Source organism: Phlebotomus papatasi, chromosome 1 (genome assembly GCF_024763615.1).
Source record: "Phlebotomus papatasi isolate M1 chromosome 1, Ppap_2.1, whole genome shotgun sequence".
Lineage (NCBI taxonomy): Eukaryota > Metazoa > Arthropoda > Insecta > Diptera > Psychodidae > Phlebotomus > Phlebotomus papatasi.
This window is the reverse complement of record NC_077222.1, coordinates 79797715-79868904: the sequence shown is the minus strand read 5'-3', so window position 1 is coordinate 79868904 and position 71190 is coordinate 79797715. Positions and strand designations below refer to the sequence as shown.

Below are 71190 nucleotides of genomic sequence, written 5' to 3'. Positions count from 1 at the left end.
TTTGACAAAAATTGCTCCCAATGTGTAGAGGCCATTAGGGCTATAATTGGGGCCAATGATTGTAATATCAAAAATTTTAAATAAATTCTGTTTTCAAATAAAAATAATGCAGATTTTTAAAAATTTATAGCTCAATTACCTCAAGAGTGATTTTTCTCTTTGAGTTTGTGCTAGAAAATTCGTCTTCGTACATCGATTGATTGAAATGTTTAGTTAGCTGAGATTCTTTACAATTTACAGATGCATATCAATTTTGAATTAGAATATAGTATTCAAAATAAATTTAATATTAAAAAGGTTTTAACAAATTACATATAGGGGGACGTGGGGTTGGTTTAAGCTCTGGGGCTACATTGATATACGATTTTTTGGCATAGGGTAAGTGTGCCAAATTTCGGCATAGTTGAATGCAGGCCGCAAAGTCTTAAGTTTGAAATGTAATATTTCTAATACAAATTTAATTTATTTGTAACTTCTTTATAGAGTGTTGCTTGGAACTTTTTAGACAGTTTATCGTCTCTATTTTATCTAAAAGCATTATTAATGCATATTAAAATAAATAAAAATATAGAGATAACTTCGGTGGCCTATTTCAGCCACTTTCATTCTCATAGTTCATTGTAGTTTCGGAATTCTTCCAAAGTCATTTTTACATCATCTCCTTCGTCTAATCGACACTTTTTGTTATTTTTTTACATTGTATAATCTCTGGAGTAAGCAAAAACTAAAAATTCACTGAAATTTCATTTGCAAGCAAATTCACGGAAATTTGCAAGCTGGCCGAAATTTGGTACTCTTACCCTATTTCTAAATAAAGCTAGTCCTTAGAATTATTTTATTTAAATCCATAACTCTTTTGTCTAGCTAAATTACATAATGGAAAAACTCAGTTTCCTTTAGAAAAATGCGAAAAAATCATATAATAATGTAGCCCCACAGCTCAAAGTATAGCACCACTTCCCCCAATGTTTTTTTTTTAATAATTTAATTTTAATTTTAACAATTTATGAAACACGTTTCGTTCGTTTATTTTTTTCATTATTTAAATAAAATTTAAAAATTATAAGATAATTTTTTGAGTTTTGTAAATAATGCTTGAAGTCAAAACATAAAAAAGTGTCTCAACATGCCGGATTTCCCCTACGTTAAGAAATTGAAATGAAATATTGTACAACCTTAATTTAAATGGTATGCAAAGTAAAAATGTCTAGAATAATTGTCTATGTCTGTCAGAGACTTTATTTTATGATTTGTAATAGTGTAATTAACATGAAAAAAATTAAACGAAATTTACAAAAAGAAATAAATATAAATAAAGGATTATGAGGTTAAAGGAATACTTAGCTAAAAAAAAGCTCATCGTGATAACAGAGTCTTAACAGTAGAGTATTCTAAATTCGAACATTTCGGGAGTATGGAAATGACATTTCTCACGTCCCAAAATCGAACGATATTTTTAAAAATAAAAGAATTTATGTAACATTAGAATCAAATGCCTGTAGTTCCTCAGAAATCTTCTTGGTGGTGATGTATTACTTTCTAATACAGTCATAACATACGTAAATATTGAGAAAACAGTACAGAGATATGATTTTTAATCAAACACATCAGGAATTTTTAACATAACCCCACATTTGACATTTTGAATACAACAGTCGTTCGAATTTGGGAGATTCAGATTTGAGACACTCTACCACTGTTAATTTGTAAAACAGTAATAATTAAAAATGTAATACACCATTAAATATTTTCGTATGTGTTTTTTCCTTAGACTGTACAACATTGCAAAAAAAAAACTTGTAATACGTATTTTAATTATATCGGATTTAGTTTGCTTTTCGATACACAAAAAAATCCCAGTCTTTTTTTTCAATAAATTAGTATTTTAGTCATTAAATTATTCAAAACTCACTTTTCAGGAATCTTGAACGCCTTTAACATTAACTGAATTCTAAAACCTTAAATTTTAAATATTTAGTTTTTTTTTTAATTCTTCTTTGAAGAAAGTACTTTGTAAAATGTATCAGCTTAAAATTGAACAAGTTGTAAATTTCTGTAATTTTCTATGTAGGGGAATGTAGGTATCGTTCACACGAATTTTCTCTCTATTTTTCTTTGTTTTGTAATTAGGAAGTTCATCTCATGAGATTTATGATAACGAACCTTATGGCTATAACGAAACAGTTCTTTGCCAACAAATAGAAAATTCGTATCGTTTCAAGGCTCACTCGTACAAAAAAAGCATTATTTTCTTTGGTAAGGGAAGGCTTTCAGGCTTTATATATACTCTGGTCTGGAACATTTCATATGATCTTGAAGAATAGCCGTAGATTTGTCAGATTCATTAAAAGAATATATGAAAAATAAGAAATGACCGAAACCAAGGTGTGTATAAAAGCTGAAAGCCTTCCCCTACTTAATTTTATAGAATCACTTTTAAAATGATACTTTTAACTATTATTGTGGTAATTTTAATCTGCAGTTTTCCCAAACTAGGAAAATCTAGGAAATTGGCAAACAAATTGAAAAATGATTTATTTATTCAGCAAATTTGTTGTGGTTGAAGGGTTGGTGAATAACGCATTACAAACTCTTCCGCTCCAAAATCATTTCATCAAGTATTCCATATTTTGGGCATATTTTATTGATCACACATCAAACCCTCCCACTTGCATATTGTATATGCGCTTTTAATCCACTCACCGATTTTGTATTTGCCACAGATTCACCCATTGTTTGGCCGGTAAAATTGATATCCTTCTATAAATACGTATCCAAAAAAACCGCTGAAGTTGCTTTCGAGAAGAGCAGAGTAGCAAAAGCTCCCTTTATTTTATTATTTTTTTTATGAAAAGGGTGTGCTCTTTGTAGCTGAGGTAAGAGGGTGTGATCCCAAAATGTCGTCGAATGCAGCTTATTAAGAACTCTGTTCTCTTTCAAAGACCCGCAAATATATGTATTATAGAAACACTTACAAGCTATGCAATAGATATATTACGTAATTATTATTTGGTGAAAAAGTTCTAAACAGCACTTTATTGCTAAACTATGTAAATTTCGTTTTTTTTCTAGTCGCCTTTAAAAGTTCTATCCTATTCACATTTGTATTAAAACTGTATTATTTAGTGGAGCATTGATTTTTTTAACACAAAAATGTTAGTTTTTTTTATTATCACAAGTGTTTCCCTCAATCGTACTTTGCGTTTTCTTTTTTTTGCACTTCCTCTAATTATACTATATTCACTCCGGAAAGTTGAGAGTTGCACGAATATGTTATACTTTTTACACCCCGTGGCCTTTTGTGAAAATTTTCTCGATGGTAAATAGAATAAATATTGGAAAATAGCAGTGAATTTTATATAAGGGGTTGAAAATTTAAGTGCATGTAGAGAAATTGTGAACACGCCCTAAAACACTTGCATAGGCACCGATTTTATTGATTTTGGATGTTCGTTGCAAAACAGCTTTTTTTGTGCTGTCGCAGAAAAAGTCCAAAAAAGCAAATTTTTTTTTCACTATTGATTGTTTTTCAATTATGCAGCCCTTTTTTGTTTCTAGTACTGTCAATTATATATTTTCCATCCAAAACTTGAAAAAAGAAAATGTCACTAAAATTGGTCGAACAAAAGATTACTTTTATAATTTTATCGTTTTATATATTTTTTTCAGTCACTTTGAGGCAGTAAAAAATTGTTGTGCAAAAAGAAACTCTCAACATTGCGTTTTAAGTAAAAAGTTGTACAATTTTTTGAAGTTTTGTCAATTTTTCCTCTGGTACTTCTTTTTTTTTGAACACTATTGACTGCAAAATTTTCTGCAGAAAGTAATGAGAGTGCCACAGAGGGACTTGTGTTCATCACTAGCTTACAAGTGAAACTGAACGAAGAGTCCCCAAACTGGGGTTTCCTCTCCACTAAGGATATGATTGGTGCAATGCGACGCCGGTTTTCAGCAAAGCCAAATGCACCCGCCGCGCGTCACACGAAAAGGAGAAGGAGAGATGCATTTTCATGGAATCTATAGACATTAGCAGAGATGAGATGATGGTAAGATTTCCAATTTTATTCCCTTGGAGAATTTAAATGGAAAACAGAAAACTCAAAGATATTGCGGTTTTCAATAAATTTCAATAAAGGTTGCTGTAAGAATGCTCAATATTAAATTCTATTGGATGGATAAAAGTAAAGCATAATATGAGCTTTTTCTGAGCTTTAAGAATTCCATGGAAGGTTGTGAGAGACATGCGCCGCTTTAAAGCACTACTCTATTTTATATATAAAAACTCATAGGGAAGAATTTTAAAAGTTCAATGAAAATGATTAAAGTCTTATGGTAATAGGGATTCTGAAACAAACCATCAGCGTATTTCAATAGAACAGTATATATAATTACTCAATTTTTTCACCCCAGAAAATTTTCAGCTTTCATCAGCAATGATGTTAAGCCCAAAATAGACACAAGGATCGGCTTAGGGATCAGCCCGCAAAATGAGGATTGGTGTCGATACACACAGGGATCAGCTCAAAATTTGGAGGATCAGGCTGATCTTCTAAATTCGTGAGGTCTAGTGAAATTACGAGGATTAGGCGACGTCAGCGCCAGTTTTGAAAATAATAAGCTTCACTTTGGGTGTTTTTGGGTGCTTTTCGAAATGTCAATTGGGTGAAAAAACATGGAAAGTAAGGGTACACAAATGTTGCAAAATCTTAAAATGCATTAAAATTGGAGTAATGGGAAGGTCATAGTGCTCCTTCCTGTATGAAAAAATCCATTGATAATGCACATAAAAAGTTCTTCAGCAATCAAAGTGTGGAGATTTAATGGAAATTTACGCTGAAAACGCTAATCATTGATCCTAAATCCCCAGTGTATGATAGTTTGGGCTGATCCTTTAACGCCAAAGTTTTCGAGCTGAGTATTCTCTAGGATCAGCCTGTGTCTATTTTCGGCATTACGCTGTTTGTCCGTCTATCCGTCCAGTCGTTACCATTCCTAGAGCTCAAACGGTTAGAAATAGAGACTTGGGACTTTCAGGGGACCCTTCATAAATCGACCCTAGAACAATTAACATGTCCCCCATTCCTCCCCTCCAAAACCATTTTTTTTTGGGATTTCATCCCTACACGAAAATACCGTTCAATCATTAATAATAACGGTTTTTGAAAGTCAAAGGTTTAAAAAGCTCTCGAGAGTGTATTTCTCAACGAAATCGTATCATGTTAGGGCTTGTTGGAAAGGTCTTGGAAAATCTTGACAAGATTGAAACGATTCTAATCGGTTATGAAACAGGTTCATAATCGATACCTAATTTTTATTCAAAATTCAATTATATTACTCCCAAGGTGTATTTTGGGCAATATTTTGAGTGATTTATAAATCGGTTGCGAACCGATATTTCTTTGCACTTTCTTTTTGTAAGAATCAATAGTTCTTAAACTATCAATTATTTTATAATTTTGATTTAGCCAACATATTATTGAATAGTTCAAAATTAGTTTGCCATAGGTCAAAGTTCAAATTTACCTTTGTAAATGTGTTAAATCTAGCCTTAAACATGTACAATTTTGCGCTTATGATTTCGAAAACATTATAACTTTTTTTCATTAATATTAGCTAAATTGTAAAGATCATTAGGATTTTATGGATGAATCCTTGGTATTAAAAGTCCTAGAAATATTCTGATACAAATTTCATTCCAGGATTCATTCTAGAAGTCCTTGAGATGTCAAGTTAAATATTGATAAATTTGGAGGATTTTAAGAGCAAACTGCACAAAGTAATTTTGATATATTAAGGAAACTATGGGCCTTTAAAAGACGCGACTCCATTGTCCTATTAGTTAAGGATATAAACAATATAGTAAGACTAGTCCCATTCCTTTGGTCTTTATGGTAAGGGAAATAACATGCCCCATCCTTGGGCATTGCAATCACTCAGCAATACTCAATATTCTATTCTAATAGTTCAGTCTTTCAACGGATCCTATCAACATTCTGAGAAAAAAGATGAAGGTTTTCTGCCTTTTCAGTCTAAAGGACTTGTTTAATGATAGTTTCCTCACAGGATGTATCGGGATTCGCTGTAAATTTTTATGACAAAGTCCCTACACCATTAACATGTGCTTGGAGTGGGCTTTAATGAACATTGAACAATTTCTTAAAAATATTTGAATGCTGTGTATCCATGTACATCTTTGAACACTGTAAAACTCAATAAATCGTTAAAAAATGAGTTTGGCGAATTTATTTCAAAAGATTTTGCACATGGTTGCTTTTTGGTATGTAGAAGTCCATTAAGTCCAGATAGGTTTATATACTAACTGAGATTCTTTACAGGCCACTTCGGAGTGTTTTTAAACTTGACTTTAAACATAATGGGAGCAATTTCTAATGACAAAATCTAGGGCAGTATCGTAGTCTAGGGCATAACAGTGGTAGCCTAAATCGTAAAATCCAAAATCCAGAATACCAACATCCTGACAATCCCATAATTCCGAAAACCAAAATCCTGAATAGTCAAAGTCCTGAAACGCTCGAAATCACGCGAAGGATAACGCGTGGAATAATTTTCCAAAATACAGACAATTTTCCTTTACAACAAGCGTAGTTGCAATTGTACAGGTAGCTATAACATTTTAACCAAAAAGATAACTTGTTGGATAATGAGCTGGCGTGATGGATATTCTGTGGGGACACCTCCGGTAATCGCCAGTGGAAATTTATTTCAGAGTTTTCGGTCCACATCCAGACCGAAAGCTCTGGGCAAGACAGAAAATTTGTTTTTCTTCTTGAGGTGAAATAAATTTCCACTGGCGATTACCGGAAGTGTCCCCACAGAACAAAAAGATAACTTAAGATCACTTTCAGGATCTTAACTTTCGGAATTTTGCCCTTTTTGGCATTTTGACTAAGACCCCTTCCTAAGTGGTTCATAGTAGGTTTGAATTTTCGGCAATAAAATGGCTATTTTAATGAACATTATTTTTTAAAATTTCGAATTATTTTCCTTAATTCTGTACAGCGAATGGCTTGATACTTGACCTTCTACAAGTAATCAGTGAATTAAATACATACTACTTAAATACACGAATTGCCACATGTGTTTGCAAACTACCTGAAGAAAATAAATACATACCTGAATACAATAAATTAATGCAAAAAATAAAAATAAAAATTTCAATATACTTAAAAAATAGATGATTCCATTATCTTTTCCATTAATTGCAATATCTGTGTGCTTTTGTCACACTATCGCGTGTATGAGAAACAAATTAAAAATTCCACCCCACTGATCAATTATTTTCCCCAGCACAACCCCAATATTTACCTCTACAAATAGAAACTCACAGAGTTCTCGTTGTCATCACCCTTTAAATATTAAATAAGTTAAATTGTTTCTCATATCTCAACCTTTCGCTCAATTGAGCGATAATAATCATTGTCGAAAACACTTTACTTTCGAGGAGTTCGCTTTCTATCTCGATTACGTAGGTCTAATGTGTACGAAAGTTAAATTCCTGTGTAATTAAAATCCAATAAGGTTAAAGCTTTAGATTCAATTCCTTGTGACATTTCCGGACAGAATTTTAGTTTAATTCTATATTTTTTTGATTTTATCCTTCAGTGCAATCAGAAATTTCCCTTTAATATTTATTCGTCCCTAATCATACCCTCTCTTACTATATGTTACTATATTAACCTGAATAAAAATAATCTATCCATTTATTGCGTGTGTGGCTTATGCGGAAATATTCTGTTAAGTCTCAAATACATGTAGAGTGAAAATTATTTTGCCATAAATGGAGGAGTTATTAAAATCCTAGAACCAGACACTATGTCGACATCATGATATTTGCACTGTAAGGAGGAAATATTCATTTGGGGGATGAGATATTGGCTGATTGCCCTGCGTGTGGGGGAGAGTCATATCTCTTGGTAAATATTTCACCACCCATCGTTTCCATCCAGGACACAGAGGGAGGGGGGGTTTCCAACTATACTTTGCATTTGATAGTGAGCAATGCTGATATGAGTCATCTCGACGAAGAAAGATTCAAAAGCGAACGAGACACGAAAGATGAAGATTTTTCGCCTTAAACCTAGAGTGATTCCCAATGCGCCGGGCTGGTTTTTTGGAGAATACATTTTCCACCCTTTCTCTCCTTTGGCCCAATTCGCTTCATCACATATCTTCAAGCTTTGGGGCATAGTGGATTTGGCACATTTGAATCTTTGCCACTACCCTACATCTCTCTTCCAGATAGTGACATACCCGTGAGTCATAGCCATAATTCTATCAAACGCAATGGAATAATACAAATGCGAAATGCTGCAGTCCTAAAATTTTCTGAGGTTTAACCATAACCTTTTTTAGAATTACAGCTACAAAAACAATAAAATTGAATTTAAAAATAAACTGTTAAGTAATAAAATTGCAACATTTAATGTAGTGAAATTTTCAAACATATTTTAGCAAAAGGAAAATGTAGAAATTTTCATTTTAGTGCAACTCTCTTAGATGTTAATTATATTGCATCCGGTATATCTTTTAGTTTAGGATATATTCATGAAATCAAAATGTACACCCTTTTTTCTTATTCACACTTAAAATCGGATTGAACTACCTTAAATTTATTGCGATGTTTAAAAGAAAAAGAAGAGTGCAGAAAAATGGGATAGATACATGCAAAAGATTGAAAAAAAGGAAGAGATTTGAATTTTGATTTCATGAAAATCTCGTAGACTGAGAGGCCAGAGTCATAATGGCTCAGACACACCTTTAATGTGGGAAAATTTAATAAAGTCAAAATTCATTTCTCTTTCATTTTCACACATTTTGCATATGTCTATCTCATTCCTTCACACTACAAATTCGATTGACCTAAAATGAATTTGTTGTGATGTTCAAAAGAAGAAGAGTGCGAAAGAACGAGATAGACATATGCAAAAGTGTAAGAAAGAAAGCGATTCAAATTTCGACTTCATGAAATTATCCTGATCTGAAAAGTGTGCCCGAGCCATAATGGCTCCGGCACACCTTTTAGATCAGGAAAATTTCATGAAGTCGAAATTCAAAAGCCTTTCTTTCACACATGTTTTGCATATGATTATCTCATTCTTTTTCATACCAAATTCGATTGAGCTAAATTGAATTTGAAGTGATGTTTAAGAGAAGAAGTAGAGTGCCAGATAATGAGATAGACATATGCAAAACATGTGAGAAAGAAAGGGATACGAGTTTCGACTTCATGAAATTTTCCTGATCTAAAAGGTGTGCCGGAGCCATAAAGACCGATTTTTGTAAAGATTTAAGTTTTCTCTACTGACATGTTTTTAGATCAGTAAAATTTCACGAACAAAATAAACATCCCTTTTTTTCTCCTTCAAAATTCTATTAAACTAAATTGAATTTGTTGTAACGTTTAAACAAGAAGAGAGCGTGAGTGTAGGATAGTTATAGTTCTATTTAAAAGGTTTCAGAAAGAAAACAATTTGAATTTTGTTTCCTTGAAATTTTCGTAATCTAAAAGGTGCAGCGGAGCCATTAGGCCTCTGGTACACATTTTAGCTCGGTATAATTTCATGAAATCAAAAATCGCGTTCATATTTTCTCAAAAGATTTGCATAAGTCTGTTCCATTCTTTCGGTCTAAAAATTGGACTGAACTAAATTTAATTTGGTGTGATGTTTAAAAAAAGAAGAAGAGTACGAAAAAGTGGGATAGAAATATGCAAAGCTTTTAAGAAAGAAAAGGATGTGAATTTCGACTTTATCAAATTTTCCTGATCTAAAAATCTAAATATATCCTGGTCCGCAAAAGGTGTGCCGAAGCCATTACTAATTCACCGATTAATTTAAATTTTTGCTGACCAAATTTAGTACTTCACAGACCAAATTTAACTTTTTTACTGCTCATTTGTTATTTGCCTTTTTAAAATAACAAAAACGGTCTTCAAATATTAATATTCTAAGAGGGAAAAGATTTTTGGGAAAATTTCGACATATGAATGTTAATTATTTTATCTTGATCTTACACAACTTTTCATTTAAAAAACCCGTTTTTAGTATACCTCTTACATATTATTTTAGAAACCAAGAAATATATCAATTTGATTAGATTTTTTAGTATCTTTATCTACTTAAGTCTTATAGAGAGTATTTAAAATGTCTGAAGATCGGTCAATTTCTTTTCGAAGAACACTGATTTTTTTTAAATCTTGTTTCAAACGGTTTTGAAGTAGTGCATTTTAGATATTTGCGATGCAAAGACATTTCGATTGTAATACACATTTAAAATCTGTCTTTCTTGTCTTTTTAAAGCATGTTTAAAATTTTTCCACAACATCGCCAATTTGTCTATATCTACTTAAAAATCCATCTATCAATTTTCGAGAATTTGACTTCAACTAATGACTAAAACAAAGCTTAATATTATATAGTTTTCAGGTGACTGGATTAATCTATTCTCCACAAAAGACTTTCTCACCATTTCATACAAGCGCCATTGTAAAGAAATTGGGGACAATTGGAGCGAGATATGGTGCGAAAACTGGGAGTTCAGTGCAAATCCAATTTTGTCACCGTCACACAACGATAACAACAACGCATTGAATCCGGGGCGGGAAAAATGTTAAGCCTCCACATAATTGTCAAAGGTCAAATTCCTCATTTATCCAACAAACTGCAGAACACAGAACTCATTCATTTTCTCTCCCAATAACTCTAATTATTAACTAATTGGAAGAAACTAGTAAATGAAAGTTTATTGCTTTGATATTCCCATTGCCATTGAACTATCATTGAGTGCATTTGCAGTACAATTTACAACAAAAAAAAAATTAAAAGGAGCCACCAAAACCACCAAAGCCGACCACAAAAATTCTTTTAGTAAAGATGACCACATTTTATATATAAATACACTTTATAATACATTATGAGAAAAAAACGTTTTCACACTTTTATCTCACTGACTCACAGACTATCCATTAACATTTTTTTTACACTTATTTGGACATTATATGAATTATTAATGTGTGCATTGCATTTTAGAACGCGTGTCATTCTCAATTGAATCGCTTTTCATTTCAATTTATCTTCAATGTCGCTTGTACGCTAGTTCCCCTCAGTTTATCAATCATGCCTCCTCTTTGCCAACATCCGAACGCTGGACTTAATTGATCAACCCTTCAGGGCAGACATTACACAAATGGCCTATAATCACAAAATTGAGGTGAAAAGAGAGCCCAAAGCATGCAATACAAAATCACTTTAGTACCCAATTTAGTCATGGGTTATCAATTAATTGGGCTTTGGTAAGAACACACTTTTCTCACTTTGTTGATATCTTTGACTTATTCTTCTCACCTTTCCTATAATAATAACAAAGAGCAATTTCATGAAAACTGTATTAAAAGATACTTTGAGATAAAGTGTTTAATAAGCGAATATACCGATCTACATACGGTAGTAGGAAAATAAAGCTATGATAAACACGAAAAGACTTCGTAGAATGCTCAAAATTGTTGAGTTTCATGCTTTGTAACGTTTTTTATAACAGATAAGACTTTTTAAAGCTACTATTAAATTCTTTAAGATATACAGCACGACACAAAATTGATTAAGTTTTGAATCTCGTTTAGCCGGTTTGACTTTTTATAAATTAAGAGTTAAAACAATCTAAACTGTTAGAAACTTAACGTTTCCGGTTTATTTTTTCACAAATTCTGCTTTAACTGCTCGAACTCCACAGAGCAGACCGTCCGTCTATCCTTTCCATCTGTCTGTCCGGCCGTTATCACGCCTAGGGGCCAAACGGTTACAGATAGAGAATTCAAACCTTCAGGGGACACCTCATAAACCGACCCCGAGATTATTAACTAACTCCGCATTTTCCTCGAAAACACATTGTGCGATTTTTTCGGTATTCTACGGTTATTCAAGATCAATAACGGTTTTACAAGGTCAAACGTTAAAAATACGTAAAGAGCGTATTTCTCAACCGAATGTTAGGGCTCTTTGAAAAGGTCTTGGAATTTCTGACAAAACTAAACCGGTTCCATTTGATTCTGAATCGGTTACAAACCGATAAGTAATTCTTAATCGAAAATTAATTTTATCACTCTTAAAACTATTTTGTCGAAACTTTTGAGTTATTTAAAAATCGTTTTAAATCGATTGAGAACTAGAAAACGGTAGGTTATTATTAATCGTATCGGAATATTTGTTACAATGTAATCATGTTTATGTTACTGTTGCCTTATCTCGTGTTAGAAGAATGTGCTAATCCATTTGTAGACTCGCTCAGGAGAGCCTTCTCCGGATTGTGGATGAAGAACAGCGGTCTTGTCTATTGCGCCACTGAGATTCCGGTACGATAAGTGATGGAAAAGTACTTTTGAGTTAGGGTAAGTGTGCCAAATTCGGCATAGTAGCATGCAGGCGTCAAAGTCTCAAGTTTGAAATGTAATATTTTAAATACAAATTGATTTTTTTATTCTTTCTTCTAAAAGAGTGTTGCTGGGAGCCTTGCAAAGAGTTTACCGTCTTTATTTACTCTAAAATCACTCTTAATACATTTTAAAATGAATAAAAATATAGACATAGGTTTGGTGTCCTATTTCGGCCAGCTTCATTCTCATTGTTCCTTACCCTTCAAGAATTCTTCCAATATCTTTTTCACGTCATCTCGTTTGTCAAAGCTACATTTCTTGTTATTCCTTTGCATTGTATAATCTCTAAAGTACGTAAAATCTGAAAGTTCATGGAAATTCGAGGAACAAAAAAGGTGGCCGAAATTGCAAGCTGGCCGGAATTTGGCACACTTACCCTATAGTATCTAAGTCACGAATTCGAGCATTCCTCAAAACATGGAATGCTTAGCAATTACTGATTTTAAAGTAATTATTAGATATCTTATAATATAAGATAGGTAGCTTGTTTTTCACAAATGCTGCAAATGAAAAAGATGGCGCAGTAAAATAAATTTATTAAAATACTTTTAATAAGGTACTTTGAAAAAAAAAAAGTTTCGTTAAACGGACAAAAAATAGATCTTGTTAAAATTCTGTCAAAAGCATATTGTTTATCAATTCGAACAATATAATTTCTTTATCAAGAGATAGAAAAAAAGTTACAAAAATCCAGTTGGTCACCGATTTATCAAGATTTTTCCATATTCACGAAAGAACAACCTTTTAACAAACTTTTCTTGTTAGTTTGGCAGAAGTTTTTTTTCATATTGTACATTGTTTTACTTTTACTGTTGTTTTCTGTTAAACAAAGATAAGAAAACGACAATTTATTATTAAAAAAAAACGCAGGAAATTTTCTACGAACATTTTCTAGTAAAATCAATAAATATTACTATTTATCTGCAAAGAAGTTGCAGACAGAGAGACAAAATTAGAAACATTCTTTGTAATTTTGAATTTAAATTTATTCAATTTTTAATGTTTTTACCTACATATCAACTCATGTTTTACTAATTTTGACGGTCAATATGCTTAACCCTTAACCAAAAATATAATTTTGTGAGATCTATGAATTTTTCAAAAGAAATTCATTTTGATTTGTTAAAATCTGCAACTTTGCATAAGTTTTGGCGATAGTTAACTTCCCAATGATTTCTGGAAATTGCTATCTTTCTAATAAAAAATTGGATCTTTTTCTTTTATTTCAATCATAAAATGAAAGTTTACTAACAGCGTGTTACGACTTTTACAAGTGGTATTAAAAGTCAGATAAACTGAAAGCTTTTTTTCAGTTTTAATAAATGGAGAATATCAATTTCAAGTTACTAAGGTATACCTGAAACATCCATCGGATTTCCGAGCTAGTCGTAATGAGGTAATTTAAAAAATAATCTGTTATATATATCAGATGATTTCACTATACTTAGCACATCGGTCATCATCATCCACTGGAAAAAAATGGAACAATTTACATAATATTCCATATGAATGGGATGAGAGTAAATTTGCAGAAAACCACTCAATTAAGTGAATGGTCCAAAAAAGAACCCACACAATTCATGGCAGAGGGACAGAAGAAAATTAATAACATTATCACATTTGAGTGTTTGTCTTGCTAAAAATAACAGAAAAAAAAAGACACTGCTTTGGTGGTGTCTTCAATTGAAATACTAGCACAATTGATAATAAAATGTTGAATAACTTTTTTATGCAAATTTTCGTGTTCTCTGTCGTCTAAATTCACAACATGACGTAATGATTCTCTCTTTCATTCCACTTGACTATACGGTCAATGGGAAAGATAGTTTTGAAGGAGGATATCCACTGACAAAATTGGTGATCACCTCCGTTGATGAGGTGGGAAATTCTATACAGACGATCTTTTTTTTTGTCTTTGTTTGTTGTATTTCTTATGCACGCAATTCGAAGGGACCCATATAGGTAAAAAAAAAAGTCATTCATTCATAGAACAGCTGCTATAGCATTTTGTTAAGACCATTCACATTCAACAAGGCACACAGAGACCATGATCTTGTAGCGTTATTGAGTATTTATAAAGCAATAGGAGAAAAAAAACATTCCAGCATTGGTTGCACATTAGATTTTACACACAGCACAAAAATTATGATAGAGAAAGTCACTCCAAATCCAAAGACACAGCCGGATAATCCAGAAAGCAAAAAATAATCACAGAACCATCACAACCATCGTTATTTGCACTGGAAGCCCCCTTCTGGAAAAATCGCAATATGTGTTGGAAGATATTGATGGGAACCGCAAAGTAAAATCTCAAACTGTGCACCCACACACATAAGTGTACCATCCAAGAAAGGCATGATTATTGGAAATTAAAAAAATCACTGGATAAAATCACTTACGAGATTGTTGCACGAGTTCTGCATGTGCTATCCGGAGATTGTGACAACCTAAACTGACAACGCCTAAAACCATATACGAAATCTCTCTCCAATCGTTCCAATCTATTCTAAGCTCCAAGCACTTCTTTTGGATCTTTCTTATTTCACTTTTTTTTAGCTTTTCTCTTCTGTTTTTTTTTTTTAATCCGTAGATTGCACCAATACAGATTCACAGAGTACTTGAGAAACAACACATGGGAATAAATATCTCAATGGAAGCAACGTTGAAGTATATATATGAAAAAAAAAAGTTAATATTAAAAAGTAAAAATTATATTCCCGTTCCGCTTCAGTTTCTTTCACACTCTCGTGGCTTCTGTATGTCCTCTCCTTGTTTCACCAATCGTATACCCACCAAACAATCAAATAATAACAATAATAGGCACTGTTGGTAATGAAAAAAAAAGCAAGGGGGAACTACTTTTAAGGGAACTCTCCGTGATGAGATAACACAACTAACCAAAGGCACATGGAATTTACGTTTTTCTCGTCTTCTCTTGAAGCCCTTTTGTAACTTAACAATTTTGCCCTTCTTTAAACTTTTTCCACGATGCGCGCTACTCTTTGAGAACAATTGAGAACGCGACGATCTAAATGTGAATTGGAACTGAAGAGTTACGAGAGAAATTCTTGGAGGAAAAAGACTACAAAAATTTTATTTTCCTGGGGCTTCTAAAGAGACAAGAGTACCACGAGACCCGGATTGAGGATTGTGTGAGTAGCGACTCACTGAGAATGTCAATGTTAACTGAAACAGCCGGAGAGATTTCGTGGCGCGGGAAGCAGAAATTAAAATCGACATCGGGCCCGGCACATTTTGGAATGGAACACAGAGAGGAGACACAGAGTCGCATAACAAGACAAAAAACTTGCTCATTAATGATATTCCCACAGTGTCGCAATGGATACCGTAGAAATGGGTTATCAAAGGTACTTGAGAGATATTTACTAGATAGTCCTAAGATCTACAAAGGAGTAAACTCAAAATTCTATCTTCTTTGCCTGGAAAAGGCTACTGATCTTGGCATAAGGACACGTGAAGAAGCATACGGTTGAAGATACTGGAAATCCGTCACTGGTAACCGGTATAGTGTGTGGATTATATATAAATGTATGGGGGGAGCATTATATTGATGTGTTGGGCATTTAGTATACCGGGGCAGAATGGAGAGATCTGGAAAGTGACTTACAGAAAAATGATGATGACGATGCGAGTGTGTCTCATGGTGTCCATGCTGTTGCTGCTGCTGCGGCTGCTGCTTGGAATGTTGCTTCATTGGAGGATGATGGTGATTGTTGGACGGCGGCGATTGAATGCCATGGCCATGATGTTGCTGTGGACCATGGAGTCCATGATGATGGGGCGAGTGCCCCTGTGAAGTCTCCATCAGCGTCGGCTGAATATGTGTCACAAATTGTGCCATTTTCACACTTTTTCACAATTTTTTCAAAATTTTTCACAATCACTTTTAGCTCTTCTCCTTAAATTTTCATCTACAAGAGAGGAAGGAAAACGAAAGAAGAAAAAAAGATAATCACAGAGATCAAAATTAATTTACCACTCCCTCGTTTTTCTTCACTCTTTCACACCAATCATATTCAAATATTTGATTTACTACAGAGAATCACTTATGAATTAATTTCTATTTTCTTCTCTCATATACAATTACAAACCACCAAGAGAAGTGCAGGGAAAATAGAAGATAATTTCTTTAATACTGGAGCAAATTTAATTTAAAAAAACACTTTGAAAGAAAAAATTAAAATAAAGAAAAAAAACCGAAAAAACAATTTAATGTAGTTCTCTATTGCCCTTTTGCACTGAATTTTCTTCTCGATAGCACAAGAATTATGTAATTAAATTTTTCACCACAAAATTGCACTTAATCGATGGAGAAAATGTTATGTTGCACAATTTGAATTTCTGGTCAGGAGCCATTGCTACTCTAAGAAGAACTCAAAATTAGGTAAAAACCCGGGGAAAATACTGTTTTTTTTTCTCCAGATCAAAAGCCCATCCCTTTTTCACATCTTCACTTGCAAAGAAATTTTGCAAAACTGATGACCTCTTAATTCAACAGAAAACTATCATATCAAAAAAGCTGCAAGAGCTTAATGGGAGATATATCAAGTAAATTACTAAACACACCACAAATAGCCACTGAAGAGATGGAAGGAAATCCTAATTTTAAGAAAAATAGACACACCACAGAGAAGAATCCTCCTTTTCTTGTGAAAATTCCCCAGTTACTGGGTATAAAGGATTCTCCTGTGAAGAGACACACACCAGCCAGAATCACCAGAAAGGGCTTGAGACTAGATTGGAAAACGATGTACCACCCACACTCATCGACAACTCTTGGACACTGAATGAGCTCACACTTGCCTCACTCTGGGTATTATACTGGTATTATTGTGTATAAGCATCAAAACTTTGGGGGAGACACGGAAGACTCTTTTCTCTCCAGTATATTCTCTCTTTCACACTGCCTTCAGTCACTTGGAATTCCATCGCGATGGTGTGTGTTTTGCCACTAAATGAATTGTTCCAGCTGAATTCTCTCACAGAGAATCCCTTCATCCTCCCCAACATAAACTGCCCGCTCTGACAAATTGTCCGGGGGAGAGTGTCACAGAGAGAAAAAAGTATATGAGAAAATTTGGCGCCAGAATCTCATTGGGGTGACTAAGGGATTTCAGTAAACCCACTCCCTCCTTTATGGAACAACTAGACTAATAATCTTGACCAAGGAGAGACACTGGATGTGGTTTCATTCCTTAACCCAAATCCTTGTTGATTTAAGGTTGAAATGGGCACAACTCACCACAAGCTCAGAAGCTCTTTTCAACACTTCACTGCGCCAAATGATATTACCACACCAAATTTGCACCCTCATCAGGGTTTTCCACAGTCTGTGCCATTCAGAATGCAAATCCCAAATTACTGAAACGCAGTAGATTGCAATGTTCCAAATCAATTGAATACTTTCTGTTTTGATCGTTGTAAAAATAAATCAGTTATTGAAATAAGGGTTGCGGTATTACTTAGGGAAAATGGAGCATCCTTTAATTGGGTACCTTTAAAATTTTGCATTTTTCTCCTACGTTGAAAAGGAATTCAAGCTTAGCACAATGAAATTCAGCTTCACAATTGGTTTAATAAATGATAATAATAATGGTGGCTCAACGTTTCCACAAGGGGAGTTCAGGACATCCATTATTATTTTTCCTTATAAAGGGATGGGGTTGTCACCCCGTGGAATCAAGTGCAGTGAAGCTCACTGGATGCAATTCGAACACCTTGAACGCCAGAAAAAATCCTGGTGACCTAAAGGGGATTCGAACCCGGGACACTTGCATCATAGAGCGAGTGCTCTACCACTTGACGCATTAAGTGCCCTCACAATTGGTTTGTCGAGCTGAATTATATCATGGATAAATCCAGTTCCATTAAAAAATAAGAAAAGGGCTCTATTCTAAATGTATCCAATTCCAAAGTTGCCCCACTAATCCTGTAACCTGTCCACACTTATGACCTCCTATCAGAAATCTTTAATTTTTTTACAAAATGATTTTATAGAACCACTAAATTAAGAATATCGTTCTAGGCTCTTATTTTACTCGAAGTTTATCGTTTCTTTGTTTAACGTTTGTCCATAGGATGTTCTTCCTTATAAAATGTCAAATTAAACGAAAAATATCCTTTTAACAAACTCATACCAATATTTACTTTGCCGTATTACGAAACTTTTTCTTTCAGTCAATGTAAAGCGGTGTTTAGACTAGAGATTTAGCCCATTTGCTTTTAATAAAGAATTCCAGATCAAAACTTTCGCAATAATCTCGATTATTGAAAAATTACAGCACCTATGCCACATAGATTAATATTTAGTTTGAAGGCCGTATAATAGCCTCTTTAAACTGGAAGTAAAAACCTGAAAAGTCAAAAGCAGTGAAGTTGACAAAAAGTCAAAAGTAGTTTTAAAAAAAGAATTGCATCCTCAAACTTCATACTACTTCCAATATCGGTACGTTACAATTTCTATTATGGGAGGGCCTCAAATGGCTAAGAGAATAAACCACGCCTCCTTAAAGCTAATCCTTTATAATGCTTGTTTCTGTTGTTCCATCCCCGTTCAAGTATTTTCCTATACAGTGGTTCCTGAGATTCTACATATATTTGTGACCGAAAAAAACTGCGCGAAAGGCCTTTATGCATACAGAATAACTACGTACTTCCAGGAGATATTCAATTCAATTCAATTTATTGATAAATAAATAGAAAAGCTGTCCCCTGTACAAAAAAGTTCTCTAAACAATTGTTTGTCCGGGATTTAAGGAGTGCGTGGTAGTCACAAATCTGAGGATAAGCCCCCTCTTCCGCTCACGAGGTAAGCTATTCCATAGAATAATTCCCTCAACAAAAAAAGGAGTTGCGGAGAATGCGACACCCCGAACCCGGCACACGGAGAAACGAAGCCCTAGTGGACGATCCATCCATCACAAACTTCGCGAGATACCGTGGCCGACCACTGTACAATAATCAGGAGATAAAGTCAATAGCACGAGTCTCCAGATAAGGGACAATATGAAGACCAATGATAGGTATAACTCAAGGAGAAATATGATCGTATTTGCGCAACCCAAAAACGTAACGCACACATGAGTTAAATGCCCTGCTCAGGCGATCTTTCGTCTGAACACTGGCACTGAAAAATAATTCAGCCCCATATGGGTGATGAAAGCAATAATAAGAGTCCTAATAAGTAGGAACCTAGTACCTGGTAGATATCTTTTAAGGTTTGCGGAATCTTCGTTTTTCCATTTTGTGTTTTACACTTTTGTTTTTCCCAGTTTTTCTCTGGAATCCTTGTCTTCGGTAATCTTTATTTTTTTTGGAGACTTTGTTTTCATATATTTTACACAAGTTATATTTTATTAAATAAAATAATGAACTTACAGAGGTGTTTTTTGAAGTTTTTAGTTTCGTCCTTTTGGGGCAAAGGGAAATTTTCTGTGTTTTGGGAAGTTTTTTTTAGTTTCGTTTTTTGACGCGAAGGAAAATTTTTGGAAATTTATAAAATATACTTGTGCATAAGACAAAGTTTCCAAAAACAAAAAATTACCGAAGACAAAGATTCCAAAGACAAACTGGGAAAAACATAAAAATTGTATAAAAAAATAGAAAAAAAACCAACATTCCCGATCCCATCTTGTGAATAAGTTACAGAAACGCAGTGTTATATGCAAATGCAAAATATAGTTGACATCAATTTTACAAGTTATTTCCAACGTCATCTTTTCAAAGAAATGCATTTCGAATTTACCACCTGAAAAGTGTTGCATACAAATAGGGGCCTTTCAAATAATGATTTGATAAATTAGCTCCCAACAATTGAAAGCAAATACACATCAGTGTATTTGCATAATCACATTATGTTCGCAATTAATTGTGCATAATCCTGGGATCCCCTGTACAAACTATAAAAATTTTAAATCCAAAACTTAGATACAGTAGACTCTCGCTCAATCGGTTCTTTTTCAATCGGGCGAAAAATTTTGTTGACAATTTTCACGTTTAATTATGAAGCTAATTCGCTCAAATTCGCTATAGTTCTTCCTATTTTATTGTGATCCTTTATAATTGAGCGCTTTTTGTGGAATTTACAAAGACTTTGACGCCCAAATCTATCGATAAACTGGATGACATTTCACCCCAAATGCCCATTTGAGAGAGAGTCTACTGTAACGATCAAATTATGACATATGTATACAGCATATACAGTAGACTCTCTCTCAAATGGGCATTTGGGGTAAAATGTCATCCGGTTTATCGATAGATTTGGACGACAAAGCCTTTGAAAATTCCACAAAAAGCGCTGAATTATAAAGAATCATGATAAAATAGGAAGAACTACAGCGAATTTGAGCAAATTAGCTTCTTAATTAAACGTGAAAATTTGTCAACAAAATTTTTCGCCTGATTGAAAAAGAGCCGATTGAGCGAGAGTCTACTGTACGATTTATCTACGATTCAGGTTTTCTGTAGTTTTCTTGGTGAGATCGACCGTGATAAGTCGAAAAAAGCCGCAACAAAGCAGTAATTAAAAAAAAATAGTTGAATTAAAAACAAATTCAAATAAAATTAATTTTCATTTCTTGAAATACAGGAGCTGTGGAAAAAAGCAGTACGGCCATTTCTAAAAAGGGCGTTGCTTATCTTTTGGAAGGCAAATTTTGTAATACCCCGCTCCTAGTGAAATTTTATTTGGATTTTTCATAAAGCATTCCTTTATGCACCATTGAAAAATTAAGCTTGGGATAATTGGCCATAAATCATTGAAGGGCGTGGCCTATTTTTTCAAACAAATTTATTCAGTAGTGTCTACACAAAAATTGTTTTTTTTTTAAATTCTGACGTTTCTGCCTACAAGGATAGGGGAAATTTTCTTTCAAAAGGATTTTTTAAAAGAAATTGCTCCTAGAGGCCTTAAAGGCTAACACTCCGTCCTGTAAAAAATGTTTTTTTTTCTTTTTTTTAAATTATTATTTAATTTGTATATTTTTTTAATAGAAATGAGAAATCTGGATGAAACACTCTATTTTATAGAGGTTGATGTAGGTGCTGTATAAAATGTGCTATTTTGATTGTTCTTTCTGTTCTGGCGGAAATATAACTAGGACACACTGTAGTAGCAACATTACAAAGGATGCGCTTGCGCTTATTGCACATTTCTCTCAGATTTTCTCTTGTGCGTCCATCCTTTATGGATGATTTTTCCGAGCCTCACCCAGCATACCAGAAAATAGAGAGAGAGTGAGAGCAAAAGAGAGTGTCAGTTGCAGAACGGATATGAGCTTCGAGACCAATTTACCACCATATCTACCCCCAAAAAAGCTCTCTTCACCCACACCATCCTGTTCCTTTTTTTCTCCTTTCTCAATCTTGTTCCACATCAACATTCATCCTGCGTGGAAGGGGTCATGGTAGAAGCATATAAAAATCCATCGTTAAGAAGCCTGGCGCCACCATTAAAAGGGATCACCCAATCTCTGTCTCATTGTGGATTTTTATATCTGTTCAACCGCCCCCTACACTGCCCCTCTAAAGAACCTATTAAAATCGCATGTGTCTGCCAAAGATACGAAGATGGTGAGAAAATTAAGGCAATGAGACGCAAAAGATGGTAAAAAATAAAACACCGTTCAATTAGTAAGTCATCGCCAATGCCATCCTCTTCGACGTGTTTTTATTGAATTCCTTTTGATCACATTTTTTCACATTCTCTGTCAAGTATGATACATACGTATTAAACATGTACTGATCACTTGCATATACCGATCCCACAGACAACGAATGTCTTGGTCCCTAAAGAGAGAGAGAGTTATGAAAGATCAAAAAATGCACTGAGACACAATAAATAACTCCGACAGATGTACACAACATAGAAAAAAAAATTTGTAAAAATGTTCCTAAATGTTTGTGAATTTTTATAGGGGAGTTACGAAATGCTCGTGAATCGTATAACCCACAAACATGTTCGTAAAAGTTTGTACTTTTTTCACAAACATTGTTCGTAACATGATCATTTGGCGAGCATTTCTTTTTTGTACTTTTACAAACATTTGTTCGTAAATGTTCGTAAACATACAAAAAATGTTCGTAAAATTTTGTCATTTGTTCGTAAATGTTTGTTTTCCTGTCGAACATTTTACGAACATTTACGAACAAATGACAAAATTTTACGAACATTTTTTGTGTGTTTACGAACATTTACGAACAAATGTTTGTAAAAGTACAAAAAAATGTTCGTCAAATGATCGTGTTACGAGCAATGTTTGTGATAAAAATACAAAATTTTACGAACTTGTTTGTGGGCTATACGATTCACGAACATTTCGTAACTCCCCCATAGGAATTCACAAATATTTACGAATATTTTTACAAAATATTTTTTTTCTGTGTAGATACAAACCTTGAAACTTCTAAATCCAGCACACTCTGGGTTATGGCTGGTAGGAAAAATTTTACTTGATCAACGGTCCAATTATTCTGCCTCCATGGATCAATGAGCTTCTCTGATAACTCCAAAAATAGCCCCCTCAATTCACGTGTTCGATGCAAATTGCACGCTATTGTAATGAGAGCCCGCCAATATGATCGGAAATTGATATCCAATTCCTGATAGTTTCGTTCCAGAAGAGTCGGTTTCAATCTTATGCACACGAGACTGCGGAAAAACAAGATCTCAAATGGATAATTCTCAAGGATAAATTCAGAATAGTTCTCACTGTTTGATCTCTTTTTCTTTGTCCACAAGACACCGTAATTCCCGTAGGTCCAGGAGAAACTCTTTATCCATCTCTGTATCATAGTATTCAGGACCAGAATGCTGATATGTGTACGTCCAAAAGGTCATAACAGCTTGAGAACATTCAAAGAAATCCAAGAAATCCAGATACTGAAGTCGACGTTTGGAGGTTTCGAATCTGAGGCAGGCAATAAATACCACAGCAGCATACTTCCTGGCCAAATCATCCGGCAACATAAAATGCTGCTTAATATTGTTCGTCATATTTCCTGGCATTTCCTCCACAGTCTTGAAAATCCTCTTCACATTGTCAAATTGGCGACGACACGACTTGAGCTTAGCTCCCGTCTTTTCAGCCACCTCATCGAGATCCTTACGGTACCTGGATGACAATTTCTTCCCCAAAATCTCACGTGCAACAGCATCATCCAGAGAATAATACCTAATGGATTTTTTTTTAATTTCAAAAATTAAATCCAGTTTTTGAAAAATTTTTCAATCCCCATGAAATCTTACTTTTCAATCAGAAGTGAACGACTTTGGGGCTCAAGCTGAAATGATGGTTGTTCAGACAATTTTGATGGCATATGCAGAATTCTCTCCAAGAGAGAATATGTCCGATAGTGATCCAGGACATCTGAACAAATTAATTCAACAGGAACTCCCATCATTTGGGAGCTCTCTTTCAACTTTAGAAAATTCACAGCTTCAGTTGCTGGAAAGATTTTTTTTTTTGAAAACCATTTCAGCAGCATTCAACAAAACTAGTTTGAGAACAATAAAAAAAACAACAGTTTCATCAACTTACAAGTATATCCTTCAATCCAAAGTTGATAGATTTCCGGATCGACTAGGGTATAATTGCTAATGAAGACATCAACTTCTGTGAGCATTTTGAAGTTGGATAAATCCTTTTTTCTTGCACTTTAAAACACTTTTTTTCTGCACAATAACCGGGATTGAATTTTCAACAAAACTCTTCACACACAATTACATAAAATTCTGACACAACACGGTGAAACATCTGCGCAGTGGCAGGGTCTGGAGATCGGGAAACCGATTCTCTGTGACACCCAAAACTCTCAGATCTGCCAACACAGACACGGTTCCGAGACATTTAATGTGAGAATTTGAATTTATCTTTTTTTTTACTAGTAATTATTACCAACTAGAACTTTAAGAATAGCCACGTAATGTGATTAAGTCTTCAAGATGCCTCTCCTGGTAATTCTCTTCAATGTGTTCCTACTAACAACGACAGTTTTAGCAGGTAAAATCTGACCCAGTCTCGATGTTTACATTCCCGGAAAGATCAAACAAAGGGCAACAATATGTTTGGCTCATGTATATATCTTTCAGAAGAAGAAGAAGACCCTAGTGCCTGGAATGGAAAGTGGTTTCCTCAACCACCAAATGCTCCGGATCCCAATGAAAAATTATCAGACAATGAAGAAGTCAAATCACCTCCCATGGGAATAATTGATCCGGCATGTGACGATGGGAAGAATAACTTGACACTAGACTATGATCCCAAAAATATCAGTCACAGCATTGTTCACATGTGCCTCGATAATTACACCCACTTCCGACCAAACTACAATACCGAACCAGTGATGAGAATCTATCAGATTCCCAAAGCATATTCCGCCCAGCATCGTTGCATGAACAAGAACATCACATACCCAGAAAATATTCCAACATTGTAAGTCATCTTAAAGACTCTTTTTTTCTTCTTATAAGAAAATAATTGAGATATTCATTGACTTTCAGTGGACCCCATCGTGCTCTCTGGCCAAGATATGGGGAGTATCTGTACGTTCCCGTACAACGATGGATACACAGTTTGGAACATGGAGCAATTGTTGCCCTCTATCATCCATGTGCCCATGAAACACTCACAGAGAGGCTAAAAGCTCTCGTGAAATCCTGCCTATTCCGCCATGTTATCACCCCCTCAGAACGCCTAACACCAGAACGTCCCTTTGCTCTTGTGGCATGGGGCAAAAGTATGGAAATGTCTGTGATTGAGGATAATCTCGTGCGGGAATTTATTCGTGATAATGCACGAAAAGGCCCAGAAATGACCCACAGAGATGGTCAGTATAGTGAGCAATTGATTGCACCTGCAGAAATCATCAGCACAAAAGATGATGAGACTCTCTGTCCACCTCCTCATACAGAAAGCAATAAAGTTTAATAAAAAGCGAAAATATGCCTTTAATACTGTGCCAATAGATTAACAAATATAGATCGGTACAAGTCATATCAATTAAAAGAAAAAAAATAGAAGTTATAAACTTTAACCCTTTAATGACGAGACAGTTTTCATTGACCGAAAATCAGCAATAAAAATGAATCAGATAAACAAAATAAGTGAAAGGTCTTAGGGTAAAGTGGTACAAGTTGGACAGTGGTACAAGTTGGACAATGGTACAATTTGGACAGGGCTTTTTGTCTTGATAAATTTAGTACTTCATTTTTATGTGTATATCTTTAATGCTTTAGTTATATAATTTGGTTCCTTGTGCTGAAAAACAAATTTTGTACTGTATTTATCAAGAAAAAAGCCATGTCCAACTTGTGCCGGCGAATTGTCCAACTTGTAACACTAATTCCAAATTATAAACTTTACCCTATATCTAGCCTTAGAAGATCCAACAGAGTCTGATTCGGTGTATATTTTACGTCTATAAGCAATAGAGACAAAACTAGCCCAAAAATTTAAATAATTTTTCTGACAATAACAATGAATGATAATTTTCACTTTATTGAAAAATATTATGTTTGAGTATTATAGTTTTTATTGCAGAAAACGGTTTTACTTAAAAAAAATTGGAAGTATAAAAAATAATTAAAATTAATTTCAATATTAAAATTGAAAAATTCCTCATTTTTGAGCTTAAATATTTATTATATAGCAAAAAGCTGGAGACTTGCAAAATATATCTTAGATCCCTTCAACTTTCTACTTTTTAATTGCGTACAAACATAAGAAAAAAATAACTTTAGGTAGTCAGGAAAAATTATTTTCTTTATGGGACACCGGTGTTCCAATCGTCCTTAACCCTTTAACTCTTTCGTCTCTTTTGGGACTGTAGTACCCAAAGAACCATATGCATTTTCTATGAAAAACAATGTTTTTTAATTATTCAGAACTGATAAAAATCCGATTCTTGTGGATAATTACAAACTATAAGGATGTCCAAATGTAAGATATTTTGTGTAGGACCTCAATTAATTCTTGAGCTTAGATATTTTTGATTAAAAATTGTGAAATTGGCTTGAAGCATATGCTGCGGTCCGGAAAGAGTTAACGACGAGACCGTTTTCGCTGACCGAAAATCTGCAATAAAAATGAAACCGATAAACAAAACTTGTGAAACGTCTTACATCTTACCTCCGAAAAACCAACAGAGTCTGATTTGGTGTATTTTTTTGTCTGTACAAAACGATAGGGACAAAAATAGTCCAAAAAAGTAAATACTTTTTCTGACGAAACCAATGACTCATAATTTTCACTCCAACGAAAAATATTATGTTTAAGTATTGTAGTTTCATATTCCAAAACGATTTTGCTTAAAAAAAATTGGAGGTATAAAAAATAATTAAAATAAATTTTCAATATAAGAATTTAAAAATTCCTCATTTTTGAGCTTAAATATTTATTATAAGCAAATAGCTGGAGACTTGCAAAATATATCCTAGATTCCTTCAACCTTCTACTTTTCAATTACGTACAAACATATTGAAAAATAACTTTAGGTAGTCAGAAAAAAATATTTTCTTTATGGAACATCGGTGTTCCAATCGTCCTTAAAGGGTTAATTGATTGTAAAAGATTTTACCTATTTTATCTTTAAAAATTAATGAATATTTATTTCACAGTTTGCAAAATTTAGCCACAATTTGCAATATGTAAAATTTAAGAAAAAAGAAAGTGTTTGATTCATGAGTTCCGCCTACAAGTTATTTTAGGCCACGCCTCTTTTAGGAGTTATGTTCAAATTAAATTTACATTTCTTCAATTATTATTTTCATTAAAAAGAATATCGCCCAAGGAAAAATAACATTATAAAAATAAGCAATTTTGCAAGAAAAAAAACTGGGCAGCACCCAGTTAACAAATAAATGGAGCGCCATTAATGATTTCTTTTTTGAAACCGAAAGTATACTGAGCTTCATAAAATAATTTTCCAAACTCTCTTGTATATATCAATACTGTTAATAATATTACAGCACGGAGGACAAATAATGTAAAAGCTTTCGATGAGAAAAGTTTAGAAAAAGGGATGGAAAACGTCCCAGATTTACGGAATGGTCGAACTCACGAGACAGAACTCTCCGTGAATTAGTTTTTCGCATGATCTTTTGGTGTTTGCTAGCCTAATAGAGATCATATGATTCATAAATCATAAATCATTTGAAATCAAAAATTGGTAAAGAAGTAATTATTCTAGAATTTTCGGTTAAAATCGGTTAAATCGGTTAAAAAAGAAGCAATCTAGACTGGTTAAAACTGACCTCCAAAAAATATAGATGGCGATTTCTTTTAGGTCACAGGTATGTTTGAACAAAATGTTCACCCAGAAGACATCCAAGATCCAATACATCCAAAAATAAAGGAAATCGTTGGAGCCGTTTTCGGAATAAATCAAAAATATGGTTTTGAAGGGGCTGGAAGGGGTGGGGGAAAATAAAAATCGTAAAAATCATAAAAATTATCCTTGGGTCGACCTATAGGGTGGGGTCACCGAAGACCGGAAGTTTGTATTTCTCACCGTTTGGCCTCTAGTTGGGTTACAAATGTACAAACAGAAAAAAAGAATATTAAAAAAAAGATCATTTTAAAGGAGATAAGTAATTCACGGGCATATTTTAACGATTCATTATCGGTTATAACCGATGCAGCCTGGTTGGAAATTTCAAGACCTTTCCAAAAACTCCAAATTTAACCAAATCGGTTGAAAAGTAAGCCCTCTAGAAGACTGGTTAAACTTTGACTTTCAAACATCCAATATAGCAATTTTTTTTAGGTCATAGGTATGTTTGGATGAAATGTTTCCCCATTCGACCTCCAAAAACATACCCAAAAATAAAAGAAATCGTAGGAAACCTTTTCGAAATAAACCAAAAAATATGGTTTTAGAGAGGATGGAGGGAGGAAAGAGAAAAAAAACGTCTGGAGATATTGACTTTTCTTTATTGGATATCACCGAAGATCGGAAGTTGATATCTTTATCCGTTTTTTAAACGCTAGGACGTTAAGAAGTTGAAAAAAAAAACAGATTATATAATTGTTGTCTCTTTCAGTTCCAGCAGTAAAATGGGGTTTATCTTTCCAAGGGTCATCGAATGACGCCAAATATTTTTTTCTTGTTCCCGATTTTCAGCAAATTAAATTTCTCTTTTTTTGTTACCCCCTTTAATCCCCTTGCTCAGGTTTTAGGCCTTAGGCCTATTTTGACCGATATCCGGTCCAATAAAAAACCTAAAAAAGATCAAACTGTCAATAACTTAAAAAATAAATAATCAATAAATAACGGAAACCAACTACAACAAACTTAACCCACTAACAGATACGACCGTCTCAAGACGGTTTTCACAAAAATCATATTTACTGCGATTACAAAGTTTTTATTTATTTAAAAGTGCTATAGTGTCCTCGGTAATAGTCTTATAAACATCTCTTGAAAGTTTGAACTCATTTTGACTCTTCGTTTAGTTGCTATCATCAGTTTTGTGTGACAGGTCAGAGAAAAAGCAACGAAAAATATTTGTGCAAAAAAACTCATTTCGAATTTCAAGAAAAATACCAAGTTAAAGTTATCTGACTAAAATAAATTTATTTTTTACTGAAAATATCGTTCTACTTTGTATATGTTATTTAAAAATTTGAAAAAAGTAAAAATGTGAATTTTAGAAGCAAAAAGAGTTTCAAAATTTTTTTAATATTTTCTCACCTACCGCCTAAACTAAGAGATAATGAAGAATGGATGGTTTTTTCGACTTTATTGGATCATAATTATCCTAGAAAACATTGTTTTAGAACTTTTTTTTCGCACATTAAAGAAAACACTGTTAGAGGGTTAAAATCTATGAGTGAAATAGCCAGACTACATTAAATTTTTCTTTTAATTGGTATTAATTATTCGTAATAATTAATTCGTAAAATTACAAGAAAGCTTTTATTTTAATTATTTAAGGAATTTAAGTGCTTCAGTCGGCCTAGGTGTTTTGCTAAAGACCAAGGGGACCTTTCCGCGTCACCGAACACACTCTCTTCAGGGGATTTTTTTTTTCATAAATATTAGAGTTGTGATGATTTCCTATTTGGAGCAAGTTTTGAATTAGGCTATTTTACCCTATTCCTATTCATTAGTTTAATTTCATTTTTAGGATGACCCTTCAATTACATTATTAAAAATTTAATAAGGAATTTAACTTTGATTCACAAATTTTCATTCAAAACTTATCTACGCTCCTCCCTCCCTAACGTAGAGATATTTCTCTTTCTATTTTACGTTACAGACATCTGGGTCGGTTCACGCTACCTGTTCTTATGAATGAACATGACAAGTTTGTATGTGTGTACCGTACAGTTTCAGAGTAAAGTGGAATAAATCAAAACAAGAGATGGATTTCAGTGAGAAAATCATTAAAAGGATCACAATTGAAGTGGAAAAGCGGCATTTCTGGAATATGATTGGTATTCATACATTTAATCCTCAGCTACTCAATCGGAGGATTGTAGGAGGATCAATTTTGAATATTTTGGAGTGGCCTCTTCAGAGACATAACCTCAAAAGTATGCTAAATTGTGTCCAGGAACTGGGAGATTTGACTAAACTTCAAGACAGAGAGAAATTAGTCTCACTGGACATCAATGAAGTGAAATCTTTACTCCAGTCGGATTGTCATAATCTCAAATCCTGTATTATCTCTATAAAATTGCTCCAGAAGAATCAACAAAATCCCCAATTAATCCTCATTGCCTTCTTGAGTAAGACACGAATTTTATAAGTGTTAATAGAGTCAATAGAGTTAATCTTGAGCATTTCTTCCAGATGTTCCTGAATGCACAGCTTCGTACTTTACATATTGCAAAGAGAAAGGATTTTTAAAGCTCAAATCCGGGTACTATCTGCATCACAGAAACTCAGATTTTGAACTTGGAAGGTATAGAGTGGATGGAGTAGAGGACAGAGACGATTGGTTGAAGAATATGTTTCCTAAATTTATCAAATGGATGGCCTCGGAAACTCCCCGAGGAAGATACAATATCCCGTCCCTATCACTGGTAGACATTGAGGATTACAGTTTAAAATATTCTCAGATGAAAGATAAATATGGAGAGGATCTGGTTAAGGACTGGTCAGAAGTGACAGATCCTCAAAAATTTGTCTTTGAAGACTTAGCCATTGCCACGTATCTCCTTTTGATATGGCAGGAAGAAAGAAAACTCCAAGGAATAACAAAATTTCAATCATTTATCGATGTAGGATGTGGAAATGGCCTTTTAGTTTTTATACTAAATTCCGAAGGACATCCAGGAATTGGAATTGATCTCCGAAAGCGAAAAATCTGGGATAATTATCCAAAAACGGTTCAACTATTGGAAAAAACTATCAATCCCGCTGAAGAAGATCAAATGCCAGTAACAGATTGGATTATTGGAAATCATTCTGATGAAATGTCTCCTTGGATTCCTGTTCTAGCAGCTCAAAATTCATCAAATTGCAATTTTTTCCTTCTTCCTTGCTGTGCATATGAATTCAATGGGATGAAATATCAAAGGAGAAATTGCAAAAATTCCCTTTATCACGATTTCATTGATTATACCGTTGAAATTTCGAAAATTTGTGGATTTTCTGTTGATATTGATCGTCTTAGAATCCCCAGTACTAAAAGAATATGCCTGATTGGAAAAGACAGACAACCAGTCAAGAAGGAAATTCTTATGAAGTTTATAGAAGAAAAATTAAATATCAAATTCAAAGCACGAGATGCTGTTGAAAAAGTCCGAAATTGTACACAACTTCCCAAAAATATTACAAGTCAAATTGTTAGCATTGTTTTCAATGAACTCCTTCGACCCTACGATCATCATGACTCTGAAATCAAAAAGTGGAATCCTGGAGTAACTCTAGATATGCCCGATCTCATTGAAAAAATCCCAAAGGACCTCCTGAAAGCACTCAAAGAGGAATGTGGTGGCTTGCAAACTCTCTTGCGAAATCATCATCAGATATTTGAAGTTATGAAAGGACAAGTAAAGATTCGCTATCCACAAAAAATCGTTAATCAAGAAGCAAAGCCCGAATTAAACGACAAAAAATCAAGATCCAGAGGAGCCAAAAAGAAGTTTAAAGAAAGAGATTGTTGGTTTCATCAAAATCATCCAGATGGTTGTCCTCTTTCCAATGATGATTGTTCCTATCGTCACAATTCCATTGAATGAATAAAAGAATGTGATCCATACATATTTTCACCTGTCTTATTTCTTTGAATGAACCATGAAGGTCATGCCGATTATTGTAAATTCAATAGAAGCTCCAAATTTGCCAATAATTTCGCTTAATTATCCCATATCCAAATTTTGCCAACAATTACCTCCCAAGATGTAACGAGTATCCCAAAGAAGCAAACTCTTGGTGAGTTAAGTGGCAGTAGAATGATTAATGCCTTGTTTTGAATATAAACTAAAATACTCACTTATCTTTGCTTTGTTAAATAACCGCTATTGTAATTGAATTGAAAAGAGTTGTGAAGTGAAAAATACTTTGCTGAATACTCGAACAGGTGAGTTTAGTTCCATACTTTGAGTTTATTTTGATTTCTTTAACTTAATGAGTAGAGACAGTTTGTTAAATCAAACTTTTAAATCGTTACTGTGATAGAGCTAAGGGGAAGAGAGGGACTCTTGAATTGGGGCACCTTTGAAATTGGGTTTTTTTCTGCTATTTTTAAATGGATTTGAAATTTGAACTTTATTATAATGTATAGCTTTGCAATTCGTTTGTGGAGCTAAGTTATATATAAATAATTCAAATGTGCCCCACTTCCCCTAGAAAAAATTTCCACGACGGACGTACGGGAACTGCCAAATTTCGGACATCTTGCAATATCGGTAACTACGTCAGTTTCACAAAATTTCATTAGCCTTAATGTTTTTTAAAGGTGGTAAACGTAAACAATAAAAAAATAAAAGAGCTTTGCCTTTATGAACAAGATACTTTAAGAAATAAATCCTTGAACGAGTACCGTAACCGTGATATCACACTAGAGAATTTCACATTAAAATTTTAATGTGATTCACATTAATTGTTGCTGATTTGTGTCCAAATGTGCAATTTTTGTCAAGAGGTTTTAGAAATTGATTTATTCAGTGATAAAAAAGTGGACTCTGGTCACAAAAATTGGTTTAAATATATTAAAATAGCATAAATACGATTGATATTAATGAGCAAAATAATGGACAAAATTTGCTCATTAAATTTTCATCGGGTAACACTTTATTGCAGTCATTCGGGTAGAGTCTGAGCCACAATTTTCCCACCAGTTTATTCGTGCTTAAATTGTTATAAAAAGTAGTTCCAATACCTATTATTTATCGCGAACGAGATAGAGAAAGGCCAAAAGACATTAAAAAAGATCGGTCAAGAGGATAAGTAAGAAAAAAAGCTAAACAAAAATGTGTTCGATCTACATTTTATATTCCTTCATAAACTTCTAGGATTTCGTGGTCAAATGAGATGGTGGCCGAATTAATTGAGGATGTGCATCAGGAATCCGTCATTTGGGACTACAAAATGGCGGGAATACAAAAATAGAGGCAACCGATCTGATGGTTTTAATGAGCAACTTTTTATTTTAAATTTTATGTAAAATTTTCTAGTGTGATAACTCCGTAAGAGCAAGAAGGGACTTCGAGAAACACGGTGTTCAATATAGCAAACGAAGGATATCTATACTTTTTATTCTTTTTTTTATATTAGAAATAATTTTAGTGAATACAAATAGATAAATCACATTCTAAGTGTCTAAACTACAATTCCGAAAAATAAATAATGGAAAATTTCAATCATCTTCACATGCATGATTCGTCAAATTTCGGACCACTTGTCCGAAATTTGACACATTTCCCCTACTCATTCAAAAAGAACATGTAAGTGAACATTTATTTTAAATGAGGGACAGCGTGCAAATAAAAACTTGTTGTAATAGTTATTTTCTTTAATTTAAATCTTAAATTTGTGGGCTTTATAATAACTCCTAGTAATACCTTTTCTTTACGATTTAAACTTTATTTCTATCAAAAATCCTATCTGGAAGTGCAAATTGCAGAATAAAATGTTTCTCTCAACATGAACACTGATCCAAACATTAGAATTAGTGATGTTTATTTACAGCAAGGAGTGTTAAATGAATTAAAAATGTTTCAGTTAGAACAAAAATCCATAAAATTAGCAAAATATTTGACTCAAAACGCTTTCATTCTCTTAGTGTTGAGCTTTAGTTCTTCTATCAACCAACGCAAACGCTGATTAGTATTTTAAATTACATAATAATGCCTGGTACTTTTCCTTTGGAAACTTTCAAATATTTAGTACACCTATTTAATAAAAAAAAACAACCTTAAAAACTGCTTACGTTTAATTTTTCTGTATTTATAGTACCTGTATAGTGTAATTTAGAACTTTAAGACCATTTTCACGAGGGATAATTAAAATTTTACTTTGAAAAAAAAAAGAATGTCAAGAAAAACTAAAAAAAATTCTTTATAAAAAAATTTCTTTTTAAAATTCTTTATGCTTCATACATGCTTCATGAAGACTTCAATAGGGTGCAATGGAAATTGCGAAGGATTTTTTTTAGGAAAGAGTTTCTGAAGACGTATTTAGAATATTTAAAGAAGAGAAGATATTGATTGGTTGACGTAGCGTAGATAAACTCTTAATTGCTTGTGTAACACATGTCAGAAATACGATCACATGGAAGTTTGTTGCACAATAGTGCACAGGCTGTATCAACTGTTGTGTACAACATAAAACTGAATCGTGTCAGAAACAATTTATAAGGGGAATTTCTTGTAGCCCCCAAGTTGCTATCTCTCACCGTTTAGTCTGTGGATCTCATAGCATAGGAGCAGTAAGAATGACAAACATTATTTTATGATTTTTTTTTACATTGCAAAATTTAATTCTTTGGAAGTAAAGGGGTAAATATTTGTTGATATCGAACAATTATATTTATTTTTTGTAGGGTTTAATTTGTCATCCCTCTGCCAGAGAAAATCCAAAATTCTTCAAAAAAGATAGATATAGATTTCTGTAGTTTTCAACGTGCAATTCACCAGGAGATATAGAATGATAAATTTCATTGGTTAACTGCAAAATCAATGGTACTATTGATTTGTAAAACCTTAACTTGGGAGTTTGTTAGTTCCTTGATTTCAATAAATTACTAAGAACACCACATGACACTCCCGTGAGAAATAATAGTTATTTGCAAGAGAGATGTTCAATGGGCGCAATATAGAAATTACAGTGGGTGTAAAACACTCAAGCTCATCACTAAAAAATTTCCGCCAACACTAAATCCTCGGACACATTGTCACCCAACCGAAATTGCATGAGTGGAAGAGATGATGTATCTCTTTTCCATGGAATATTATTACATCTCTGGGATGATTTAGTAGAATCACCACTTATTGATTAACAATGATCAACACTTCTAAATCGACATTTTTTAACAAATATTTTTCTCACAATAAATCTTCAGATCAATGACTGAAGGCCATCATCAAAGCATAATCAACTATCCACCATTTACGTATTTAATTCAAAGATTCAGCCTTGGCAGTCTACTTTCGGAGCAGAATTAGATGAAACTCATTAACAAAGGCGGTAAAAATAAGATGCTGGAGTAAGAAGAAGGAATGAAGTATTGAGGCGAAGAAAGAGACACAGAGAGACATTTTAAACAAAAAGAATTCAAGCACCGCACCGACATCCAATAAAATCCATTTAATTCAGATTCAACTCTTTCAGTTACCATTTGATACTCTACGGGTGCAAAAGCTATGATCCCGCGATCTTGCCATCTCGCACTGTGAAAATAAGGAGTTGCCGATCGAGTGTATTCGAGTGTGTAGTATTCAACACAGAATATTAAACTTTAGCTTTGTGCAATCTTTCTGAGAAAAGTTACACGAGAGATAAGAGAAGCTTTTGCTCCTCTTGTAGCTAACACAGTGAACATTGTGGGGAATTTTCAGTCAGAAATCGCGAGTGTATCAGTGAAGATGCATTTTGTGAAACTCTTTCTTATCTTCTGCACTTTGACTGTGATTCAATGCCAAGAGGATCTAAATGGGGATTCACCACCAAGTCCAGGCCAAGCAAGTCTCGTCATCATCTTCGACACTACATCCTCAATGGGTGATGATCTTGAGGAATTGCGTGCTGGTGCAGCTTTTATTATCCGGAAGATGATGAATAAAGTCAATAATCCCATTTACAACTATATTTTTGTACCATTCAATGATCCATGTAAGTGAATTGTAGCTGACACAATTTCTTTTTTTTTTATTCAATGCAAAGAATCCCCATTTTCATTCAAACAAATCAAAACGCAAAATATGATCAAAAGGTTATCATACATCGCATTTCTCACACAATTTCTCTCCTTCCATAACAATTTCACCCATATCTACGCTATTTCTGCCACCAAAAGACGTTGGTCCGGAACTTGTGACAACAAATCCACAAGAATTACTAAATGAATTGGAGAGGGTCACGGTCTACGGGGGTGGCGATTGTCCAGAAATGTGTATTACGGGCATTAAATTTGCCCTAGAGAAATGTCTACCAAACTCTTTTGTCTACGTCTTTACGGATGCCGATGCTAAGGATGCGTACCTAATGCCAACTGCCTTGTCTCTTCTTCAGGAAAAGAGGACTTCAGTAAGTATTATTATCGAGAAATGTATAACACGTAAACTCAATATTTAACAGATCAATTGCTCAACCTTGCAAGAAGTGCTTAAGAGAACAAATTGTCTTCATGTTTTCTTGTACAGATTACATTTATTGTGGCTGATGATGCTTGTGAACCAATCCCGCCCACATTTAACACCTACTACACTCTTGCAGACGCTAGCAATGGACAGGTGTACCGAATAAAATCCAGGGATACAAATACGGTAATATCTTTGAATACTGTAAATCAATTATATCATCCAAAATCTCAAAATTATGAATTCCTACAGATCCTGGAAAGTGTAGGGGATACCCTAGATCAAGGCCTTCAGATTCTCAAATTAATCAATTCCGACAAACCTGACAGTCACGATATACCACTCGAAGTGGATAAGACCTTAAAGGACTTCAGTGTTAGTGTATCAGGATCTGATCCCAATATCACAGTCAACAATCCTGAAAATCAACCATCAAAAAAGGCCAAAGAACTTGTAAATTTACCCAATGTCATGACGGTAAAAATTATGGATCCTGAACCAGGAGTATGGAAAATAGGAGCTTCTTCCAGTTCTCCTCATTCAGTTAAAATTGCCGGAATCAGTGATATAACATTCCGCTTTGGATTCACCCTGCACACCCCCCTCACCATTGATGAAGCCCTACCACGACCAATTCGTGGTAATGATAATATTTTCTGTATTATGCCATCAGATCCCTTTGCTGTACGTAAACTTAGTACAGTAAGATTCTTCAGGGACAACCCTTTGAATCCTTACGAATTGATCCTTCCCCTGGCACCTATCAAAAATACATTCCTATTCAGTTGTCGACCTTTCGCACCACCTAAAGGAGTTTTTAAAATAGAGGTCAAGGGTGAGGATGCAAGTGGCAATAGGTTCTCAAGGCTACTACCAACAGGATTGGACACCACAGATGTAGCCAAACCACAATATTTGGGAAAGAGTTTGGAACAAAATATCGATCTTGCTCCAAATACCAGCGTTGAACTTGATTGCAAAATGGTAGGAAATCCTCAACCAACAATTAGGTGGTTTAAAGATGGTGAAGAACTACCTGGTGTCACCGATGAAGTTCTAAGGATTGAGTATGAAAGTGAAAAACCCGTCAAGTATAAGTGCGAAGGTGCTAACAGTGAAGGAACAGAAAGTGTAACATTCAAAGTCAACAACGCAGAACCCCCTGAAGTTATTGATTGGCTAATGCGAGTTGCCAATGATTCCACAGTTAACGTTCTTGCTGGAGATCCACTGACTTTGAATTGTCCAGCAAAAGGTGTACCAGATCCTACGCAAAAATGGCAAAAGGATGGAGAGGATATTCCATCAGAAGGTGGAGCAGAACTTCTGGAAGACGGAAAATTCCTATCAATTCCCTCAGCTAATGATAGCGATGCGGGAGTTTATGAGTGCATGGTTGAGAATCCCTCAGGAAACCTAACACTCCGCTACACAGTTCAGATCGATGAAGCACCTAAATTTTCCACTGAAACCGAAGCAGAAAATTTCGATCCTGAACTTGAGAGCTACATTGAGAAGATTTCAGCAAAACCAGGAGAAACAGTGATTTTACAGTGTCCAATTGTCGGTAAACCCCAACCGGACATAACCTGGTACCGTGAAGATCCTACCGAGATAATCCCAGAGAGAACTCCAGTAGAAGGTGCAACTGAGAATCAGTTAACTATTGAAGCAACAGAAGATCCTTCAGGATACGTTTGCATAGGGAATAATACGCATGGGACATTGGAAAAACAATTTCAAGTTGAACCTCAGAAATCACCTAAACTAATGGATCCAAATGAGAAGAAAATTAAGGTAAAACCGGAAGATGATTTTTCTTTAGATTGTTCAGTGGAATCACCTGATCCTGAAACATCAGTTAAATTTCTCAAAGATGGACAACCTCTGACTCCAGATGTAAACAAATTTGTACTTTCCGAGGACGGTTACACCCTAAATATTACAAAAGCGGACATAGAGAAAGATCCTGGTGAATATACTTGTTCAGTGGAAAATTCTGCAGGGACTACGGAAAAGAAATTCACTGTGGAGAAAATAGTTCCATCAAAATGGTCAACATGGACAGATTGGACACCTTGCAATTGTCGTGCCAAAGTACAGTTCCGTAACAGATTCTGTCAATACAGCAATGGGTCTCTTGTGGCACCTGGCGATAGGAGTCAATGTCCTGGAGAGGCTGTGCAAATGCAATCCTGCGATGAGGAATGCGACAGCGAATGGACACCTTGGGGAGAATGGTCACCATGTTCCGTAACATGTGGAGATGGTGTTAAAATTCGAACTCGTCGATGTCGTGATCCTCGGGTCAAGCCCTGTACCGGAGAAGATACAGAACGAGAATCTTGCAATGAAATGCCTTGCCCCGAAAATCAGTTAGCATGTGAAGTAGGATTCCTCATAAATAACGTAACAGGTGCTTGTGAAGATATCAACGAGTGCTCAGGGGAATTCTTCAACGATTGCACCCTAAAACAAATCTGTGTCAATACTATGGGATCTTACGAGTGTCTCTGTCCAGCGGGCTATGCTACACATCGTTTCAAGAAGAAGTGCCTAGATATCAACGAATGCAATAAAGGGATACACAAATGTTCTCATGAATGTGTAAATACAAGAGGATCATACGAATGTCGATGTCCCAAGGGAATGACTTTGGACACCGACAATAGAACTTGTCGCGAAGCTTAAACAAACTTAATTATCTCATAACAATAACATTTTTATATAAATTCTTTACCGCAAAGAAGAATATACATATTGTAAGATTACTTTCATTGTTATCACGGTCTGTGATTAGAAATAAAAAGATCTATTCGACGTAATTAAAAGCTTTATGGGTAGAATAGGAGAAATTCAGGATGTCAACCTGTTTGGAATTTATTTTCTCGATTTATTCTCTTCTATTTACAGGTTATTTCTTTTGTGGGTGCCATACAGCTTAAGCTAGGTATCCTTAATCCTTAATAACATATAATTTATATTTATGCTCATTAAGTTGTAAATAAACGAAATAAACATAAATACATATATCATATTTATATCGTTCCTAGGAAATTACAAAGCGCCAATTCATTTTTACCCATTTTTTCTTTTTTTTCTTTTTTCTATAAGTATTTAATATAATCATCGAAACAAACGTATTTATACTTTTCAAAATATATTTTTTTTAGTGAGATACTTCTTTGTAATTCTATGGGATGGGCAAATTATCCTGAAATTAGACTGACTAGGGATCAATTTGCTTGATGAGTTAGTCCATTGTTTCGCAAAAAATTGAACGAAAAATCTATTTTGTGCCCCATAACTTCAAACAAAATTGCGCAAGCAATCAAAAAGAGAAAAATCTTGAAAAGTTTTTCTAATAACGAAATTTAATTATTTATATCATTAAAATTTATTGCTAAGTTCATAAAATCTCGAAATCGTAAAAAGTGAATTAGCCCCTTGAAATTCCATTATTTTTATGAAACTTTTAACTAAAACAGTACGGCAGTGAAAGATCATTAAATAAACTCGCCATTAGGTCTAAAAAAAAATCAAAACCCTTAAAAGTCCGGCAGAAAATCGTTTTTTTGTTTTTACCTTATTTCGTTGTAAATGAAAAATATATTTATTCTTCTTTTAATAGAAAAATAAAGCGAAATAAATTCTCTTCTCATACATTTAATCGAATTTATATTGCATTCATTTTTTCGCCGTGAAAAAAAGAAATTGATGTAAAATGCCATATCGAATTCTTAACCCTTTATGTACGATTGGGTCACCCGTGATCTAATAGAGAAAATATTTTTTCCTGACAGCCTAAAGTAATTTCTTTGTAATGTTTGTGCGTAATCGTAATGTAGAGGGTTGCAGGAATATAGGATATTTTTGCAAATCTCCAACTGTAAGCTCAAATGTGAAGCTTTAAGCACAAATGTGACGAATTTTAAAATTACCGCATTGATGAACGATTTTTATGATTTTTCTATATTTCTAATTTTTTTTAAACAAAAACCTTTTGGCACTAGATAATAACTATACATAAATATTTTTCCATAGAAGTAGAAATAGATCGTTGGACTTTCCAAGGTTAGATATAAGACGTTTCTGAAGTTTGGTTTATCGGTTTCATTTTTATCATTGATTTTCGGTCCGTATAAAGCGTCTCGTTCTCAAAGGGTTATATGGGTTAAATATATAGAGTGTAAAAATTGAAGCTCTCCTATTATAAGTTAATAAAATCTAATAATGCTTTATTGCTTCACTTTTCTGAATTTTCTGTTACTTAAAGTATAAGGGACTACGTGGATCAAGAACATTAAAATTAAAAAAAAAAAACAGAATATTTCCTCATTTTTTTTTCTAGCATAATAAAGAAAAATATATTTAATTCAAATTCTTAGGCATATAAAAGTACGATATTTAAACAATATTGTCTGAAATTTTCAATTAAAGCCATTGAGACGTGATTTTTTGAGATTTAAAAAAAAGAACGTATACCTTTCGGTAGACAAGATAGTAGGTTCATTTTAAATCCAAAAATTCAAAAATCTTGTCCAGATTTTTTTAGAGTAGAGTCATCTTATTAAAAACTCAAATATTTTCTATTAGGGTAATGAGTTAATCTAGTCCTTGAACGAAGGATTTTATGTTTAGTTGATCATAACTTATTCTATACAAGACGAAACGTGATGTTCCCAAAAATGGAAATTTCATTTTTTTAAATCAACAGGAAATCAAGAACAGTAAATATTTGATTTATGGATATCAAATAAACCTACTCTATCGTGTCCACCGAAAATAATAATATTAATAATAATATTTATTTACTCACAAAAAGAAAGAAAAAAAGAAATGAATATCAAAAAGAAAAAGTTAACAAATTAAGTGAGAAAAAAAAGAAGCGAAGATTTATTTTAAAACGATCTCCGGAAATTAGGTCCCAGACGATGAATTTTTAAATCAAAATTTTAGAAATATATTTAAAATGTTGTACCTTAAAGAGCTTGAATTTAATAAATTTTTATTATGTTGAAAAGATATTAGAGAAAAATATGCTGTTTTTTTAAGTCTTTTTGACCCATGCAACCCCTTATAAGATCTTTCCGATTAGCTTTTAAAAAATTATCGGAGAGTACAGAACAATTCTTAATGCTTGCTTAATACGGGCTTAATACCGAAGGTTTAGCCATATGGCTTAACTTCTCTAATTTCTTAACATTCACGATTTTTTGAAAAAAATAAAACTTTGAAATATTCGGGAACTGGGCAAAACCTCTAGTCTGAAGACCGCTTAACGCTTAAAGATTTTATAAAAACTTGAGATTACCCATAATTTACTATTAGAGAAATGGTGATTCTGGTATTTTGTTTAAAGCCTGTTGGATTATATATTCTCACCAGAATTACAAAACCTCTTTTACATACTGATTAATCAAAGCAAAATGACGTAAAAAGCCAAGATATGCTTGTAGTGGCTTTGATTCTTTATAAGCTTTTATAATTAGGCATCATTTTTTTTAACGCTTAAACCCTAGTAATTTGAGTTCGGGTCGAAGGTACAAAAAGGACATATCGATTGAAAGGTCTATAATTTCAAACTAAACCTTGCAGAGATACAAATAAGTTCAATCTTAGGGCCTTGACAGACCTGAGGATTATTCGAGAGACGGCTAAGCGTAATTATATTAGAAATATAAACGACATTTCCATAATTTTCCACTAAGTCGTCTCTCGGCTTACGTCGTAAGTGTGTCTAGGGCATTGCCCTCGATATTTAGTACGTAGACTTTGCCAATAAAGGAAATTCATGCAAAGAACCTAAAAGCCCTAAGTACAGTAGAGAGTAGAGTCTCGCTATAGTCCATATTTGGTTTCAAATTTGACACTTGGGTCGCACTATAGTCCATGTATTTTTTTAAAATTATCAACGATTTTTAGTATTGAAATTGATCGACGGCTTCCACTTTCTTTGCGATTGTGGTACTTGTCCTTGCTCTCTTCATTGTGGATCACAATTATCACAACTACTTAATAAAGTTTGCCAAAAATATTAAAAAATAATTATGCATGTCGCATACTAAAAAACATAACCTAACTTAAAATCAGTGTTTTGAAATCAACGGTCGATAAATTGTGGACTATAGAGCGATGGCCTATAGCGAGACTCTACTGTAATTTCAAATGATTCATAATGGCTGAAAATACGACGAATTTTATTTAGAACCGTAAGTTAATATCCCTCACCGTTCTTTTTTATGTCACGGGCCAGCCATACCAGCAGATTGACCTTTAATGGATCTTGATTTATGAACATTTCTTACGTCTTTTGAATTTTATGATTATTTGAAAGAGAAGGGCTTAGCCTTGGACTACAGAAGCTGTGATAATTAAAAGAATCAAATCTAATGCGACGCAAACAACGAAAACTATAGAAATTCCATGAAATATGATAAGCTTACTCAAAGAAAACATTTTCTCCCACTAGCCCAGTTTTGACTGAGATCACGACATTGAAACTTCCGGAACTTGTTTACTTTATTATAGAAATCGATTCAATTTTAAACTTGTCCACGAGTGTTCTAAAAGAATGGTTCTTTTGCAAGTTCTCGTGATCGTTCTCAGCTTTGGCTCTATTTTTGCACGACACCAAGTGACTCACGTGCGAGGAGACAGCCGAAGAAATGAGGCAATTATCTGGTGCTACGTTACAGCAAAACCCCCCATGAAACTCTCCTGGAAATCGAATAACCATAAGATTCTGTCCGTTAGCGTTGTGGTGGGGCTTCTTGAGGTGGATAGTGAGTGGAAAATAGTTCAAGGAGGCAAATTGCATTCACAGAAGGACTTTGTCAAGACACCAGGACAGTACTATGGGATGCTCAAGAGAAGACAAAATGACTATGCTTTTGCTCTTGTGATCCCTACTTCAGCCCCGGCCCTCCGAAGGAGTGGGAATTTTATTTGTGAAGTGGGAAATTCTCCTCCAGTGTCCAACAAAACTCTTGCATTGGGATTTCCACCAACCCTTGTTCCAGAAAGGCTATTTCAAGCCAACAATTCGGAAAAATATGTTCTGGAGGGTAGCGATTATGAATTAAATTGTCCCTTTGAGGGAGATCCAGTTCCAGAAATATCCTGGATAACTCCAAACAATGTTAAGAAGGGAATTGAATTTGATGAAAGTGAGCAGAAGATTAAAATTTCATCTATAAAACGTCACCAATTGGGAAATTACGAATGTCTAGCTGGAAATATTCATGGGAAGGATAAAATGAGATATTCTATTAAGCTTGGAGAAGCTCCTAAACTCCTGGACACCAGCAAATACGAAAATGTCCTTGAGAGTTTTGTTGAATATCTGGTAGCTCCTCAGACTAAGAAAATAACTCTTAATTGCCCAGTTTCCGGAAAACCACAACCCAAAGTCTGTTGGTATCGCAGGGATACCAAGCGACTTAAAGCAACTTCCCAGAGCATAAGGATACGAGCCCCTAAAAACAGGAATTCTACATTTTTTTCCTGCTTTGCTGCAAATCAATTTGGACATACAGAAAAGATGTTCTACGTCTTTAAAGAAGGACAAATACCAGTATTTAAGAATGCAGATGTTAAGAGGGATGTATCAGTTATGGTTGGAGACAAGATCCTCCTGGATTGCTCAACCTTTGGTGTTCCAGTTCCGGAAGTATTCTGGTTTAAGGTTAGGTTAGTCAGATGGACTAAAAACTTCTACTAAATAGAGATTTCTTTATGTAGGATGGCCAAATATTGAAGCAGAAGGAAGATCTACTGAAGATTTACCCAGCCACGAAGACTGATACCGGAACGTACCGGTGCAAAGGAGGAAATCAACACGGATATTTTTCCAGGACATTTCATGTGATCGTGAAGAGACTTTAAAACTCAAATATTCTTTTCAGATTACCTTCTTTTTGATTCTCCACTTGGTGTACCCATTCCCTGGAATCACTTTTTCACAAATCATGCTCAAATTTTGCAAAAACTTACTGAATAAAAATAAAAAATCAATGAACAGTCGATTGATGCAAAAAACAAACTGAAGCGCGCAAACATCGCCAATTTGGCGGAAAGATCCCAGTGGACCATACAACCTCGTCTACAAATAGGTACTTATTTAGTACCCCGTACAAATATTATAAGAATTAAGAAAATTAAATAAAAAATATAAATCGCAATTCTAATATTAAAACTTTTTGTTAATAATTATTTTTTTAGTATTATTTATTAATATTTTTTTGTTAATAATTTTCTTTATTACTACAGTAGACTTTTGCTCAATCGGCTCTTTTTCGATCGGGCGAAAAATTTTGTTGACAATTTTCAATTTTCACGTTTAATTATGAAGCTAATTCGCTCAAATTCGCTGCAGTTCTTCCTATTTTATCGTGATTCTTTATAATTGAGCGTTTTTTGTGGAATTTACAGAGGCTTTGACGTCCAAATCTATCGATAAACCGGATGACATTTCGCCCCAAATGCCCATTTGAGAGAGAGTCTACTGTAATGCATCTCTTCACAGCATTCTATGTTTTCTATGTTTCCCAAATTCAAATTTTCAAATTCAAACACAAAATTGGCATTAACGATAAATCTTTATATTTGGAAAATTATTTTTCTATAAAGCTTTACAGGATTTTCACAAGTGTCTAACCTTAATAAATTCACAATTTTAATTCCTATTACAAAACTATCTACATATCAACTAACCTTATAAAGAAAACTTTGCTTCAATGAAGAAAATCGCAATTCTTCTGACTAAACTTCTACATGTCCAGTCACTGCCATTGTACTCTTGGAATTTATCATACACTGTGGCGTACCATCACGAGGCCACAGCTAGAGTCACACTCTCCTCCTCGAGGCATCCCAATTTCTCCCCAACACGGATTTTCTGTCCCGGTTGTATGGCAAATGCAAAATCTTTCGGTGCTTCGAAGATCAGAACAATTGTACTGCCCATATTGAATTGTCCCAATAATTCACCCTTCTGCAGCATCGTATTCTCCGGCAATGACAGCTCATCGTAATCATTGCCCTTGTGCGTGCCCACTTCAAGACCAATCCATCGATTTGTCTTCAACTTTTCATCCAAGTAGATCTGTACGGATCCCACATTTGTCGCTCCTGCCAAAAAAGAAATAAGGAAGGAAACCATCTAGCATTAAATCATCTCACTTGGAATCATGAATGGACTCAATGGCCGGAAAGAAACAGCCACACAACCGCACGATGGTCAATTGTGTGATCAACGTAGCAATTCACTTAAAATCCAATTCATCTCAATTTCCCCAACTCTCTTGTCTTCAACTATTTGTGATGCAAAGTCGCCAAGCATTCGGTCAATCAATTTAACAGAAATCGTACGACATGACTTCTTCCCTCATCCCACATCCACCTCTGACCATCATGCCTATTCGCGCGCGGTCAATTCTTTGGCTATTTTTGCACAAATTTGTGCTCAGAAAGTACAACCACACGTTGGCCTTCAGAGTGAAAAAGTCTCACGTTTTGCATATTCTCGAGAGACAAACACTCTTCACGTGCCAATTTTTCCCACAGAGAGAAGTTATACTTCCTTCCTCACCTCGCAATGCTTTTTCTTTCGCCGGCCGTCACACAAATATACACCCACGTGGCTTTCCGTGCACTTCTACACGGTAAATGGATTAAGTGGTCAAGGCGGAAGGTAAAGAACATTCAATCTTCTCTATGGAAGAGAAATGGGTATACAATTATTTCGAGGAAAATAATAAAAATATAACTTTTTCATGTTTTTGTCTTCGTTCTAGAATCTGGGAAATTTTTAAAGTCTTAATATTCGAAAAAGAATTTATTACATCTTAAAAGTTTTGCTTTCTGAGGACATTATCATTCAAGAAAGTACGTAGTAGAAGAATAAGGAAAGAAAATTTGCCCGGGTAGGGCAGGTATGATGTTACTTGGATTGTTTCATTTTCATACAATTTGTAAGAATTAGTCGTTCTATTTTTTTTTTAATTAAGACATTACATTAGATTAAGTACTTATTAAGTACTTAATAAATACTTAAAGTATTAGCCAGCCGGGTCAGACATGTGTTAGGCTGAAAATTCGAAATCCGATTTCCAAAATAAGAGAATAGCATTCAAAAAAACTCCTTAAACATTTAAATCTGCAAATATTTGGAACAAAAATGTTGAAAAAATTGAAATTTGAATGAAAAAATATTTATCCGTTTCGGCTGTCGCGAGCAATTGGCTCGACGCAATTTTCAAAAGTTAACTTACAATAGAATTTTCATGCACTTCTAGTTGCAAGCCACAAGACCTAGAGTTGCACGAATTTCGAGGACGCCTGTTAAGAATATCAGCTAACATAAAGTTTATCTGGGCTCTTGTCTGGGTGTATCACGGCCATTTTCTATTTTAAAAAGTTTGAGTACAGAAGGCCAACAAAAGTAATAAAAAATCATAGAAATCTGTGGTAGACCATGAAGTTGTACCCAATTGAATGACAGCGCCAACTGGTGGAAAGACGGGTTACTGAGAGACAGAGAAATATTGTTGCTTGCGCTACCTCTGTCGTATCTGCATTTCTTTTGTGTCAGCATTTCATGCAAGAGGGGTCGTCTGTATTGTAGTTTGCACCAAATGCAGATACAAAACAACGACAGAGGTAGCCGCATTCGACGAAATAGTGGCTGTGAAGAGTGGCGTGTCACTGGAATAAAAGTATTGAAAATTAAGTGTTTTTATTAAGATCTGGTAAGTACAACAAAAATGGCGACGAGGATGGGATATCCAAGGACAATAACTCTTGACAACGCAAAGCAGTTTGTGAGTAATGAACTGAATGAATACTGTAAGGAAAAAGGAATTTTCTTAAACAACACCATTCCCTACTGGCCACAACAAAATGGAGAAGTGGAAAGGCAGAACAGATCACTTCTGAAAAGAATCCGAATCATCCACAATTGCGATCGCGATTGGAAGAAAGATCTGCAAGACTACATAGTGATGTACAACTCTACACAGCACTACAAGTATAACACCTTCAGAGTTGTGTTATGGTCGAACGATCAGGGGAAAAATTCCATCACTAGGGATATTGAGATTGAGATTGCTTCCCCCAGTACAGATTATCGTGATAAAGACAGATCTGAAAAGGAAAAGGGGAGAGACAGAGAGGACGCCAAGCGCAAAGCCAAAATGTCGGAAATAGTCGTAAGTGATGTGGTGTTGGCACGAAACTTTCAACCAGGGAACAAACTACAAACTGTTTTCGGGAGAACCCAGTATAAAGTACTGAGAAAATCAGGGGCAACTGTCCCTATCCAGGACTTGGAGACTGGGAAGCAGTTGGAGAGAAACATATCTCATCTGAAGAAGGTTCCAGCAATACACTCAGTCAGTTAAAAGTCCTTAGAACGTGCGTACTCACTGAGATCGTACGATAGACTAAACTGTTACAGTCGCCTCCACCATCACCAGAGGCGCTGGCCTAGAAAGGAAATTTTGCATCTCGAATATTTAGACTTGCTTTTAGCAGAGCATTGATACATAGAGAAAAGTGCCCATTCTTTGCACGGTCCCAAGGATCCTAAGCTTTATAATGACTAAATTTTTCTTATGTTACTCAATAAATATGACTCCGCAATATTAGTTTAAAAACAGGAAACTTTCCACAAGTTCTTAAAATTTGGGTGCGATGAGTCGTATTTATTGAAAAATATAGGAAAAATTTAGTCATTATAAAGCTTTGGAACGTGCAAAGCATGGACACTTTCCCATATAAGGTAGGAGGAAGTTTAAGCTCTAAAAAATATAAATAAAGGCCTCAATTCTGAGACCAAGATCAAGATCAAGAAAATTTCAAGATTTTGGTATTCTGAAATCAAAAGATCAAAATCAAGATGTCAAATCTGTCAAATATCTTGGAATATTGAAACCCAAGACACAAACCGTGTGGATATCAAGATTAGCAATTCAAAGATGTCAAATTCTTGTTTTCTTGAAATAATTCCAAGAACCTCTCGGAGGTGCTTCGAATTTTTTGAGATACTAACAATTTGAAGAGTTTCATACGGAAATGCGATGAGGAATATTTAAGAGATGGTACAAAAATAGAATTACTTTGAAAAATACTGTGTTTGATCTTGTAATTTAATCGAAATGATACGTATTTCTAGATTTACATATCGAACTACACCAACCCGAGGATATCTGCAAAATAATCACATTTTGCATAAGCATTTCTTGGTTTATCACATAGATCAGAAGTTTGGTTTGAACTCCCGTTTATGGCCTCTCATTTATTCTTCAATACGTCCAATAATTTAATTTCCTAATTTATATGGCGAAAATTTCAACAAATTCAACGGAGAAGTGAAGATATTTGTCAGAAATAACGTTTCATTAAGTGTGGAAAATTTTAAATCTTGGTTCTTAGCTAAGACATTTTAAGTTCCATAAATACTTCCTGTCAGAATGTGAAATCTTGATTTTGACAATATTTGACAGCTTGAAATTTTGATCTTGTTTTTGGTCTCAGAATTGAGGCCAAAGAATGGTTTTCTGCTTTGCTCGAATGTATTTGTATGTATGTATGTATTTTTATTACCAACACGAATCACTAATGAAGTCTTGTAGTTTGAATCGAAAGCCCCGGATAAAGTAATTAAGTTTTGAGAGATTGAGAGATTCTTTTTTCGACGAATTCCGGTAAGCCCATCAATTTATGTATCGTAGAAAGGAGTAGAGGATGTGTTATTATTGTCTCTCCCGGATCTCAGCGACTTTTTTATGATTTAGAAGTTCTCATTTTGTTTTTGAAGAATCAGAATGTTGGTTTAACAAAATCTTGAAATCTACATTTTTAATCGTTAGACTTAAGATTACAATAAAGATTTTTGCTGTTTGATCTAAGTTACAAAATTTTCAATTTTTGGGGTAAAAACCGAAATAAAAAAGACACTTGATATTTCAAAATTCCGCGGACAAATCTGGAATTGATTGCATTTTTTAACAGTTATAAAATAATTTTGAAATAAATGGGTAAACGGAGTAAACGGGATAAATGGTTATTAAATTGTATTTAATCAAAACAAATTTAAATAAAAGTAATCATGACGAATTTGACACATAAAATATGCAAATTCCACAAATTAACATCTGCTGATTTTTGTGTTGTCTTCCCACCATGTCGACCTTACGAGGGAGATTGTCCTAACAAAAAAAGAGCATCAATGAGCCGATAAGATCCGGCTTGTGTTATCAGTAACCAATTTCTCATCCGACATGACGCAACGCAGTTATTGTAATCCATTCGCGTTCCAGTCGGAGATAAAGTGTTTTTGACCCGGATGACTTTTTTCAGGCACTTTTTTTTCTGTGCCACATCATTCACCCAGAAAACATCTGGGAGATTGCGGGTGGTCCAAGGGGTTTGGCTGTTTCTTTCTCCCGGACATTTCAAGGCAAGGGTTACAATAAAAATTATACAAAAAAAAAACTCACCGACGGCGGTAAAGGAGAAGAATCCGTGTTGCCACCGTCCAATGTAGAGAGCTCTCTCGTTCAGGCAGAACAATCCCGGTAGCCATTGAGCTATCTTAGGACTAACTGAGAGTAGTTCACCGGCAAAGTGTCTCCTCACTTGTGGCTGCCACGTGGTGGGAGAATGGAAGCGATGATAGTCACCAGGTGCTAAGTAGATAATGCATTGATACAATGCAGTTTCCTGTCCACTTGGTCGGTGCTTACAGCACTCAGGAAATCCCTTGGCATCATCCCCATAATGCCACGTCGGTGGCCCCAAAAATGCCTCAAGACTGTACGAGACACCCTTCACTTGCTCAATTTGGGCATCTGTTGCCAGTCCAAAATACAGAACTGTCCCATCTGCCGGCGATACAATGCACGCCTTTGCATCTACTGCTCGGCACTCAGGCTTGAGGGAACGCGTGAAGAACTCCGATAGACTTCGGTAGTTCCTGTATCACCAAAAAACCCATACATTTTTTTTAACAAAATAGCCCTTGGAAGAACCTATGAAACCAATACCCATATCCATATTTCCCAAAAGAAATAAAATAAAATATTGAATGGAGGAGAAATCAACAGTTCACGTAAGGTAAGAAAATTTTACACTTTTCCAGTGCCAAAAATGTTATTTCAATCTAGCAGAAAAACAAGCTTTTTATTTATCAGTACTAAATATTTTTAGCACAGATTTACATAATAAACAGTTAAGGAAAAATAAAAGCACAAAACACAAAATCAATTTGAGCATTTTAGAAGCCAATAAAATTATTAAATTTGTAATTATTCGTTTTAGACATGTGTCAAAATAGGCATGTTCAAAATAACCATGAAAAACTGTATCTTTAAAAAAAATCTTTATTTTGCGTAAAGGTTTAAACTGAACTTTTTGAGTAAGTTCTACTCAAAAATAATTTTAGGACACGCCTCCCACAGGAGTTGTCATCAAAAATTGTTGGTATTTTTTGTGTTTTTAATTATAATAATAAAATATTACAGCACCAATCAAAATAGATCACAAACATCACTTTCATTTCCAAAAGCTTTAAATAATCCCGCCCACTGAAAAAACAGACCACGCCTCCATCAATCTTGAATAGGAAACGAATGCATATTGCATTTTTTTACTTCCCGAACTCAAAAAGAGAGTAGTATATTCAATCCATTTTTCTTCCATTTTGTCACCGTTCTACAGCTTAAACGGTAAAAGATATCAACTTATAGTTTTATGTGAGCCCCAATAAAAAAACATTATCTCCAGATATGTTTCCCCCCACTCCTCTCTAACCCCTCCAAAAGCATGTTTATGGTTTTTCTCAAAATTGGCCCAAGCTCTTTGAACGATTTTCGGATATATTTTAGAAGTGGTCAAAATGAACATTTCGCCCAAACGTACTTATGACCGCAAAAGTCGTCATTTTGAATTTTTGAAAGTCGAAGTTCAACCACACTGAAAGGCTGATTTTTCAACTGAATTGTTTAAATTTAGATTTTTTTTAAAGATCTTGAAATTTCCGACCTGACTGCATCGGTATTAATTGGTTAAATCTGGTAATTGAGTTATAAGTTCTGGATTTTTTTTAAATAATGTTTGATCCCGATCTAGAGGTTAAACGGGTTAAACGCTAAGAGATATCGACTTTCAGTCTTCGGTGACCCCCCTGACCCATAAGTGAACATCATCTAAGACGGTCTTATTTCTTTTCCCCTTTTTTGGAATGGTTTTTAAATTTCTTACTCGACTATAAGGCTCTCAATCAGAAATGAATTACTCAAACAACCTTAATTGATTTATATTTATCGAATATTAAATTTATTTGTGCAGAAGCAAAATATTTTATTTTATTTTATTTTGATGTAATTGTAAATCGAAAAAAAAATGGAAACTGAATAATGTATAAAACAATAAAAGCCCGGTACCTCGATAAAAAAAATTAAATAATTCACGAAGACTTGTGTCTCATGTGTTCGAGCATTCCGCAAAGCTGGGATGCTTTTCCATCTCTTTTTAATTACTTACTATTTGAACTCGAAGTCGTTGCGAGATAAATGCATATATTTATATAGTTTACATATCAGAGAAGCATATTCTTAAATCGAAAACATTTAAGCATATACTTCAGTCGAGATGAAATTTTACACTGAAAAATAATATACAGTAGATTCTCTCTAATTCGGCTCCTTTAGCATCGGGCTACTTTTTAATTCGAGCAGCAGTTAAATTTGAAAAAAGTTTGTTGACATTTTTCAAGTTCGATTGATTACATCGAATGAAGCAAATATGCTCATATTTGCCATGCTTTGTCTCAGGTGTAATGTCATTTTGCATTATTAAGGGGTTTGCATGAAATTTATGATTAATATGAGCATGAAAACTTAATATGAGTATGCAAATGAACAAAAAATCGTTTCATTTCAAACAATTTGATGTCCGAATTTCTCTCTAATTTGGGTGACATTTCGGTCCCAAATGCCCGAATTTAAGAGAGTCTACTGTAATTATTGCATCGATATGAGTCAAGTTGAAACAACTCGACCATAGAGTTGCTCCAACTTTTCTCTTAGCGTAGTTTTTTAACCCTTTAACGGTTAATAGTCACTGCAGGGTAGCATTACAAAAATCGCATTTATAGCGACAATAAAGGTTTTATTTATTCAGAATTGCTATAGTATCCTCGGTAATATTCTTGTTAACATTCATTCAACGTTTGAACTCATTTTGACTCTTCGTTTAATTGCTATCCAAAGTTTTGTGTGACAGGTCAGAGAAAAAGTAGGAATTTTTTTTTGTGGAAAAAATTTCATTTCCAAAATCAAGAAAAATACCGATTTAAAGTAATCTGACTAAAATAAATTTATTTTTTACTGAAAGATATGTCGTTCTACTTTGTGTATTTTATTTAAAACATTTGAAAAAAGTAAAAATGTTAATTTTAGAAACAAAAAGAGTTTCATTTTTTTATATTTTTGCATTTTTCGCCTAAACTAAAAGAGAAAATGAAGAACGGATGGAATTTTTGAGTTTATTGAACCGTAATTAGTCTAGAAAAAAATATCACACAAATTGGACGTTAGAGGGTTAATTAAATGGTGTGCAATTGCACACAATTGGGCGGGGCTTGCAACTAGGCATGGTGGCATTGATATTTTCACATGCAACAATTTCAAAAATTGGATATTTTTTTTATAATAGATGACATTTTCCGCATAAAATTTAGTTCTTAATAGAATGCCCGGTTTATTTATTAAGGAAAACACTCTTTAGACCCCTTTCTTCTTAAACCAAAATCCAGCAAACTTTTTAGATCAGAAAAATTTTCATGAAATCAAAATTTTGTCTCTTTCTTTCTCAAACATTTTGTACATTTCTATCTCATTCTTTCGCATTCTTCCTCTTCCTTTGGTAATCAACGTTTGTAATCAATTTATGCAACGCTTTAAATAAGAAAGGGATAGAAATTTTGATTTCATAAAATATCTTGATCTGAATTTAGATCTTAGAGAGTGATCTAAAATTATTTTTGAGTAGATCATATTCCAAAATTCCAGTCAGTTAAATAATACGCCTTTGCAAAATACAAAAATAAAACAAGATACAGCCTTTCGTGGAAGTTTCTATAAGTTAAATCGTGAATTTTTAAGCAGTATAATTTTTCCCATAATAAAATTAACCATCACCAATAATTCATATCAGCAGAAGAAATCATTTGTTTCAAATAGAATTTCCAGAATTGACAAAAAAAACTACTCCAAACGGGAGAGTTTGAACTGGATAATTTTAGATGGATTCAAGTGAAATCTAAAATCTGTTTTCTTGTTTACAGCAACCCAATTGACCCTCAAAATCTTGGTAAATACGTTAATAGCAGCAGATTTTTTTTTAAATGGATCTTTAGTAATTTTCCAGTAAAATTACTAATCTATAGAGTCTAGAAATCAAAACCACAAATTGGATCAATTGAGATCTTCTTAATTGATACTTCTGTCGTGAAGCAAGTCGTGGAATTTCTCACTTTTGGTGTCTAAATTTACTCACAATCTCTCTCCCTCCAGTGATCTTATCTCTCTCGCAAACTAAAATAAAAACGCTCCACAGTTGCATGAAATATCATCACTGGACTTTTGATGCTCTTCTCATTTATATTTCCCTCTTTACAATTTCCCTGCGTGACACGTAGACGGAAAAATATTGAAATCTCATGATCATTTATTGAAAATCATCATTTTTTTCTCGTCTACATTTACATTTGAAAATAACCACTTATTGATACAAAGAACACTATCTATGCTCTTTGTTTGATAAAGAAAATCCCTCATTTATCAGAGTCAATAGAAGAAATTCTACCAGACAAATGATTTCTTCCCCAACAATGTCAATTAATTTAAAAAAGAAAAAATGTAAAGAAAAAAAATTATCTCCACAGGTTCCTTCACAACTGTGTCTTTTACCTAAATTGTGCTCATTAGCCAGCTAAATGGGAAAATAAGAAATTCTACGGAAATTCTTAATTGAAATTAAGTTCAATAGAATTTCGGAAAATATGTTTACAAGAATATTACAAAAAAAATCTCATTCTGAAGATTAATGATAAATGAGATGCGACAATTGTAAAAATTTATAGAGATCACCTACTTTAAATCCGACACTTCTGCCTCGTCGAGATTGACCCCAAAGGTCGTGGAATAGGCACCATAGATGGCTGGACGGAGTGGGATGGGAATTCTTCGTTCTGCCATCCAACCCCAACATCGACTGAAGATTCTCAATGGCAGGGAGCAGTAAACATTTGTCTGTCATGCCAAATGATTTTAACCACGAGAAATTATTAAACATTGTCAGTTAAAATTTAAAAAAAAATATTCGAGTTAGAAGCTAACCTGCCACTGAGACGCTGTCCGGGGTAATCCCCTCCTAGCCAGTTCCTTATTGTGCAGATGCCATTGAATAGCTGCCGCCAGGCAAAGTCCCATTGGAGCCCAGCGCAACAGAACGCCGTGCCATGTCATCCAACCTCCAGCTGCTAACAACCACCAATCCAACACTGACAATATTGTCCAACCTGCTCCCGCCTTCCAGCTCCAACCCCTGTGGAGCTTCCTCTTTATTTTACTCAATTTACCTTTTCCACGCGAACTGCCGCCTCCGCCGCCGCCTCCATCTGATGGTTGCGCCGGCTGCTTCGCCGACGTCGACCGACGCACAATTGCCGTCCATCGCGGTGACCATTTGTTAGGAATAGGCTGGAAATTCGCTGCTTTGATCCTATACCACAGGATTTATTCATAAAAACTAATATATTTATCCCATTTCTCTAAATAATTAAACTTTCTAATTTTAGACAGTAAGAATTTCGTATGAAAACATTTTAAATATATTAGAGGTCAACTAAAAAATTCTGAGGCCTTTTCTGAAGACGTGTTTAGTGAGCAATATTTCACGATATAAAAATCATATGGCGTTATACTAAACGCTGTTTTCAAGGTGACAACACTTTGGAAAAAAGTTCTTTGATAATTTTACGTTTAGTGAAGTCAGTTCTACGTAGGGGGAAGTGGCTTTGAAAGAGGGAGCACATTTGAAATTGGGATTTTTCACCTATTTTAAAACAAAATTGAGCCTTATCGTAATATCGCTTCATGGAAATTACAAGGGGCCAACTCAATCTGAGCCATTTTTCAGGAGACAGCATGAAAGATTCAACTTTGTATAAATAATTATCTCAATTAAGTATGTTAATAAAAATAATTAAATTCTTTTCTATTTGTATGACCATTATTATAAACATCGAAACATACATATTTTTACCTTTCAACATATGTTTTTTTTATTGTCATTCTAAATGATCCGCAAATTTCCATGAAATTAGAATGACAAGGGATCAACTAGCTTGAGTTAGTTCCCTGTTTCACAAAAGTTTGAACGACAAATCTATTTTGTGCCCCTTGATTTCAAACAAAACCGCGCAAGCAATCACAAGGAGTGAAATTTTGAAAAACTTTTCTAATAACGAAATTTATTGACTCATATCATCTAAAATTTTATTAAATTCTCTGCCTGAGTGCATTAAAACCTCAAAATCGCCAAAAAGTGAGTTGGCCCCTTGTAATTTCCAAGGAACGATATAATTTAGGTGCGCAACCAGATTGGGAAGCTAAATTACGTTATGATATGGCTTAGTTCCACTTAAACATAGGAGAAAAATCCCAATTTCAAAGGTGCCCCACTTTCAAATGTGCCCCACTTCCCCCTAATAGCTTTTTAAAATGAAGGTAAAATAAGAGAAAATTTTATATAGTCTTAAGTATTATATTACGGCAAAGGTAAAAAGGCAAGGCAAGGCAAGCGGCCAAAAAAAGCTCCTGTTTTTGGACCCAAATACGGTGTCTGATGCAACAATAAAACGGTGGATTCCGTTCTGGGAAAACGAAAGGTATGCTCTGGTAGGCCAGTATTATTGAAAATGTTGATAAAATCATGGAAATCAATAAGTTGGTCCGGGACAGAAACTATTCTACTGCTCAAGAACTGAAGATTAGCTAGGAAACAGTTTGGGACCATTTGCATAACACTGGTCTCAGGAAGTAGCTAGATGTATGGGTGCCACACGAATGTCGCAAAAGAATTTTTTGGACAGAATTGAAGTCTGCAATTCTTTGCTAAAACGCAACGAAATCGACCCATTTTTGAAACCGTTGGTGACTGGCGACGAAAAATATAGATCATATACAAAAACGACAGTCGAAAAAATCGTTTTTGGAAGATTAACGGCTAAAGAAGTGTTGCTGCGTGTTTGGTGGGATTAGAAGGGAATTTATTCACTATGATGTGCTGTTTAATTTAATTTAATTTAATTTATTTCAAAATCCATAACAAATAGAAAGAAAAAAGAATTTAAAAATAAAAGAAAAAATACAGATAAACAATAAAATACATGAACAATAAGAAAAAGAGAAAAAGCAAAAAAAAGATAAACTAATCAGCTAGTCCAGTTTGGTAATGTTTCTGAATTGCCCATTGAGAGCTACGTGCCTCACAGGAAAAGGAATTACAGTACACTCTCGCTTATCCGTGAGAGCGGGATCAATGTATGACAATGTCACATGACAAATTTAATTTTTTTTTTCAATTACTAAATCAATCAATTACTAAAATCTTCAAGAATTCCTTGGAATGGCCAAAATTTCAAGCGGCAAGAACTGGCCAATAGGAAGGGCATTGTTTTCCATCAAGACAATGCTAGGCCACACACAAGTTAACGACGCTCTAGATAGTCCAGACCTGGCACCAAGCGACTATCACTTTCTCAAGCATTTGTAAAATTATCTTCATGGTACAAAACTGTCTTTAAGACAATTGTAAAAATGAGTTAGTCAAGTTTTTTAACAGTAGGGACGAATCAGTGAAGCGGTTTCAGACTAGAGGTTTAGCCCAGTTCCCGACGGTCTCTAAATCCTAAATAGAAACCAATTTTATTGATTTTTCACAATTTAATAGGCCAATGGCCTATTATTGTACTTAATAATCCAATCCTAAGTTATTTTTTCCAAAAAATCTTGATTGTTGTGAAAAATTAGAGCAATTAAGCCATATGGCTCAGTCTCCTGTCTGAAACCCGTATAAGGGAATTGAATCGCACAATTCTAAGTAAATTTCATCTTAAAAAAATAATCCTTAAAAGGGCTCAGAACTTTTTACTTCACCTAATAATAACCCTACATGATATAAATTTACAACGGTGTGCAGTAGAAATTGTAAAGATGAAATTAAATTAATTTGTAGCTCCCCAAAACACGCGAGAAATATTTAAAAAAACAATAAAATTAAAAAAAAATAAAACAATGATGAAATCAGGGGTCCATCAAGCCTAATAAAAAGTGAAGCTATTTTTCACTTTTCCTTGTAAACATTTTGCAGATATTGCACCGCGACTTAGAAAAATTTGCTCGTAGTTCTTATATTATTTCGGCGAACATTATAAAATATGTATTTTTAGATAGCTTTTAATGTACGATTTCGAAATATATCAGACTGATAAGTCAAATCTCAGTAGGGAAAAAACTTGCCAATAGTCTTCAATGCCTCAATGCAAAAACGTATGGAAAAATGAAATGTCGAGAGGCCCCTGGATGAAATGATGGTATTAAATATACTAAAATGTTGCCGAAGCATTACCTATAGATGCTGTTTTATTCTTTGGTTTATATTCCGACCCCCAATTTATAATTAAAATTTTATAAATTTTGTTTTTTTTTACTTGGTTGTCCTGATAGGAAGAAACGTAAACAAAAAAAAATTCTAAATCATTGTAATTTCTTTTAAAATGATTTCATTAAAATTAAACCTTATTGAAAATTTATAGCCTGAGTTGAATATATTACCGCAATTTTTCAATAACCATACTGATTGTTCCTTAATATTACGATAATATATCTGTGATCTAAACCTATTTTCGTTTAACAGGGTTATTTCATGACAAGGATATTTCATCCTTGACGTGTTCAGTATGAACAACCTATACCTCATTTTCGAAATTATTGAAATTATAAATTTTGTTTTGGACATTCTTAAGGATTCCAAGCCTACGTCTCTCACAGTTTGATATTTAGCCCTTAATGCGATAAACGGAAAAACTGAGAAATATTGACATTTCACAAAATATTGAATTACCAAATTATTTTCGGGAAAAAGAAAATCAAAATCGATAGTAATTTCGCCTTCTTTGGCTACATTGTTAAGAAAGAATAAAAACAAATAAGTGTTAATCATTAGACTGCAGAAAAATCGAATAGCAGACGCGTAAAATATTTTAATTTATCGCTTTACATGAATGCATTCCGGCTTGAGGTAAAAAATCTGCATTACTGAAACATTTAATTGGCATTAAATAAACAAACAATTACACAACTGCAATGAAAATTCTTCTTTCAATCATTTTTTATATTATATTTTTTTAACGTTAAATAATATCGAATTTTATAAATTTTAAGATACGGATATATTCTCAGAACTTTTGGCATAATTTACTTTAAATCATAAGAATGTTGTATTATAGAAAACCGAAAAATGTAATTTGTCCTGATGCAATTTTACAGTATTTTTAAAGAAAAATTCATTTAATATTCATTTAACCTGCAACGGCGGTATTTAAATGTTTTGAAAGGTCATCGCCACGTTGTTTTTTTAGTTTGACATTTTCCTGTAAGCTAATGCTATTTTGAAGCTTACATTTTAAATTAAAAACCTAAAAAATCAAATCTACCAATATTGAAATAAATCTTAAGTGTTGAATCTTAAACTTTTAATCTTTAATGATTTGTTCATATTCTAGTCTAGACTTCTAGATATTCTAGGATAAAAATCTATAAATTATTGAGTTTAATTTCTTCAAGGTTTCAAGCTAAAATCAAACAAACTTATTAAAATGATGCTGCAAAAGTCCGAATTTTTTACTTCTATTTATTTTTTTTTTGAGCTGTTTGGAAGTTCCTTTGAATACAGAAAATTTCAGGGTTTCCCTAAATTCTGAGAAATTGAAAGCTAAAAGATTTAAATTGAACATTTAAATTTGAAATCTTTTCTCGATCAGCTTTTAAACTAAAAATTTTTATTGGGCAGTCTGAATTCGCCTTTAAAGGCCAATTTAAAGATTTAATGCCCAAAGATTTATTATATTTCAGGATTGGGAAGTGAAATATTAACATCAAAACTTTTTAATAAATTGGTTACGATTTACTTTGAATCAAAAAATCAAATCATTTAAAATACATTTACCAGTTCAAAACGATTTTAAAAAAATTGTCAAGATCTTTATCAAATAATTGGCATTAGGGGCTAATAAAAAATTCAAAGTTTGAACGTTTGATTTCGAATTTGGGGGGCATATCTTTCAAAATGAATCAACAAAAAGTTCATTGAATCAGTAAGAAATACAGTTACATTATATATAGCACCAAGAAATTAGATAACATTTCCAAATAATATTATCAAGCATATTGCAAAACATCTGAAGAAAAAGATGAAGAGAAAAAAATCCCAACTTGACCCATCTCCAAGGCAAAAACATTCCGGAATGTTTTACAAAAATAATTCCAATTGCTTTCTTGTGGGTACTTATTAATTTTTTTTGTGAAGACAGAGAGGGAGAGAAACTGATAAGATTCAAGCAAATTGGTCAATGAAGACAATATGAACAGAAAAATGAGTCTGGAAAGTTCCATGCAATCCTTCTAAATAAGTTCTGGCTATTTATGGAGACTGTTTCTCAGAAAATTGATAAAAGAAAGTTCTAATCTGGTTTTAGAATTAACCTATCTATTAATCTTAAATTAATTTCAGCAAGACGTGAAAGGAAGATTTTTACGTAATCATCTTGGAAGTCAATTGGTGACTCTCTCAGACAATTTTTTCTTTAACAACGCGGGATCAAGAGCCTGGCAAGGAAGGATTTACCGTGACTGTGAAGAGCGAAATTTCAATGAATCTTCATCATTGCGAATTATTCTCGGAGTTCTTAATGGTGTGAATTGGAATCAATTGGCCGACAGTGAATGGGATAATTGGGCTCTCCATGTGCAACTCTTTCCGGACATTTCAGCCCCAATCGTTCCCCCAAAAGACGCCCCCTCTTCACAACCGGAAAAGCCTCTAGCATCCAAGAAGGACAATTTTGCGGTTTATTCAAGGCAAAAAATAAATCACTGGAGAATGCAAACGAGGCAGAAAGTCCAGTTCTGGACAAAGAGAATATCTCAACTGTGAAATGTTCTCACAGAGAATCACAAAAAGAAAAAGCAAAACAATGAAGGCAAGAAGGTTAATAGACACTCACAGTCGATTTTTAGCTATAAAATACACTGCCATTTCACCCACTCTGGCACTTTCACCTTTTCACGCGATTTCACGATTTCCCGGCTTCCAACTTGGCACAAGAGATCAACTCAGAACGGGCATCGGAATTGAAATAAATTAATTTAATTTCAGACGAACATCACCAACCCACACAATACAAAGCACCAACTGATTGTCCCAAAACAGCTGTCATTCAGTTTACTTATATTTTACGCGTAATTAAATGCAAAGCGCTTCCTCGCGTATTAACGTAAAATATGTAGAATTATGCTCTTGTATAACCAATTCAGTCAATGCTATAGAAATACTTGAGATGGAATATTCATATTCTGGAATTAGTTTCTTACAAATAGATGATTTTATTTTGAAAAGAAAAAAAAATTAAAAAAATTATCTGTTATGGGGACGCGTGGAGCTGCTGTCAAACACACGTCTTAGCCGTCACTGAATTTAAATTCTTTGCACTAATTTATTACAAACTCTTTTGATTTAGATATAGTAACTATCCAAGAACACAAATTGGCAATCAGAATTAAAATCAGGAAAGAGTATGAAGGCCAATTTTAATAAATTCGACGGGATATCGAATTTTCCGTTCGCCATTTTGAGCAAAAATTTTGCATGATCTTCCGCGAAACAAGAAAACAGTAACAAAATATATTTTCATTTCTGTCGGACTGTTTTTCCCAAGTACAGTAGAGTCTCCTAAATTCGAATACTCGGGGGGTATTTTTGACATTTCTCACCTCCCAAATTCGAACGATTTTTTTTTCAAAACTAACGAAATTTGTGTGAGATTGAATTGTATTTTGAATCAAATTCTCGTACTTTCGCGCAAGTTTTAGCGGTAACATACTTTCTTTTCATTTTATACGATAATAATGTATGTAAACATTCAGGAAAAAGCACATAAATATGATTTTCATTCATCTAGAATACGAACTTTCTAACATAACCTCACAATTGACATTTTGAATCCAAACGGCGTTCGAATTTGAGAGATTCAGATTTGAGAGACTCTACTGTAATTGAAGGACTACAGATACTAAAAACCTACTCCCGACAGCAATTCAGATAACAATTGCCCAGGAATTAATCGTCTAAAATCACTCCATTTGCGTATGATGTGTAATACCATGGTAGGGATGGGTTAACGTTACTTATTATCACATTACTGATTTCACAAAAAAAAAAAAATTAAAACTAAAATTGTTTATTGTTCAATAACTATAGGAGATAGTAAGGCATTTTTAAAGAAGAGCTCCTTTAAAATAGAGATTTTCTCTCCTACAGTAGAGTCTCTTCTGAACCTGCTAAATCTCTCAAATTCTATGATCTGTTAAATTCAAAATGTCTAGTTAAAAAGTTCGTGTTGTGAACGATTGAAAAGCATATTTTTCTGCAGATCCCTAAATATTCGCCCACACTATATTTGTATAAAATGAAAAGCGAATTCGTCACTATGAAGATTTGTGAAAGAATACAGGAGTTTGATTCAGTGTACAATTTAATCTCACTTAAATTCCGTTATTTTTTTTTAATCATTCGAATTCTCCAATGGAAATGCTTTAAAAGAAACTGAGCTTTATAATAATATAATTTAGAATCACAATAATTTGTATAGCTAAATTATGTCATTATAGGTTCAATCCCATGACAAATATAAGAAAAAATCCTATGTCAAAGGAATCCCAATTCAAAAATGCAAAATTTCCCCTTACTTTTGATCACTGAATCAGGGGCTTCTCGATATTAATTTTTCCATTCATTTTTGCATGGAGGCACTGAAGACCAATGTCAAGGTTTTTTTCCTAAGGAGAACTAAATTATCAGTCTGATATATTTCGAAGTTGTGCATTAAAAGCTCTGTAAAAATACATATTTCATAATGTTCGTCGAAATAATACAAGAACTACGGGCAAATTTGTTTAAGGCGCGGTGCAATGTCTGCAAAATCTTTACAAGGAAAAGAGAAAAATAGCTTCACTTTTTATTAGGCTTGATGGGTGCCTGACTGAATGTTATGAATTTCTTTAATTTCGGGAAATTATGTACGATAACACTTAATACACATATTATTTATAAGCCACGAACCACTAATTTGTTTTATTCAGTTTCCCTCCCAAAACCAGAAAAACTGTATGCAAGAAGTACCTCATTCCCATTTTTACGTACTAGGCTTTGTATTTTCTCAAGGTTGACGAAGCAATTTTTAAATTTCTCAATGATTTCGGAATACAATTTTTGAATTTCTTGGGTTTCGCTTATCAATTTTTCGGTTTCTGAAATTTCGTGAAACATTTTCGGGTAATTGACAACGGTAAGCGGACTTCCCGACATCAAGTCTCCTACTCAATTTGAATTACTCCACAGTCACAAAGGATGTAACAAAATGTACTAGCAAATGTACGATTTTTTTCCGTATAATACTGTATGGAGTAAATCATACATTTAATATTCACAGTGTAGCGATTGATCGAAAAATGCTGAATAGCAAATACTGTATTATATTTTGCACTGATTTTGGAAAAATAAAGTAGTTATGTTGGAGAAGTCAAACAATGCGTTTCACTGAAAGCGATGGATACGATATATGGCGATCGTGTGACAGTGATCGTGAGAATAATCATGTATAGTAAAGTGATAGACGATAGTGAAAAATGATTGATGAAAAATAATAGTTCGTGAAAGGAAGGTGTTTGATAAAAGGAACAATGTAGACTTAATAACTCTCATCAGTGACTTTTACAATATGTGACTCTTATACAATGCGATAATGTGCAATAATAGGTATCACTACCGACGCGTTTACAAGCACCAAGATGAAATTGAAGCAGAAATAGTGCCTCAGAGTGAAACTATGGCATGTGACAAAAATATTTTAGAAGAACTTGCTAAACTTCAACGTGTTGAAATTGTTTTGTTCGTGATTCTTGCAATAATCACAACAGTTATCCTTTATGTTATATATAATAAATGGAAGGATCGTATGAAGACCAAAGGAGCACGCCGGGCTGCAGTTCTCGCTATGAAAAGGTCTGCAGAAAATGTCTTAGAGGCAGGAGAGTAATGAACATTAATCAATGAACAAACAAGAAGTGATTTTAAAATGATGAAGGGGACAAAGATCTGTGTGGAAATTGTGAAAAAATTGTGTCAAATTACACGAAAGTAAATTTAAAAAAAAAAATTAATTTAAAAAAAGTTTATGAACCAGAAATTGCGCTGCATAAAAATTGAAAATCGACGTGTCATCTCTACAAGTATCCATCAAGATCCAGAAAATCATCTCTTTCAACGTGAAGCTGTTGTTCGAGTCTCAGGACGTGTTTTGCATATTTCTGTACCGAAGGACTTTCATTAAAATATTTTTTGAAACTTCAATCGAAAAGAAAAAGCTTCCCTGGACACGAGCAAAGTACAAATTTTGGCCAGTGACCGAGACACCGGAGACACCGATGACGTCCAAAGAATTTTTTGCTGATTTGCTGAGAAAGAATATCGACCGGAAGGTGATCGTCTGTCGAAGTTGGACTTTGAAGCAATGCACCGAATGCAGCGACTGAACTCCAGTTGCAGAATTGCAATTTTCGTGGGAATGAATGAACTTCAAGAAAAACAACAAACTTGTGTTGCTGAGTGAAGTCGGCGAACCAAACAGAAAGATGACTCCACTTGCTGACGCCTATCCATAAGTATTATTTACTTTTGTACGATAATATAGGTCAGGAAAAGTAGGTCAATTTTAAATGTCCCTTTAACGATTTAAATTTTTGAACCCATGGAAGATCTTTTAACTTTAAATAACATTATTGATGATTTTAAAAAATGTTTACAGTCACTAAAGAAACATAACATTGATCGGCAATATTCTATTAACTACGCCAGAGAAAAGAAAAAATTAATTGATGAAGTGCACAATAATTTTGTTGTAATATACAGAAAAGTTCTTCCAAAATTTGAGCATGACCAACTCGAAAATTTGATAGCGACAGGATCAGAAGAAAGAGCTTTACATGAAGAAATATTAAAAGTTTTGAATAATATTCAAGAAAAAATTGATAAAGTAAATTCGGAACAAAATATTGAGACTGAAGAAGGAATTCTAGATAGTCCACAAAGTTTAGAAGACAAGATTTTACCTCAAGAATCAAACTCAGATTTAAATTCAGGAACCAATCCTATTGCAAATAACAAAATGCCTTCATTAAGTGTTGCTGACTTTGTAAAACTAGCCTCATCTACTATTCAAAGTTTTGACGGAAATATTTGTTTGCTTGATACTTATGTAGAACAAATTGAGGTAGTTGAACTAGTAACAACTGAAGAATTGCAATCAGTACTTTTCAAGATAGCCAAAGCTAAATTGTCTGGACGCGCAAGAGAATGTATTTCGTCAAGCATTACTACTACGAGACAACTAAAACAAACATTGAGAGATAAATTAAAACCTGAATCTTCAAAATTGTTAAAAACTAAAATATCGAGTTTTAAATTAGATAAAAATTTTCCTGAGTATTCTAAACAAATTGAAGAATTAGGAGATGCCTTGAAAAGATGTTTAATTTTGGAAGGTACTTCCGAGGCAAGGGCTCAAATTGAAGTAAACGAGCATGTTGTAGAAGCATGCCGGGCAAGAGTCAAGACAAGTGAAGCTAAAGCTATAATGGGTGCATGTTCTTTTGAAAATGTGAGATTTAAATAACCGAGATCTTGGAAAGCGGGCAGAGAAGCACAACTGGTGGTGGTGGCCCGACAAGATTACTCTTGTTAAGGGTGTGTTGATGAACTCGTAGCTCAGGATCGACTGACGTTCTGTTGAGAGCGCACCATCTAAGGCACATAAGCTTAAAGATGCACACCCTTCACCTCCCACTCAGAGGGCTAACCCTAAGGGACAAGGCACATTACGTACCCAACGAGTCTTTGGGAATTCAAAATAACGGCAGGGTCTTTAGCCGCGGAACCGATTAGTCTTACATTCGGCCATCCTGACTGGATCAATGACCTCATTGATTTTTGGTAGTTAATATAGAAATTTGAACAGAGGCCATGATCTTGGAGAAATAATAAACGGAAATGGAATGCCTATCGGTTCCTTATAGTTAATAAGCGACGCTGTAATTTCATTCTCTTTTGTGTTTGGTCTTTGACCATTTTTACCTCAAACATTGCATTTCATTCCATTGTGAGGATTTCATATCAGATTTAGGAATTTCATTCGAGTCGATTAATTCATTTCGATCAATGTATATCATTCAAAATCGACCAAGTCATTACCATTGCAAGGCTTAGACAATTTAATTTCACAATCCAATACCATTTAAGGTGCAGAAATTTAAGTTGCTCATATCAATACCAGCTAAGGTATAACAGTTATAGTTGCTCAATTTAATACCAGATTAAGGTATAACAGTTAAAGTTGCTCAATTCAATACCAGCTGAGGTATAAAAGTTCAGGTTACTCAGTGTGATGTCATCATAAGACATATGTTAAAGTTGCGCAGTTTGATACCATCAAAGGTATATGTTAAAGTTGACAGGTGCAATACCATCTAAGGTATATGTTAAAGTTGGCAGATTCGATACCATCAAAGGTATATGTTAAAGTTGGCAGATTCGATACCATCAAAGGTATATGTTAAAGTTGGCAGGTTCGATACCATCAAAGGTATATGTTAAAGTTGACAGGTGCAATACCATCAAAGGTATATCTTAAAGTTTACAGGTTCGATACCAGCAAAGGTATATGTTAAAGTTGACCAGTGCAATACCATCTAAGGTATATGTTAAAGTTGGCAGGTTCGATACCATCAAAGGTATATCTTAAAGTTTACAGGTTCGGTGTAATCAGCTTCTATTCAATTCAATTCAATGTAACTCAACTTCAATTAGGTCAATTCAATTCAATTCAAATCAATTCAACTCAGTTCGATTCAAACACACTTCAACAGAAAAACTCAATTCGCTTTATCTCATGTCAGTAGTGAACTGAGTCGCAAACCTTTCCTGTCATAAATAATCTTCCCCAACAGTCAGTTCTGTCAAGTTGTAGTTGCGTCAATTACTCAATGATACCTTTACTTTATACTAAATCTCACAGCATCTGATAGCTAAATTATTGGAGACTCAAATCATTTAACCGGTTTCTTATAAGACTAATATACGGACTCAATCAGTAGCCTTGTATTCAAATAATTGGATTCACATAGAACGTTTTTTATCATCTTATCATTTTTTTTTTTAGCATACAGCTAGACAACATCAACATTTTCTTTAACTTTTCTTTGAGTACTAAGTACGTGATTCACGAATTTTACTCAACCATGTTTAAAATATTTCCATACATATCATTAGCAGATATTCTTCAATATACATATCACTAATCCAAACATTCATTTAGATTTTTTTTCATTTCAAAGTAAACTTGTGCAGATTTCATCTCTTCCCATATTACTTGCATTCATACATCAACCGCATAATAGACCATATTAAATCTCATCCTAGATCATCGATATTCGTTTCGTCTACGTCTGAATTTGATCGCTAATCTTAGAAAATTTTTCTTGTCTCTTAATAATTTTTCTTTTATGATCATTCAATTTCATTTATTGTATAGGTGATCCCTTACGTAGTTTCTCCCCTTAATTTTAAGTAGAATCAGTTCTTTTTTTTTAAATTTTACTTAGGCATGTAACTACCTTTAATTCCCATTGTCGTGTGTTTTCTCTTCACTTTCCGTGATTTCATAGACATCTTCAATTAACTTCTAGATCATCTACTATTTTTCGGAATCACGGTTTTCCTTTTTTTCCATTAGGCGTTGTTGAGAAATAAGTAATTCGAGCACTTTTATACAGATATTCCCAGATTCAAATTAGGTTTTCTTTTGTGTGATTTTAATTGCGATTTTTATTCCAGCCGGTTCAACAGCCACTTTGGTGAAAAGACGTTGATATTTTCGAAAGTCCTTAGTTATCAAAAACTATTTTTTTAATTTAGTCTGATCATTCGTTATTGGTATCTACTTTCATGATTTTTTTTTTTAATTAATTGAAATTATTATGTATTGCAAGCAATTTCTTAAATAACGAATCTAAATCAACAGATCTTTTCTCTTTTCCGCTATCTCCTTTTATAATTCTGTTGCTATTCAATCTCAAAATTTATGTTCTGATGGCTAACGTGATATTCAAGTGTTATCAACAATTATAATTTAAATCATTATACAACTGAGCTACATTTCCTTGGCTGTTAACGTAGAATTTTATAACAATATTTTTTTTTTGTATCTTACAGTCAGTTTTTTTTGACATTAGCAGACTATGCATCTGGAAACCCCTTTTTTTTTTTGCTAAATTACCGTTTAATAGTTACGAATGAATCTGTGAAGTATCATTTGAATTCATTTTTTGTGTCTTCAGTACCATTTTAAGATTTTTTTTTTTGACCATCTGAATTGTCGGTCTGTTTAACAAATGCGCAGTATACCTACTGTATTATTATCCATCGAAATTCGTGTATTATCGTATATCAAGATCAACTAAAGTATTATCCTTGTTAGATTCTATTTTTTTAATTTTTTTCATTACTTCAAGATGATGTTTATTTATAGCACATTTGGTTAACCCTTTGTCCTCATGCAATTTTTTTTTTATTGAAAATATATCTCTTTTATTTCATTTTATATTAATTGAGACCAAGATATTTTCGTGGAACATTTTATGAAGTGAAGACATGAAGCTTAAGATTTCAATTTGATTTGAAATCGTTAAATTTGTTCTTTCTTTCAATTCTACTAGACTTTTTTTTTTTAAATAATAATAATTCATTCGGTAAGACAGCATGAAGGTTTTGATCTTCTTCGTTTTGTTCAATATTGTCCGTTTTCTATTCATTAAAATTTGAAATTTAGTTTTAGTATGGATATTTCAATTTCATGTTTCATGGTTATTCAAAATGCTTTCGCGCCCGATTAATCCACTTCCAGGCATTGATTTGCAACGTTTTCTGATTTTTTTTTTTACGTCATGTATTATGCCTTGATTGCTGGAACTAAGCGATATGAAATAAAATATATGAAATATGTGCTTTAAATATTAATTATTCGGATTTACTTCCAATATTTGACTTACGTTATTCTTCAACATCATAATACATTCTGAGTGAATCTCAGTTTAACTCCTTCAGATTTCGTCGTTTTTAATTTTCCATTTCCTGACGATACCGCTTCGCGTTTCCCTTCAGCATGTGAAGCCCCTTCTCTTAGTTCTTTTCACAAATATAAGCCGGAACGTAATAAACAGTTTTCTCGTTTAGGTATTTTTCTTTCCATATCGTTTCCTCAATGTGGCAAACCTTCTTTTCGAACGAAATTCATTACTAATTTCTTTACCTCCCTTTTCTGTTATTTCCATATAGTTGACAATCATTCAAATTTATCAATTTAATATTTTTCCCTGACATCTAAGGCCGTTGCCTTTTTCCAAAAACCGTCTTATTACTTTTCGGTACTGGACTTTTTGATTTAATTCCCTATACCACTGCAATTTTGATAGTTTTCAATTCAATTATTTCATTTGTTTTGGTTAGATTTTAGTTTTATATAGAGCTGAACCGAATTTCCTTGATCATCATTTCTGACATTATCCTTTTATAATCTAATCATTGTACTCGTAATTATTTCATGGATAATTGCAATTCTGAACTTCTAACAATTCAGTGATCTAATTCAACTTTAATTTCCAAATTGATCATTTTCTTCGTACTCGAATAGTTTGAACAATTATGACTTGTCGATGATCTTTCTTTATTTCTTTGAAATCACAGATCATTTAAGAATTTTCATCTTTATCTCCCAAACACTACATACTTGCTTTATTTAACAATCTTTCTATATACATGTACTTCAGAATTTATGTTGGGAATGCTCATATGAGAAGATCTGCTTTGCAAGTATTCAGCACCACTGACCAAATAATTTTCATGTATATTAATCCTGTCTTCTTGTTAATGTTCAGACTTCTATCACCGTGGAACATGTAAAATTTGTTATGCAGAATTATCCTATCTTTTTTTTCCGCGCAGTAATTATGTTTTTATTTTAGCAATTTGCTGATAAGATTTTCAAGTTGAAATCAATAAATCGTTGCTTATTAAATCGTTCGTTATTGAAATTGTTTAAAGTTTCTTGAATCAATTTGTTGAAGCTACTCTTAAGTTCTTCAAAAATCTACTCTCAAAATCTGCAGATTTACTGAAATTCTTTTATTACCAATTTCCTTTCAACTATTTTCTGAACGCGTTCTTCTTTTTTTTGAGTTCATTTATTACCTTATGTTTTGCCGCTCCTAATGGGAATTTTCTTTTATAGACCTTTCTTCTATCTTTTAAATCCAAACCATCTGGAGTCTCAAAACAATTGTTAAGGATTGTAAAGCTTCAAAGCTGTAAAATATATTTTTTTTTGGACATTTGTTGGAAATCCCCATTTTTCAACCCCTAATGAGCTCCGACCTCTTAATTTTTATCATGTTACTAATACAATTCTTCGTGAATATAAATATCCTGCATTTTAGTTTTTAGCTTACGCCGTGGAATATTGTAGATCTTCTTTCTCATAGACAAAATTCATCATTCAAGAATTACTTCATTCATTTCTTCTTCATGCTTCCTCTTCCCAAAATTCTTTTAGCGAGGAAAACTGAAAAATATCTATGCATTCTCATTTTTCAAGCATCTTTCCATTCACATTCAAGCAGTGGCGCCACTTACATTCATTCAATCACACATTATTTTCGCACATTTTTCCAGTTTTAACCACACATGGCTCTTAATTTTTCGTTTCCTAATCTTTTCTTCAAGCTATAAAATGAGATTCTTTTGGAATACCAAAATTTTGGTCGGTTTATTTGCCCATGCATTAGGAATGTTCCCTTTTTTTTATTGCACTGGTAAAGAAAATGTGCATTTTTCATTTCACTCTACTTTCGGCCCTATCATAAACTGCAAAAATGAGGGTCTTTGCTCATTAGATCATTTGCATACATTTTTGGCATTTTTGAACATATTGGGTATATTTTACCACCTCACGAAAATACATTTTTTTTTTTGGGAATTTTCCTACTCTTTCAACTTTCTGTACATAAATTTATAATGATATGGAGTGATGCTAATAAATAGTGTTTTCGCGATCCTATCCTGAAGTTTCCACAATCAAATATTTGACACATTCCTGGGCATGTCGATTTTTTAACTTCTTTTTTTTTTCTTATTACAATTCTATTCCATTTCCGCGAAGTTTATTTTTCTGAATTATATTCGCTTAAATTGAAAGCACTTGGATTTATTCTCAATTTAGCTACTTGTTGAAGAATCTTTTATTATTCTCGTAAAACTCTTGTAAAGATCACCGTAAAGGATTCCCAGGGCAAATAATTCATGTTCTACATCAGTTTAGTATCTTCCCGAAGTTTAAATTTCTTTAAGATCATTCATGCTTTCTATTTTCTGCATTTGAACCCTTTTAACTGAAATTATTTAAATTCAATGTCTTATTTTATTTCCCAAATGAAATACTTGTAAAGATCATCCAAAACA

At 33.8% G+C, this 71190-nt stretch overlaps 7 protein-coding genes across 15 annotated transcripts in view; 4 read left to right on the top strand and 3 right to left on the bottom strand.

The window, feature by feature from the left end:
- The window catches only part of LOC129810261 (ankyrin-3-like), an 81908-nt gene extending 64658 nt beyond the window's left edge, over positions 1-17250 (bottom strand). For 2 of the 6 annotated variants that reach the window (XM_055860602.1, XM_055860603.1), the window contains exons 1-2: positions 17036-17245; positions 16077-16380 (exon numbers count right to left, since the gene is read on the bottom strand). In XM_055860602.1, coding sequence (XP_055716577.1) covers positions 16077-16310 — 234 coding nt within the window. In that variant the 5' untranslated portion in view covers positions 16311-16380; positions 17036-17245. Of the gene's footprint in view, positions 1-14847; positions 15678-16076 lie in introns of those variants that run through there. The other 4 variants (XM_055860601.1, XM_055860605.1, XM_055860607.1 and 1 more) reach the window with 4 other exon arrangements.
- Positions 17251-22096: 4846 nt separating this feature from the next.
- Positions 22097-24091, bottom strand: LOC129810294 (acidic fibroblast growth factor intracellular-binding protein). The gene is made up of 5 exons (XM_055860663.1): positions 24007-24091; positions 23715-23913; positions 23179-23640; positions 22863-23117; positions 22097-22255 (listed from the first exon to the last, which is right to left on the bottom strand). Exons 1-5 carry the CDS (start codon positions 24089-24091, stop codon positions 22177-22179), a joined length of 1080 nt encoding a protein of 359 aa, XP_055716638.1. The 3' UTR covers positions 22097-22176.
- A 210-nt stretch (positions 24092-24301) lies between these two features.
- LOC129810298 (uncharacterized) lies at positions 24302-25408 on the top strand. 2 transcript variants are annotated; one of them, XM_055860668.1, is made up of 3 exons: positions 24302-24468; positions 24561-24900; positions 24969-25408. In XM_055860668.1, exons 1-3 carry the CDS (start codon positions 24411-24413, stop codon positions 25393-25395), a joined length of 825 nt encoding a protein of 274 aa, XP_055716643.1. In that variant the 5' UTR covers positions 24302-24410; the 3' UTR covers positions 25396-25408. The 2 variants fall into 2 exon arrangements, with proteins under 2 accessions (XP_055716643.1, XP_055716642.1); XM_055860667.1 differs by having other exon boundaries at positions 24558-24900.
- Positions 25409-29778: 4370 nt separating this feature from the next.
- Positions 29779-31680, top strand: LOC129810273 (probable tRNA (uracil-O(2)-)-methyltransferase). The gene is made up of 2 exons (XM_055860625.1): positions 29779-30198; positions 30263-31680. Exons 1-2 carry the CDS (start codon positions 29781-29783, stop codon positions 31654-31656), a joined length of 1812 nt encoding a protein of 603 aa, XP_055716600.1. The 5' UTR covers positions 29779-29780; the 3' UTR covers positions 31657-31680.
- A 2389-nt stretch (positions 31681-34069) lies between these two features.
- On the top strand, positions 34070-39041 carry LOC129810267 (hemicentin-1-like). The gene is made up of 4 exons (XM_055860614.1): positions 34070-35749; positions 35934-36163; positions 36280-36402; positions 36469-39041. Exons 1-4 carry the CDS (start codon positions 35503-35505, stop codon positions 38905-38907), a joined length of 3039 nt encoding a protein of 1012 aa, XP_055716589.1. The 5' UTR covers positions 34070-35502; the 3' UTR covers positions 38908-39041.
- A 3387-nt stretch (positions 39042-42428) lies between these two features.
- On the top strand, positions 42429-44399 carry LOC129810284 (hemicentin-1-like). The gene is made up of 2 exons (XM_055860653.1): positions 42429-43903; positions 43960-44399. The coding sequence occupies exons 1-2, from the start codon at positions 42791-42793 to the stop codon at positions 44101-44103; spliced, it is 1257 nt and encodes a 418-aa protein (XP_055716628.1). The 5' UTR covers positions 42429-42790; the 3' UTR covers positions 44104-44399.
- A 398-nt stretch (positions 44400-44797) lies between these two features.
- Positions 44798-60772, bottom strand: LOC129810279 (phosphatidylserine decarboxylase proenzyme, mitochondrial). Of its 3 annotated transcripts, none has more exons than XM_055860634.1 (6): positions 60572-60772; positions 54863-55005; positions 54621-54763; positions 54376-54533; positions 49719-50194; positions 44798-45348 (listed from the first exon to the last, which is right to left on the bottom strand). In XM_055860634.1, exons 1-6 carry the CDS (start codon positions 60601-60603, stop codon positions 45047-45049), a joined length of 1254 nt encoding a protein of 417 aa, XP_055716609.1. In that variant the 5' UTR covers positions 60604-60772; the 3' UTR covers positions 44798-45046. The 3 variants fall into 3 exon arrangements, with proteins under 3 accessions (XP_055716609.1, XP_055716611.1, XP_055716608.1); XM_055860636.1 differs by having other exon boundaries at positions 54621-54760; positions 60572-60764; XM_055860633.1 differs by having other exon boundaries at positions 54621-55005.
- Positions 60773-71190: the final 10418 nt, after the last annotated feature.

Coding starts and splice junctions, on each gene's coding strand:
- LOC129810294 (XM_055860663.1), bottom strand. CDS start 24,091: ATGCTCACAGAAGTTGATGTCTTCATTAGCAATTATACCCTAGTCGAT. Junction 23,914..24,006: donor TTGGATTGAAGGATATACTT/GTAAGTTGATGA, acceptor AAATCTTTCCAG/CAACTGAAGCTGTGAATTTT. Junction 23,641..23,714: donor CGTTCACTTCTGATTGAAAA/GTAAGATTTCAT, acceptor AAAATCCATTAG/GTATTATTCTCTGGATGATG.
- LOC129810298 (XM_055860667.1), top strand. CDS start 24,411: ATGCCTCTCCTGGTAATTCTCTTCAATGTGTTCCTACTAACAACGACA. Junction 24,469..24,557: donor AACAACGACAGTTTTAGCAG/GTAAAATCTGAC, acceptor TATATCTTTCAG/AAGAAGAAGAAGACCCTAGT. Junction 24,901..24,968: donor CCAGAAAATATTCCAACATT/GTAAGTCATCTT, acceptor ATTGACTTTCAG/TGGACCCCATCGTGCTCTCT.
- LOC129810273 (XM_055860625.1), top strand. CDS start 29,781: ATGTGTGTACCGTACAGTTTCAGAGTAAAGTGGAATAAATCAAAACAA. Junction 30,199..30,262: donor AATCCTCATTGCCTTCTTGA/GTAAGACACGAA, acceptor CATTTCTTCCAG/ATGTTCCTGAATGCACAGCT.
- LOC129810267 (XM_055860614.1), top strand. CDS start 35,503: ATGCATTTTGTGAAACTCTTTCTTATCTTCTGCACTTTGACTGTGATT. Junction 35,750..35,933: donor TGTACCATTCAATGATCCAT/GTAAGTGAATTG, acceptor TGCCACCAAAAG/ACGTTGGTCCGGAACTTGTG. Junction 36,164..36,279: donor TTCAGGAAAAGAGGACTTCA/GTAAGTATTATT, acceptor TTTCTTGTACAG/ATTACATTTATTGTGGCTGA.
- LOC129810284 (XM_055860653.1), top strand. CDS start 42,791: ATGGTTCTTTTGCAAGTTCTCGTGATCGTTCTCAGCTTTGGCTCTATT. Junction 43,904..43,959: donor CGGAAGTATTCTGGTTTAAG/GTTAGGTTAGTC, acceptor TTCTTTATGTAG/GATGGCCAAATATTGAAGCA.
- LOC129810279 (XM_055860633.1), bottom strand. CDS start 60,603: ATGGCAGTGTATTTTATAGCTAAAAATCGACT. Junction 55,006..60,571: donor TTTATAGCTAAAAATCGACT/GTGAGTGTCTAT, acceptor CCTGTGGTATAG/GATCAAAGCAGCGAATTTCC. Junction 54,534..54,620: donor GGACAGCGTCTCAGTGGCAG/GTTAGCTTCTAA, acceptor TTGGCATGACAG/ACAAATGTTTACTGCTCCCT.